At 39.3% G+C, this 63,721-nt stretch overlaps 1 protein-coding gene across 2 annotated transcripts; it reads left to right on the top strand.

Moving 5' to 3' along the window:
- Nucleotides 1-16,653: 16,653 nt before the first annotated feature.
- On the top strand, nt 16,654-55,242 carry YAF2 (YY1 associated factor 2). Of its 2 annotated transcripts, none has more exons than XM_030446390.1 (4): nt 16,654-16,956; nt 17,127-17,252; nt 43,973-44,125; nt 46,758-55,242. In XM_030446390.1, the coding sequence occupies exons 1-4, from the start codon at nt 16,931-16,933 to the stop codon at nt 46,993-46,995; spliced, it is 543 nt and encodes a 180-aa protein (XP_030302250.1). In that variant the 5' UTR covers nt 16,654-16,930; the 3' UTR covers nt 46,996-55,242. The 2 variants fall into 2 exon arrangements, with proteins under 2 accessions (XP_030302250.1, XP_030302258.1); XM_030446398.1 differs by lacking the exon at nt 16,654-16,956 and adding an exon at nt 38,502-38,583 and having other exon boundaries at nt 17,206-17,252.
- The last annotated feature ends 8,479 nt before the right edge of the window (nt 55,243-63,721 follow it).

The following is a 63,721-nucleotide window of genomic DNA, read 5'->3' as shown; positions in this document are numbered from 1 at the left end:
CTATGCACATAATGTCCTCTGGAATTTACTTCAGACTCTGGAAGCAGGAGGAAAAAAAATTAAAAAAGAAAAAAAAAAAAAAGAAAAAAAGAAAAAAGGAAAATATAATGGTGCCACTGAATGTGAGCTCACTTCTCAGCTTTCTGCCTCATCCCAGCTTCCTCAGTATTGCTTCTCCTGAAATGCACAAGGTCTGGCTCTCAGAAGCCTGAGGCCATTCTCTTGTCCGTTTGCCTTTGGGAGGATTAATGGTTATTTGGAGGCAGCTGCCTGGATTTTCTCCCCATGTGACTGTTCACACAGTCAGATCCAAACACGGTCATATTTGTTTTACATTTGCTAGGATAAGCTGATTTACTGTTTCCTATATAAATTGTTTAACATTACCTTGTAAGTCCAAAGGTAACATGAATTGTAAAAGGAGACAAAACCAAATCTCACCATTGCTCATTTTATTTTTCCAGTCTTTTTAAAGGCATTTTTACTTTTTTTTTTCCAGGTGAGAACCTGGTCCAAAGTATATACAGGTGTGTCTACACACATCACACATACTGCATGTAACTCTCTACATTACAGGAATATTAATTGGGATATAGGGTCCAAGGTGAAGCTCTCAAATGTTAGAAAGTAGCAAGTGTAAGATCTCCTTATTACTCCTTTTTTCATCTGTATTCTTCACTCAACCAGACAGACGTCCTGTGGAGGAGCAATACGTGCTGATACTGCATAATGTACTTTGCACAGGGAACCAAGTCAAGGACATAGAGTCAGCTGGCATCTTCTAACTTCTGGGTAGCTGACTTTGCTAGACACAGAACATTCTTCTTACATAGCTTCCTTGCTTCTGTTTTTACAAAAAAAACAACAAAAAAAAACCAAACAAAAAACCCCCCACAAAGCAAACAAAAAAACCCCCCACAAGTTTATTTTAGAGAAGAAAATTCAGTGGTGTCATGTTTGTCCCAGGCAATGAACAGATGTCCTTTTCCAAACCCAGCTGTGCTAGGGTGAAGAGTTATCTTCCCCTCAGTTCAGTGTCACCCACCCCTTCCCCAGGTGCCCTGTGCCCTGGTACCCATCAGCTGAACTCACCACCCCCCTCCCAGGTCAGACCAACAACATCCCTCCAAGTTAAACAGGGTGAGCAGAAGGCTTTGTTTGTGCACCTCAGGCTGACTGAAAGGGTTATGAGGAAGTCAGAGGTCCTGAGGTGGGAGTTCATCACTCTCTCAGTGGACCCTAAGGAATGGACTCTAAGGAATGGTACCTAAGAAGTGGTGCCTCCTGACACTGAGTGTGCTGATGGGCTCTTTGCATGGGGGCATTTGTGGAGTGCTTTTCTGCCTACACCTGAGCAGTCAAAACAGGAGAAGGACAATGATCAGTTTTTATAGTTTTGTCCTCTGCAAAAGCTATATTGATGTTCTTGTGACAGAGAGAAGGCATTTTCCCTGGAAAATATCACAGGCTTTATATAAATTGTGCAACTTCTCAAATACATGAAATGATTTTTCAAGGCAAGAATGGACAAAGCCCTGAGAAACCCAGTCTCACTTCAAAGCTGACCCTGCTTTGAGCTGCAGATTGGACTAGAGACCTCCTGAGATCCCTTCCAACCTCAATTATCCTGTGACTTTTTAAAGTAAAAAATAACCAGCCATAGGTTTGCTGTCACTAGTGCTGTAAACCGAAGGCAAATAATTCACATTTTAGAGAACTGTTGGGAGAGTTCCTATTATAGCTGAGACACTTGGATGCCTGGCTGCCCCCAGAAGGATGCTTTCCACTCTGCCAGTCTTCTGCTTTCTTGTGGCTGCTCACATGTCCCAACCATTTGTTGGGTTTGCTGGCTGAGCTGGCAGGAAGCTGGTTTAGTGAGATGACCTGGCTCACCCATGGGTCAGACAGTGCCAGAGGAGAGAGAATGGGAAAAGGTGGGGCCATATGGCCAGAATTAACACTGGGAAAGCAAGGTCTTAATGTCTCATACCAGCAAGCTGTGAGATAGTAGTTTTATCCTTATAAGTTAATGTAGATGTGTCTAGTCACTGTCTGGGTCAGTTTGCCTACTGTCATGTTTACTTATTTAAAATAGGTTCTGATCCTTCAGGACTGCAACTCCATGATGTAAGCTGCTGTCTGTGTCTCTGTCTTGCAATGTCCAGGGCAAGGTTTTAGACTGTGAGTGCCAAGAATCAAGCCCTGTATTTGTGAAGTACCACTTCATGTGGTACATGCATGTCTGCTGTTAAATAAGTGATAACTTACAAAGAGCTTTCTGCTTCCCAGCAAGTTGCCAGTTTGTTGACTTTAGGGCAACCTCTTTTTTTTTTTTTTTTTTTTTTTGAGTGCTTTTCAGTGCCACCCACAATGCTGTTGCTCAGGTTATTTTTATATTTCCAACTTGTGGTCTGTGCACAAAGCCCAGCTCGCTGCAGCCCAGACTGAACGGTCCAGCTCTCTCCTCCTTGTCCCCTCTGGTTACAAGCTCCTGCTGCTTCCAACCAAACAGCTGTGGGCTGAGCTGGACTTGCACACAGATAAGAAAATGAACTCAGCAGAAAACCCAGCAGAGTGGTTACAATCAGCCTCGCAAGATGATCCAGCTCACCAGGACCCACTCTGTCCCTATGGCCACCAAGGCAGGGAAGGCAGGGATGGACCCCTGGGCAGAGAAGGGGAGAACTCTCTGGGGCTGCAGGCTATGATTAGCTTGTATAAAATCATTAGGAAATTGCAAGATCAGTCACCTTTACTCTTCAGAAGCGCTTGCTTTAAAAGTTTTCTTCAGGTGCTTTTACATTGGAAGTTACAGGAGAAATTCCCCATGAAGCTGCAGAACACCCAACTGTATTTTTTTTCCTCTCAAATAAATGTAACAGAAAAGAACCATTATTTTAAAATGGTTGTTTCTTCTGGCTTAGAACAAGAGCAAGCTGGAGGATATTTTATACTACATCAGTTAAATATTTACAATAATGCAGCGAAATGATGTTTTTCTTTTTAACTTTGGGCACTGAATGCAGAACTGTGCAATGATTCGCTTTACATAAAGGCAGTCTGAGAGAGCAACAGTATATTTAAGAAGCTGTCAGTGGCTTATCTCACAGCTGGTACCTATTAATACAGTGAATAATTTCTGCAAACCGAGATAGGCTCCAAAATTAACACTATCCATTAAGAAGGACGATGGAGTGTTATAATTATGTCAGAATTCTTTGGCGGGCAATAAACAAATTGTTCTTAATGTTGCATTCACACCCATTAACACAGGTTTCTAACCAGAAAAGCTCTAAATGTATTTATTTTTTATACAACTTAATCTATACATAGCTTAACATCATCCAGAAAAATAACAGGTTTTCTGTTATTTCCACATCAGCAATTATTATGGGAACTAACCAGCTTGACATTGCACTTTTTTCCAGCAACATTCCCATGTTACTGTGTGCTTTCACCCAGCCTCCTCAGGCTGCACAGAAGTGACACAATTATTTCAGACTCAGCAGTGCAGCAGTAAATTACAAATTGTCCTCTAGCTTGTTTTTGCACACCCACGGAAAACTTCTTCCCTGTGGTTGTTCTCAAAAGACTCCAGCTTCCATCTGCTTATTTCATTTCCCAGGTGGAAAAGAAAAGGGGGGGAAAAAAAGCCCAAACAAGACAAAAATGAAGAGTCTGAATCCATTTAAAGCTCTTTAAAATCCAGAGCAAATGCCTGGGTTTGAGCAGAGTCACTGAAGATTTACTGTGACAGACAGACAAGAACTCAAAATCTTAGTCCCAGGTTGAATTAGAAACGTGGGTAAACAGCCTGGAAGGAGGTTTAAGAAAGAAGGAACTTGCACCCACCATTTATTTCAATGCAAACACATAATGTTATCCTGAAATAAAATCAACACAAGCAGTAACTACCAAGAGCAGGTTCCTCAGCTGGGACACTGGAGGAGTATTCAGTAATAAGCTCCAGTGCTCATGCAGCAGGAAGCCAGGCTGGAGTGAAGCAGAATATTGCCATGATTCTGGGGATTTAGGTGTTGCAAGGTAACCTTCAAAAAAACCTCACAAAAATCCCTAAAAACTTATCTAACTTATCTTGTTTGCTGAAAGCACCAAGAGGCTATAGCAACTGCAAGTTATGGACACATAAAAGCTAGTAGCAAAACCTTTTCCAAAAACATAATTTAATCTTTCTTTGGGGACTTCAGTGTAAACATTTGCAGAGATTACAGATATCCTGGAGTAATGCAGCTGGGCTTTCCAACTGAAGAATGGGTTTTTCCCTAACACAGCTGAAAAACATAGCATATCACTAGTTTTTACAAGTGCTCTGACTCACCCCATCTCTATGTGATTTCAAACATGAAGAGAGTGACTGTGCAGTCACATTTGCCTGTGCAAAATATCTCATGTGCAATGGGAAAAAAAAACCCCAACCAGCTATTATATAGTTTGTTACCCCCTGGGTAATGTTCAGTTGCTTCTTAAAATAAATGTGTATCTAATAAAGCAACTTAGTAGCTGATAGATTTTCCAAGAAAATAAAAATCCGTACTGGCTTACTTTGTACATGACATTTCTTGACTCTTGGAAGACTCCTGGTATCAGAATATGACCCCTCTTCCTCGCCAATTAAAAATGAAATAAAACAGCAGACAATAAAAGAAAAAAATCACCCAGACCATCTTCTGGAACTGACTCTTGCTTTTAACTCCCTGGCTTTCCCACCAGCCAGGTAGAGCTTCTGCACACTCATATTATCCCTGGTGTTCCTGCTGTTCATCTTTATATGGGTTACATTGGCTTTACAATACTTCCCATCTTTGATAGCACTGGAAAGAGGCATTTCAAGGTTGCTTCTGAACTTGCAGGTTTTATATAGCAACACCATTCATCAACACATCTAAGACATTATGATTGGACTGGCCAGAAATAATTCTTCCAAGCTCTTTACTGAGGACTTCAAACTGAGATGGCAGCGTGCTGTGAGAGATCATCCTGACTCTGCCTACTACACCAACCCTTTCTACACCTTCTGAACATCAGAGAAAGCTCATATAATCTGTAATATCATCACCACAGGTGATTTTCTTTTTTTTAATGTACTGCAAGGAACATAGAGTACTGGCATGTTTGTGGTATGTGTCTTCTTATAGAGATCTGAGTGAATGGCTAAATCTTCTTTGCTTTGTACACATCAAAGGCTCAAGATCCCTTCAAATGGATTGTAAGATTCATCACCTAGGCTATGGATTTCATAGGATACATCACCTATGCTTTTGGTATAGCACTTTTTCTGACAATTTACAGATGAAACTTTTCAAGTTGTTTTTTAAATTAAAAAAAAAGAAAACCTCTCTAGTCACTTTAGAATAATTTGCCATTGTCTTTTTCCCTACCTCTCTGTGCAGTAATGTGAAAACACACAAGCATTAGAACTTTCCATATAGTTAAAGCTCCCAAGATCTCACATGCAGGCTTCAGCTGGAGGACATACATTAAGATTATGTTATTAATGACTGGTATAGGAACTCAGTAGGCAATAAGCAGATACAGATCTATACCTCAGTGTATAATACTGAAGACAACAAAGCCAAGCACCATCCTTCCTTACTCCCTGATTTGCATGATTCAGTTTAATTGGGCAAAATCCGTCAGTGCCACCAGCCTCATCTGTTAATAGCTCTTCCTGACAGCATGCACAATTACCACCCAGTCCCCAGTGTCACTCCTGTAAAGGATCTCTGCCTGACTGCTACTCAATTAATGATCAGACTTATAAGACCTCTTTGGCTGGTGTGAGATCCCCCAATAATGCAAAGCAGCTGTAGAGCTGGCCTAGCTAATGACTACATTTTGTTTGCTTTGCATTGCCATGGAGGTCCACAAAGCAACTAGTGCCTACTGATGAATCTGTCTCAAAATTTCAGCTAACATTTTCAGCTGAGCCCAGATTCTTCATCTTCTGGCTTCTGAAGGTATTGTGTTACCTTTTCTGTCTTTTTATTGGGCTTATTCCTGGGTGGTCTTGTTAAAAGTTCATATGTAAAAACCTTCTAAAGAAATTCTCAGCCAAAGCCCAATGTTAAAGTGGAATCAATATTGAGAGTGTATATCACTAATTTAACTGAAAGTACCACCAGAAAAGGTATGAACTGCATCTCATAATGGCTACTAACATAAAAATTTAGATCCCTTTATTACAGGTTTGGTCATATCTGCAACCAAGGAACTGAATGTCAGGTCCTGAATGGACATTACCAAAGAGACTTAAATGAAGTAAGTATTGTTGCACAGAAGTCTGCTGGCTGTTTTGCTTTCCTAAATTGATACCTCAGCTGTAAGAATGCTTTGAATTATAAATTGCATTGCTTGTTTTATTTCTATATTGGTTCATGCTTTGATCTATGGATTTCAGCACTTGTTAAGAGATACAAATTTGCTGCATATCTCAGCACAGAGGGAAAAAAAATTCTCATGTTGCTTTAGTCTTTTTTGTTAGTGGTTTGCTGTCAATTACAAAGAATTTTGTTTACTTATCCCTATACTCAGATGACCAAGTAATCATGCATATATCAAGATAATCTGCTGCTTGAAGACTTCAGTATGTTCATCCCTTGCTAATCTCCATGCCCCAGGCAAGCCAACTAAAAAATCCCAATATGATAAATTGAACTTCAAACTATGTAGTCTTACTCTTTGAAGCTATATCATGCTACAGTGTTTAGAATGAAAATTGAAATTATGATACTTACTGTGGTACCAAACCAATTCTATAGCTTCAAGCTTCAAGCTATAGAATTGGTTTGGTACCACAGTAAGTATCATAATTTCAATTTTCATTCTAAACACTGTAGCATAATTATAGATTAAGTAGATCTGTTTTAGAAGACTAGCCTATCAATAATGCCAACATTAATGAAAATGATACCTTTCTACCCTACAATAGTCTTTCTTCCAGGTCTATCTTGTCTGCCTTCTTTCTCATATCTGAGAAAAAAGTTTCAAACATCAAGATCTTCATACTCCAAATTCCCTTTAAATTTTTTATTGTCAGTGCTATTTTGAATGCTTGCTTTTGAAGCATTCCACATTTCTCCTGCCTTGTAAGAGTGTTACGATGCCATTTATTATTTTAGACTAATCCAAAGAGGTTGCTTGATATACTTGACTGTTCTGCTCTGTCAGAGTATCTCCTTCTGGCAAATGTCCAGCTGGTAATTCATTTACATTTAAACAATAGAAACCATTAGGATTTTGAGCTCCCTTCACTCAGTTCTCATCACACAAACCCAGGTTTGTCCCTCAGTGTAAATACATGACCTTCCCTCAACATTGTTTGAAACAAAGGGATAGTTAGATTTTGGGCTTGCTGTCAAACTGTAAACCATAATCTATCTTAAAGCTGCAATGTGAATAAAGCTCAGTCTGGCAGACCAGAGAGATTATGATTCATGCTTTAATTTTATCTGTCAGGTGCTATTGCAGGGCTATTCTGGCTGGCATCCCAGGCAAACTCCTAAGAAGACAGAACACAGCTCTTAGAATCTGTGCACTTTTCAGTCTTAGAAGCTCTACAGCCTCTCTTGTCTTTGACCTCCTGAGGTTACCAAATGTACACAAAGTCAATCAATCATTTCCCATTGTCTTGTTGAGGTGCTTTTTTTCCTATGCCTGTAATACAGTTTATCTTCTACTTCTAGTCACACAGGGACAGATTCTTATCTGGAATTAAGTGTACAGGTCAAACAGCCTGCATAAAGGTCTGTTGGTTAAGCTAAGAAGAGTATGTAGCTCGTTTTACTGCACCTTAAAGAGAGATGTGGCTAAAGAGTTTCTGCTTCTTGATTCCCTTCTTAACTGTGAAATAACTTTTTTTTTTTTTTTTTTAAGAATAAAACCCCAACAATTCCAATTATAGGATTTTTTTTTTCTTTCAAAAAAGTGAACTACAGATAGAAGTAAGAATTTATTTGAAAAAAATACTCAGTTGTTACTATATAAGCTAGGAACTCCCATTATTAATTACCTTATCTGCTTAAGTACTTCCCCAAGGTTAAGAGAAATGGTAAAGCCTTTACTTGTATGTTCTACTGCTATCATAAAAAAGACATTCAACACTTCATTCTTAGCAATATTTATCAATCTTTATATGAAAAGGGTAGTTGATAAATAGACTGGGTGAGGAGAAATATAGGCATTAAAGTTGTCTAGAAGGGTACAGAATTTGCAATTAATTAAAGCTTCTAGATAGTCTTTCTGTAAACCTAGTCTTTGGGAAAATGTAATTTTTCCCCAAACCACCTAACTTAATGGAGTATGCATAAGGGTTTTTTTCTTCTGAGAGAGGTATATTAAAGTCCTGCATGCCCTTATGTATTTTGCAAGTAACAAGCAAACTGAGGCAGAGATCTGTGGGTATGTTTGAAAGCATAAATCAGAAGCTGTCACTTAAAGCTGACTTAAATCTTGTGCTTACGCTGCCTTCATCCCAGGGTTTCTTTGAAGATTTCTCTGTAAGTCTGGAGAGCGTTCAGAGGGTTAGTCAAATGTATGCAGTGGCTATGGATGATGATAACTCCAGTGCAGATTGTGGTAGGAAAAATTGTCATTTTTTAGACTCCCTTTTGTGTAACTACATTTCCTTTTCCTTTCTAGCAGCCAGAGAGCAGCAGTTTAGCCTGAGAGCAGGGCTTTTGTACCAGTGCTCTGTGCCTTTGCTTCCCTGGCCATTTGCAGGCTAGATAGCACCAACCAGACCATGCAGTGCAGCTACTTCATAAAGTTGTCTGACCTCAATGTTCAGCTTCCAGTAATGGTGATCTGAGATGATCATTTTGATAACTGCCATTTTTTTCCAGGGCACTTTATTTAAACCTTATTTAAAAAAAAAATATCTTAAAAATAGCAGCACTGCAGGATTAGGTATCATTTTATTTGAACACTTCTTGAATCCTGAACGATTTAGAGAGTCTTCTACTTGGGCAATTACCTAACAGGAGGAATCAACACCCATCCACATTGACTGACAGGTTGCTTTGGGAGATTTCTGCTTCTCCCAGCCCCAGACCACCTGTCAGTGCAATGGGCTGGCTACAGACAGTGCTCTGAACCTACAGGCAAAGCCTGAGGGTATGTGCCATATTAATTAAAGAACTTCATTACTCTTGCTCTCTCTGATTTCAATATTCATTTATTTTAGAAAAGAAGCTCTGTGAAAAGCTTCTACCAAAATATTGAGTCCCTACACTTGGCAGCAATACAAGTCCAGCTAAAAGGACAGGGAGAGAGATGAAGGGGTAGTAAGACACAGTGTGGGGTTATTTAGGGATGCTGGCATTGCAATAACCTTAGCACAGTGGCAAGGAAATTGTCTTCTCCCCAGGGGAGAGGCTTCCTTGGCCAGCCTTGATTCTAAACCCACATGGGGATGTGCTCTATTAGCTGGATCTGATCCCTGTGGGCTTTTTGTTCCTTTTTGTTATTTAGATGCTATATTTTATATTATTTTAATTAAAAGGAGGGGGGAAAAAAAGTGAAAAGTGAGAAGTACAACACTGGGGCTGGCAGCAGAAGATACTGACATGGATTATGTCATGAGCAATATAATCTTTTGCAAAACTGAGACAAAGCCAGTGATTCCAAGCCATAGAAAGGAAGAAGGAAAAAAAAAATCTCCTACCAGCACTGCTGCTGCATATTTATTTAATCCATCTTTCTTTTCCTTGCCTTATATAGTGTAAGAATTGGGGGAAAAAGGACTCAAAAGGTTTCTCATGGAAATATCTTACTCGGAAAGAAAAGATCTTACTTTATTGTTTCATAATAAAAATGTATGGCCTGATATAGAATACCATATTTTAAGACAAATTTGCAACTGTTTTGGATGTGTATGTACACATCATGTCTTTGTGAATGAATATGCATATATATAGCTATGAGCAGTGAAATATGCTTTTTATCATACACAGAGAAGGCATTCTTCTTAAGGGGTGTATATTTTTTCTGACAGAAGTTGGTTTGTTCATTCACTACTTCTATTATATCTGAAAAAAAAAAGCACTACATCTGCAATACCTTTTTTTCCCCCTGACACCACAGTGCTGCACATTCACCCTTTCCTCTTTGTTTGTCAGAGATAATGCCTCTAAGTCAAATTCAGATCTCAAAGTAAATCTGGAGGATTGTATCAAAGAGATTTGCAGTGAGAAAAAACTGAATGGCACTTTTGATCCAGAGGTGGCTTTTGGCACTTGTGAATCCACCCGTTGCAGTAGGTGTTTGCATGCTGACTGACACAATGTCAGAGCACTGAGCTGAAGCTGGAATTTGCTTAGAGGCTTTAGTTCCAATATTTCATTTTTTGCTCTGACAGCTCTTAAATAATGCCATGTAGGACCAGAAAGTTAGGTGACTTTCAGCCATATCCCCTACTCAGATTCAGAATGCTTCACATATTGCTGTAAAGTGTGAGATCTCCTCTGAGCTGCTGTTCTTCCTTTGGCACTATTTCCATTGGAAACCTGCCACCTGCACAACACAAAAATAGGAAATTCAACCTCTGGCCAGATTTCAACGCTCTAAAACAACTCCTAAAAGAGACTGCATCAGTGATGGTGAAAAGCAAGCAGGAGAAGAGTGAGACATGACAAAGAGAGTCTGGAGAATGGAGCAGGCAGAATTAGAAGTGCAGCAGAGCACCTAGAGATATAAACCTCAAATATAAATACAAGAAGGAAAAGACAGGAGGGAGGATGAAGGCATACATAAAGATGAGAAGGAAAAGGGGAAAGAAAACAATGAGGAAGATGACAAATAGAAGAAAGAGAGAGGAAAGCAGGAGGGATAAAGGAAGATGATAAAATCGGCGAGCAGACCTGAACTGATAACACTGAGAATGAGCTGGTTTTTTTCCCTCCTATAGCCTTGAGGGAGCTTGGGTTGCTAATCAAGGTATGCACGTGTTCACCCCTGTAACCAGTGAGATCTTATGCTGATGTCAGCAAGAACTGGCAGCTGAAGACAGAGATTGTTTCTGTTTAAATGAGCCTCTGCAATGCACACCTATTCCTGCTTAAGGGGCTTTAGTTTGCCCAAATTAATCCCTCATGGCAAAGTATGTGCTGGACAATACCTCAATTCACACTGATGGAAGCAGCCAGAAAAGATCTAGCCCCAAATTTAAGTAGTTGATAATGGCAGCTTCTTTCCAGTTCCTTTAACCCCAGAGACCTAAATTCACATAGGCTAGTAAGCCTTTTCTCTTTCCACTCCCTTTGTAGGTGGTTCAAAGCAAGACCTCAGCTTTACCATTTTGAATCATTTGCCCTGCAGAAGCCATTTTTTCACCTTTTGTCAGGAGTGAAACTTCCACTGGCTCCTCAAGTTCAGATATAGGTTGTGTGAACCCCTCTCCAATGTCTGAAGCCATCACTTGGTCTGCCTTCAGTCCAGCACTCACAGGCAGTTTTTAGCATACATCTCCTGTGAGAGGTATGATAGAAAAATGAAATATTGCTATTATTTATTAACAATCTTTAGTGACCTATCTGAAATGAATTACCATCTTCCGTCTAAAAGACTGTCATGTGCACCACCATGCCTGGGAATCTCAGCAAGAGTGTTTAATGAGTGTTGAGAATGTTCTTTTATTCCTAGCAGTGATCCTTCACACCTTGGATTATGTCTGAGAGAGACTGGACGAAAAAAGTAGGGAAACTTCTACTTGAAGAGTTTTTGGTAATGAAGCACAGGGCTGACAGAGACCATAGAGCTGCACATTTGTCTTCTTTTGAATTCAAGACTGGGCCCAAATCAGCAGAGTAAATGAGAAGTAGGCAGTAAACAAAATAATTATTTCATAATTAACAAGTGCCTAAAATTAAGCTGTCTGATAATTTCATTCCAGTTCACAGACAACAAACATAAAAGATAACCACTATGGTTGAATTTTTCTTGATCTAATGAGCACCTATACAGGCAACTATATACTGCTGCCACACTGTAACCTGAGTGCTCTCTGTATGTACTTGTTTAGTCTTGTGTTTGGAGCCAAACTCAGAGATTCAAATTATGGTTCTAGAAAGACTCCTGCACTTACTCACCCCTGTTTTACTCCAGGTTCACGACACATCCCTGCTGATGTTGGGGCCATTCTATGTGAAATCTGAAGGGTATGGTGGTGAACCAATTCTCATGAATGCAGCAGTTCCCTAAAAGTTATATAATGTGTTTAGGTCAGGTTTTGTACACATAAGTGCAAACTCTTTAAAAACATGCTTTAGGCTCTCTGATGTTACAACATCCTCCAGATGTGGTCCTTCTCTGCCCCAGCCCTTTCTAAAGCAGAATGTCACTCTTCTGCTTCCACACATTGCTAAGACAAGTATGGACTGCCAGGAGCTGTGGATACATTTTTGATCACCTAGGCTGACCCCAAGGCTGAGCAAACACACACTGGAGGGACAGTTCTCCCTGTCATCTATCCTACTGTCTTTATTATAGGGTCTGCAAATACCATTCACTTTTCAAAATCCCTGAAATTTAATTAATGTTTTTCTTTCTTTCTTTCAGGGCAGTAGCATATGGAAGCCCAAACAGGATTCAGGCCTCATCATACCAAGCATGTTAAAAAAACACAACTCACAAGACAAATTCCCATCAGTTGCTTTAATTGTGTTGATTTTATCGTATCGTTGCAACTCAAGTAAAACAGTGCTGAAATAACATGCATTTGTTCCAGCGAAACATTATATTTATTTAGTTTTCCTTTTTATAAATAAGGATTAAAAGGTGGTTTATCTACGATATAATGACAATTGTCTTTATTGAGAGTTTTTAAAATTCAGGCAGTGATGAAGTGACTATTAATTGCTCTGGCTGCTGGTAATGCAGCAACTGGCACAGGTTTAATGTGTGCAACAATGGTTCAGGTATTGACTAAGTGGCAAATCTTCATATCAATTTACACTGCAACAGCCTATTCTTAAATAAATTCATTTGTGAACACTTTCTCCAGGAACAAGTATAATTTTCTCTGCAGCAAGAATTTTCACACAAAGAGATACTTAGAAATTGCTACCATCCCCTTTCACATCCTAATGTGAATAAAATTTTAACTGACAAGTCATGCTGAAATACTTAGAAGTTGTTGAAAATATTATTAGATCTTTAACTTCCACAAAGCCATCAGCATATTATATTCAATATCATAATCACCCAGTGAGCATTTTCCTAGTCCAACACTATAAAAAAGTAATTTTTAAGATAATAAGAGACCAAATAGTAGCTAGAGTGAATGCCTGATGTACAAAGAGACAAGTATATTGCCCATTCTTTCTGTCTTAGAGAGGTATTTACTTTAGCTCAGCTGAATTAAAAGAGGGGGCAAATAACTATTCTGAAAAAACTGTGCTTCTAGATGAAATCACATGTAACAATGAAATTCAAAATTAAGATTCATTCATCTCCTTTATTTCCCTAAGTATTTTTTTAAGATTGCCAACACTGACACCATCAATTTTGTAATTCAAACTATCTAGGCCATGTGCCATACAAATATTTAGCAGAAGACAGATAAGTTTTCTGGGTTCAGGTTCTTGGGTATCACTGGATGACAAAATGTCTGCCTATAGAACTCCCAACTTTGTCAGTTGGTAGCAAAGTCTCTTGACTAAGCAAAGTACTGCTATGCACACCTCTTCCATGTTGTTTCCTGCATTGCTTTTAAAAGGTATTTTCCTAAAGATGGAATCTGTGGCTCAGTCTGTTTCAGAAATGAAACAGGATTCCATAAATAGTGGGCAAAAGTTAGAACTTTCCAGAGAAGAAATGTTCTCTTGGGAACATGGGTACTCTCCCACAGAATTGTAAGCAATGTGGTATGTTTTTGTCCATCCTGGAACGATGCCCTGTTACCCATCTATATTCAAGATATGCTTGTTGTTGCTTTATCTGGCTTTCTTCCTAACCTCTTGTGAACTGAGCACTACCTGCCTCTCCACCTCAGTCCTATGACAAACCTTCACTCTTTCAGTTCCAGAGGTGACATGGGACAGCTCAGTGTTTTCACTGGCATTCTCTTGTCCTCCTATTTGAGGAGAGAAAAAGGTGTGAGGAAAATGGCTTTTTTTCTTCAGTGTTACTCAAGAATGAGACACATCTTTGCACAGCCCCGTGGGCAGCAGCACACGGAGGGCACCATGACCCATCCACTTCAACTTCTGAATGCACCTTTCAAACCACCTTTCAGTTCCCAACAATTAGCTGGGAGTTCAGTGGGAAACTGGCCCAGCACTACTAGGAAAATCATTACAATCTTTAAGCACAGTGGTTTGGGTGATGGCCATGAAGCAGGATGTCTGGAACATGACAACCAGAAGGATTACTTGGCTGTCAGTCGCAGTTCCCCCTGACAATTGGAAGTGGTTCTCTCCAAGAACGGTTCCTGTGGGATTACAATATATCACAGCGTTTTGTAACCATCAGTGGAAGTTCTGTTTTGTTTCTCACAACCAGGATGGAAAAAGTAGGCTGTGACAGAGGAAAGGTCAAGAGGTTTTTTCAAAACAATTGAAAAAGCAGGGAAAGAGTATGTTTATTTACATAGTAGAGGGAGCACACTGTGGAAAAAGGGCACAAGGAGACAAGTTTCTTCATTGATTCTTGCCTAGAGATTCCTATGTAGTGTGAGGCTAAAATGCAGGTGAATCACATCCTATAATTCAGTAATTTGAAAGGGTAGATGTCCAGTTCTGGATGAGTGGTGCAACACCCTTTTTATAGTCAATGGAGAGAAACAGTTCCCATAGGTAAGAAAATCGTATGGTTGTCTTAGCATCAGATCAATCACCTTCAAGCAAGAGCTCCCTCCTCCCCGCTGGGGGTTGGGTGTGGGCACCTACCTCATGCAAACGTCTAACTACATAGAAACAAACCCAGCCCAGCTGTCTGTACTTTATCTGTATATTTTATTTGTAATTTACAGAAAGTTCTGTGAGAAGCTTAAAAAGAGAGCTATTGCAATAGAGGAAGAAAGAAAAAGGCAACCATGGAAAAAAGTACCCAAAACCACAGAAGGCAGGGAAAATTACAATACTAGAAGCAGTATGTGAATGAAGAATAAAACTGAGATAACTAGCCAACCACAAATAGGAAATGCTACATAGGCTTCAAATTGCTGGGGTACAGGATTGCTGGAGAGACATAAAAACCTGTGAGTCTTGTAGAAGTATTAGTAGTTTTACTGAAATGTAACATCCCAACTAACAAGTCTTTCATTGCTTCCCTATGAAGACATTAAGCACTTTACCTATATTTTCTTTCTCTTTATCAGTATAAATACCCTTGTATTTCCAGCTGAAATTATTTTTGACAACTTTTCCTTCAGAATCAGAAAGTTTCTCCATCGCCCACTTGCTTCATTTTCAAAGACTTCCTACCTCTTCACTTAGGCTTTCTCACACAACTGGGTGAAGCTCCCCTCTGGCATATTTTTATTCTTGAAACCCCATCATCTCTTGACAAAGACAATGCAGCAAAAATAACTTTGACCACTACGATGCTGACCAATACCAGCTCGCTGTCTGCTTGCACTCTGCCATCTACCTGCATCTTACTGCCGTCTTTTGTTAGGTTCTTAGGACATGTGCTCTTTGTTCTGTTTGTACAGCATCTTGCAAAATGGCATCCTAGCCTGAGACTGGGGCTCCTGTGAATTAAGACAGCCATGGGGTGACAAACACCAGTGTTTTGTTTAACCTTGCTAACCTGTGTGTGAACCACATGGTACCTGTAAGCTTTTAGGTAGGTGCCAAAGCCCCGCAGAGCACACGGGTGCCGGTAACACCATTCTCTCCAGGTTTTGTATGGATGGTACCCATCCTGTTCTCCACCCACCTCAGGGTAAGGGGCTCGTTTACATCAAGGTTTCTAAGCAAACCTCGTGTTTAGGTTTTTAGGGTTTTTTCCCCCTGACTCTTTCTTATTGTAACCATGGCCTGCAACTATTTCTTTGGGAAGGAAAACAAGGCAAACTAGACGCTGTAGCAAGCAGTACAGAAAAGGATTTTTCCAGGGGAGAGCTGTGCAGGCCAGTTTAAATCCCGCGTACTGCCGGTCACCCAGCTTTGCCCAGCACCACCTCACATCGCTCCGACGGTTCCGCGCTCTCCTGCGAGCCTCCAGCGCCCGGGCCGCTCCTGCTGAGCGCTGCGCAGCGGGACCGCCAGCCCCCCGCGCCCTACCCCGGCCCCAGCCTCCCGGACGGCCGCCGGCTCCCTCCGGAAGGGGAGCTGCGGGGCAGCTCTTCCCCGCCGCTTCCCGGCCAACCCCCCCCCCCCAACATCCCCCGGCTCCCCGGGCCGCCCGGCCTACCCCGCGCCGCCGCGGCAAGCGGAAGGCCGCCATGACCCCTGGGGCGGTCCGTCCCTGCGCTCCGGCGGGACAATGGCTGCGGGGCACCCGCGGCCCGAGCGGGGCCGCCCCCCGGCGCCAGCCCCCACCCGCTGCTGCCGCCGCCGCCGCACCGCCCCTCTCAACGCCGGGCTCGCCGCGGCTCTCCGCGCCCCTCCCTTCTCCTCCCGCCGCCCCCAGCAGCCTCCGCGCCGACCGGGTCCCGCCGCCACCCGGCTCGCAGCGCCCGAGCCGCCGGCGGTTGCGAAGCTGCCGCCGTGCGCGGCCCGCCGGGCGCCGCGGCCTGCGGGCGGCCGCTGGTTGGCGGCGGGGGGACACGTGAGAGGGGAGGGGGCAGCAGCAGCGGCGGTAGCAGCGGCAGCAGCAGCAGGAGTTTCCCCGACAGCTGGGGGTTGCGGCGGCGGCTCCTCCTCCCCGGGTCCCCGTTAGAGCCGAGAGACCCCCCGCGCTCCTCCTTATTGACAAACACACAAAGGGCCGCGCCGGGGCCGGGCCGGGGAACGCGTCTAGAGCCGGCATGGGAGACAAGAAGAGCCCGACCAGGTAGGGGCAGCGGTGGCGGCGCCTCCTCCTCCTTTCCCCGGGCCCTCTGCGCAGCGGCCGGGTGCGCGGAGCTGGCGGCGATGGCGGCCGCAGGGGCACCCCCGGGGGGGAGGCGGCAGCGTGAGGGCGACGCGCCCGGTGTTGCCCCTGGCGCGCGTGTGTCTCCGCAGGCCGAAGCGGCAGCCGAAACCCTCCTCGGACGAGGGCTACTGGGACTGCAGCGTTTGCACCTTCCGCAACAGCGCCGAGGCCTTCAAGTGCATGATGTGCGACGTGAGGAAGGGCACCTCCACACGGTGGGTCGCCGGCGGAGGGTGAGGGGGAAGCGGGGGCCGGGGAGGGGAGGAGGGAGCTTTTGGGCGGCATTCCCGCCGACCTGGTTGTGAGGGAGGGCGGCCGTGACGGGGAGCGGGTCCGGGGGGAGCCTTTGAGCGTCCTCCCGCTGCCCCGGGTGTGAAGCGGGGGGGCGGCCGTCGCAGGAATCGGGTCACGTTTACCGGGGAGCCCCGGGCCGGGGCCGGGCGGTAAACGTGACCCAGGCCGGGGAGCGCTGCGGTGGCGTGTGTGGAGACAGAAATAATAAATAGCAGGAAGGGCATAATTGCCTGCACAGCCTGACCCCGGCGGGGCCGTGCCCCTCGCACGGAGAAGAGCTCTCCCCCGGGGCCTGTCTGCTAAGACGCTCGCCCTTCTAAATGTTTTTATTTCCATCCTTCTAAATATTTTTATTTCCATCCTTCTAAATGTTTTTATTTCCATCCAAACAGATTTTGTTTTCTCTATGAGTTTAACTTTGCCCCATAATTTCCCCCCCTCCCCCCTTTAAAAAAAAATATTGAATTATTGTTTAAATTCGCTTTTAATCATAGAGCATCCCCGTGCGTCTTTTTGGGGGTGGATAGTAACCTTTAGCCGTTTAGGGAGGAATTGTTCATTAGCCGGATTGCGCCGTATGGGAAGTGCTACCCTGCGTATCCCTGACTTTCCCGAGAGGACCTTTCCTCGGTGCAGCCGTCAGAAAGCTTGTGGTGGATTACCTGCTCCCGGTATTTTTCAGTATTGTCTCCTAAATGCGTGCGCTTGGGGAGTGGAAGCTTTTTGTAAAGCCAACAGGAGGGCACTTGTAGCTGTTGCGTGCTAGCTGGAGAGAATATTGCTGAAGAATCCTTTGTTACTGTTATCATACCTGTGGCTTAATGCCAGCAGCAAGAGGAGTCTAAATGGCAACAGAAGTTGCAATCCTATCGAAAGTGTCAATTACATTCTAGTTACAGGTCAAAACAGTGCTCTGTATGACTTGCCAAGAAATGTTAGATGTTATTTTCAAAAAGGTTGGGTCCAATTCCTTGAAAAAAAAAATTATTATTTTTTTTCTCTAGAGATGATTTCCTAGACTTCTGAAAACTGCAATGAATGTTGAAAGGGCTTCTCACAACTTCACTTTTGAATACAAGTTGATTTTTAATTTTTAATTTTTATTTTTTTTTTCTTTTTTAAACCACAGAAAGCAGGGAGGTAAATGATGCACTGAGAGGAATTGCGTCTGTCACATGTGGTTAGGTTTCCAGATAGAACAATAACAATGTGTTTATATCATATCTAGGTGTGTAGAGATGGCTTAATATATTCAGCAAAATAATAGTACTGAAATAATGAACTCAAGATCTTTAAAACAGCAGGAGTAACGCCTCTAAGCTCCAGTCAGTTTGACAGGAAAAGTCAGTTTAAAATTAGGGTATGTTGAACAGAAAACTCAGTTGCATAAGAGCACTAAAACTTAAAAAAACAAAACCAAAAACCACAACAAAACAAAACAACAACAAAAAAAAAAAGTGTGGAAAAATACACAGTCCTGAGAAACCAAGCCTTCTTTTTTCCTGGCTTGAAAGTTTCATATTTTTAAAATATTTTAGCAACAGAATGTCATCTTTGTTACTTTGGATTTTTTTGTTTCCACTTTATCCCCCCCATTGATCTGGTATGCAGAGTTTTTTAGTTGATACACTGATTTTTGTTTCTCTACTTAAACTCTGAAATACTGTGTAGCTGAGTAGGTTTATGGGTTTATTTTTCCCATAAGGTTTAAATGGATTGCATTTTCACATGTTTGCAATGTCTAGGATTTACCCATGGCATGAGATAAATACAGGTTGTGGTTTTAGGCCAGGCAGTTTTAGACCTCAGTGTCTATAAACAGAATCATTAGGGTGCTAAAGAGACACAGAAGGCCATTTGGGTGGGTTTGGGGTTTTTCTATTTAGTTTTTTTGTTTGTTTGTTTTTAAAGGAGCTGGGGTCCAAGAGACCAAACTGGGGCCTTTTTGAACATTTGCTCCTATTGCCTATACAGCAAAATGTTTGTGTATAAATGTTGGTCAGAATAACAATGCTACGTGTTTCGGTAACACTGTAAGTCCATTATTTATTTTTTTATTGGTGTTTTGTCTTCCATTTTGAGCCTTAACATTAGATAAAGTTGGTGCTTGGGCACTGTTCCTACTGTGCAGTTGTCCTGTCTTCAGAATTTCTACTGTCTTTTTACTGATGGGAGCTTTTTCTATGAAGCACTTTAAAGCACTGTTTTTTATGTTCAGAGAAATCTTTTTCTTTGTGATAGATGATTTAATGTCAGCTTCTGCATGTTATAATTCACAAAATCAGACCAGATTTGCAGATAGAAGAACACGCAAGCAATAGGGTAGTTAAGTGGTTTTGAAGGCCACTGGAAATTAGGTGCAAGATTGATTAAAACAGATGTATTTTTTTTATAGTAATCATAGACAATTAACTTTACAGGAATGTTGTCAGGTGTGGGCAGGGTTTGTGGGTGTTTTAACTGTTGAATAATTTCTTCTCTCTGAAAGAATTATCTTTTATACCAGGGGCTATACATGGATTATGATCTTTAATAACTTGTGGTGGAATTGTTAAGATTAGTGGAAATAAAAATATAATCAAGTACCCATAAGAATTAATATACTTCTAGACAGAATTTTCTGAGCAGTTTATATCATGAAGTTAAATTAACTTTGTCCGTGGCAGTATCACCTTGGATGGTTAAACTGGGCTGTGCAGGGGTAGGAGATGTGGAAGAGAAATCCTGGATGCTGCAGGAAGTGGTGTAACTGGTTCCCAAGGCTGCACTCTTCTCTTCTCTTTGAAGGGATGCCCAGCCTGGTGCCAGTTAGATGTGCCATGAGTCAGATGTGAAACTGAGATCCTATCTGCCAGCTGGAAATCCCTGAACCTTTTCTGCAGAACCATTGCCAGACTTAAATTTGGTAACATCACTGGGGATCTAAATTCTCCCTGCAGACATGGCTTTCTTATTTACTTTCTAACTTAAATTGTTTTCTATTGTTACTTAGGTACCGAGAAATTGCTATGTTCCTCTTGATAAGAGACTGTACTGAATATAGTAATTTTCTAAATATGACCTTTAAAACATTTTGGAGTCATACTAGATGAAGGATGCTGTATAAATGTAAGGAATCTAGGGCTGTAATAATCATTCCTTACTCAGATAAATCCCCTGCTGAAGTTCATTCGAAGCACAAGTAAGGAATGCTGAATAGAACCCTAACTTACTGTGTTATAGAGTACCAAACTCTATATTTAGGTTGTCTAATAGTTTCCATTATAAAGAACTTGTATGATCTCTTTGAGAAGCTCTATTGTTTGCGAAAGCCATTGAAGTTTGGCAAGAGGAAGAGTCCTTAGGCTTAATAAGTGGTTTGATTTCCTTGCCCCATGGAATTTTGCTGAGACATAAACACTTGAAAATCATGCTTCCCTTCTTTGTAACTTTGTACAGAAAAGTAAAGTAATTGCTGGAACACTGCAAAAGCCCAGACTGGCATTGCTGTAGAAGCAACAGTGACAATGATACACTGAAAACCTGGAAGGGAATCGTTTGGCTTCTGAGGAGGTTAAAGTGGGGTTGCTGAGTTTGGTCTGACTCTCAAAATTACTGCTTTGCCAAAAGAAAGTTGCCTCCATGGCTACACTACCTAACTTCTTTCTTTCTGTTCTTCTGGCACTGTCTGAATCAGGAGCACATCAATACTGGTTTGACCTCTAAAAACTGTACTGGATCCTTCAATGGACCTTCCTGTAGACAGTATTTGCTCTGTTTGTCTGTTTTTTAATAGGTGTTTGGGTTTTTTTTTCTTACCAGCCAACACAGTAATAGTAATTTAGTTTCAGTGTTGCTGGAAAAAGAAGTATGCAAGACTAGCATTCTCTCTGAAGACATCTACAACCATAAGGGGATGTTTTACCAAAGGACTGAGCAGACAGCTTTCAGTGACACATGACTGCCACACCACTATCGATCAGGAACTCCAGGGCTTAGAGAAATTGGTTGTTCACAGTGATGTTTGTAGAAGCTGCAGCTCTTCAATTTGCCCGTGCCATTTGATGAGGGTTCTGAACCTGGCGTTGCCTGTGAAGAGGACGTTTTCAGAAACTCGAAGGATTTATTAGATCCAACATATTTAGAGCAGCATTCCATGAGGTTACAGCAAGTCTTGTGTTCCTATGTTATGTGGTTTGCAGGTTACACTGGGTGCTCCTTAAAGTGGGTATTAAAGAACAGTTACCATTGGCTCCACACACCTGAAGCACATTCAACAGACACACTCCCCAAGAGGATAAGTGATAATCTTAGCCCTACATTTGAGAAAATGGAAGTGTTTTCTATGATAAAGCATTACCTGGACATCTTCAAGGCAGTTTTCATGGACTGACTGATAAAGCCAAGAGCAAATGCAACAAGCTGTGGAAGGAGGCTTCAGGTGGTCATGGCATCTGTCAGTAGATGTACAGATCACAGAAAGTTAGGGGTTGGAAGGGACCTGACATAGTGGCTGAACTACAACTTTATAATGCTGCTCTGGCAACAAACTGGCTTAATTCAAACCCTATATTGGACCATTGATCTATCAAGTTTTAAAAATGGATTTAGATACACCTGCTAAGACTAAATAGAACAAATTTGACTAGTTGCAACTAGATCACAAATGACAACATGATTAATTTACTATTAAAGAATACCTAGACCACTGCATGGGCAGTACAGTTGCTATTAAATCAGGTGTGTTGGACATTCTGATATGCCTTGACACTGTTTTTCACTGTAAAAAAGAACTTGGCATTTTATTTGACTATGCAGATGCAGTTAGACATCCAGTAATGTCTAAATTTGGACAACAATTCCCTAATCTTGCAACAGCCATGAATATTTGGTTGAAATGTTACGCAACTGTGGGATGCAACTGTGGCTGTGGGACCATGGATAGTGAGTCAAGTAGCATTTTTAGTTAGGTTGGAGTTGCAGGACTTGAGGATTAATTGCATTGTTACCTTTTGTTAGTTTTCTAAGTTATTTGTTGTATTTTTAATTAAAAAAAAAGGGTAAGGAACTGGCTGGATAATCCCTCTAAAAGAGGTGATCAATGGCTTGATGTCAAAATGAACACTTGTCTTGAGTGGTGTTCCTTAAGGGTTGGTACTTGGACTGGTGCTGTTTAACATCTCTGGGGACATGGGCAGTGAAATCAAGTGAACCCTCAGCAAGTTTGCTAATGATACCAAACTGTGCAGTGAGGTTGACATGCTGGGGGGAAGGGAGGCCATCCAGAAAGACCTTAACAGGTTTGAGAGTTGATGCCCATGCCAACCTCATAAAATTCATTAAGGCAAAGTTCAAGATTCAGCACCTATGCTGGGATAATCCCAAGCACAAATACAGGTTGTGCAGAAATTGGATTGAGAACAGCCCTGGGGAGGAGGACTTGGGTGTGATGATTGATGAGGAGCTCAGTGCGAGCCAGAATGTGCACTTTCAATCCAGAGAGACAACTGTATCCTGGGCTGCATGAAAAGAAGCATGGCCAGCAGGTCACGGGAGGTGATTCTTCCCCTTTATTCTGCTCCTGTGAGACCCCACCTGGAGTACTGTGTCCAGTTCTGGAGCTCACAACAAAAGAAGGACCTGGAGCTCTTGAAGCAAGTCCAGAGCAAGGCCACAAAGAGGATCAGAGGGCTGGAGCAGCTCTCCTATGAAGACATGTTGAGGGCTGTTCATCTTGGAGAAGAGAAGCCTCTGGGGAGACGTTGTAGCATCCTTCTATTACCTGAATGTGTCCCACAAGAAAGCTGGAGAGGGACTTTTTTGTGTCAAATGTAATCATCAGACAAGGGGGCACAGTTTCAAACTGAAAGAAGGGAAATTTATGTTAGGTATTAGGAAGAAATTCTTTCCTGTGAGGGTGGTAAGACACTGGCACAGTTTGCCCAGAGAAGTTGTGGCTGCCCCCTTCCCGGAGGTGTTCAAGGCCAGGTTGGATGGGGCTTTGAGGAAGCTGGTCAAGCGGGAGGTGTCCCTGCCCATGCAGGAGGTTTGGAATTATATGATCTTTGAGGTTCCTTCCAACTCAAACCACTCTGTGGTCCTATAAAATGTACATTTGCAACTCTCTTCTGTCTTCTAGGAGACTATGCTACTGTTCCACTACCCCTGCTCCATCTTCCTCAGATCATATTAACACTCTTGTTAGTCAGTTAGTGACAGCATGCAGATTTAAATTAGCTGTCACTTTGCTTTTCCTAATGTGGTTTTTATGCATTCATATTTGTGGTTTGGTCTGTAATTGCAGGATCCCATTCTTTTTTCCATTCTATGACAGACTGCCTCTCTATTCAATGTGAAGGATGAGTATCCAGGGGAGTGTAATGAAAGCTACAGGAGCAACTGCAAATGTGGCTTTTAAAATTTTAAAGTTCTTGGCATGATACTCTACTGTGTAAATAAAGGAAAAAAGGGGGACAGGGGTATGTGATCGATTTCCCCTTTCCAGATTCCATGGCATTCTGTGATTTTCAAATTAGGAAAAAGAGAAGAATTCTGAAGGGCATTTTCACTGATAGTATTCTTTGAGCTAAAAATAGGAGAAGGAATGCTGTACAAAGATGTAACTATTTTATGCTTGTTTTAGTTTTATTTAGTTTTATTTTTTAGAACTACTTTTATTGCTTGCTTTGAATTCAGCAACAATTAGTATTACCTATGCATGTATGAGAGCTAGCACACACTATTCAAACCCAAAATATTTTTCACTCACCAGGAGAAAAGGAGGAGAGAAAATAAGGAGATAAATCAAGTACAAGTGACTTCTGTGATGGGGTTTGTTTATTTTTTTTTTCAGTTTGCCTCTCAGGTGTACTTTGGATGAACTGCTGTATTCAATATAGTTTACACAAAATAGCCCCTGAAATTTGTAGCCAGAATGAGAAAGACATCTCAAGTCATGATGAATTTCTGTGGATTTGAGATGTATCTCTTAACATTTCTGTACTGCAGAGGCGGAGATAAATATAACCAGCTGAATGGGGGCATGGCTTCTGTGTCCTCTGCTCTATTGATCTCCATTATTGAATTGTTCCTTTTTTGCCATCCTAAGATATGAACAGCCAACTTTAAATCACACCAGACAGAAGAGTCTGAGGTATAAGGAATGCCATCTTTGTGCATTTGTTTTAAATTTGGTCTGTGCTCCTCAATTGTGGCTACGAGTGTGGCCCTTCAGTATGTGCATGTATTTTACAAGCAAATTTGACAGTCTCCTAAATAGGAGGTACAGGTCTCTACTTGAAGCTGTCATGAGGGTGTTTTTATGCTTTGAGAAGCATAAATAAAATGTTTAATTTTTTTAAACTTGTATATCAAGGTCATTTTTCTTCAGAAAATATGTGCAATTTGTTTAGTCATGTACCATCTGGATGTTTATAAGCACAAACCAGTAACATTTAACCAAATCTGGGATTTGTATTTCTGTTGAAATACAGTACTGCTCAGGACAGAGAGTTGCTACTTATTTTGTATATCTGGTTTAACATGTCTGTTTTACAACAGCTTGCTAAGGACTCTCTCTTCTGCCTTCCAGTGTGCAGCTTTGTGTGTGCACATGCGCGTGGCAGGGGAAGGTTGTGAAGGAGAAAAAGAGGAAGAACTGCCTGTCATGCTGATTTCAAGCTGACATGACTGAATCAAGCTTAGCAGACTGAAGAGCTGTTCATTATTTGTGGTAGTCTGGGGAAGGAAATATTTGCAGGAGTGAAGCGAGTGGAAAAGTCATATATAATCTGTAATTTACCAAGGTCTATATGACAAGTTTCAGGTTTTATCTTATTTATTAAGTTATGAAGAAGAGCATGAATAAGTAGTTCTCTTTTGCTCTGTAGATGGTCACTAGGTAATTTAGTAATTCTGCAACTCCAGTCTTATTTTTAAAAAGAGTTTTTAAAAGTAACCATTGGAATTATTTAGGAATTTATTAAGGAATTCTTTTCCATGAAAAATATAGTGAAACTTAAGAATTTTGCACACATTGCCTTGAATGAGGTTTTGTTTTTCCATATAAAACAAATACAGAATTTTTATTGATTGGTGTGACTCTTTTAGGTGCTGCTAGGTGTAGCTTGTATGGGCAGTGGGCAGCCAATCCAAAGAAGATAAAGCCTCTATTTTAGAAAGAGGACACAAGTAGTTGTTTTGGGCTTCTGTTGTTGGGATTTTTGTTTGGTTGGGGTTTTTGTGTGTGTTGTGTTTGGTTGGTTGGTTTGGTTTCTGGATTTTTTCTTATTGTCAAAACTTTGTAGTTTGGAACCTGATAGATGATTTAATCCATTATTCTCAGTAGCTTATGAAACAATGTGCTTTTTTTGAAGCATGAACTTGGTATTTGGGTTTGATGTTTGTTCTGGTTTTGTTTTTTTCTGTAACTCTCCTGATGTTGGTTATAGTTTGGGCTTCCTCTCCTCCCATGCCTTCCATTTTTTTTAGTGAAGTATCCCCAGACCAAAATGAACACTGTTTCATTTGATATTGGGCTAAGACACAGCAGGCCCTATTTGAGCTAACTTTGATAGATGATTTCAACCTAGTCTAGTGAAAATAGGACTTATGTCAGCAGTCATCTTTGGCCAGAAACTTATGTAGCTGTCATTGTGACTTGGCCTTCTACATGCATACACCTTATGCAATTAAAGAAAAAAAACTCCAACATGTAATAGAAAGAAACCTGATGCTTTCTACAAAATTTCTCTCTTCCCTTTCTACAATAAATGCTAATGTCAGAACTGGAAGGAAAATACTTAATCCTGTTTCCAGGATCTCAGATCTGGTTGTAGATTTAGGAGATATGTTCTCTGGAAGGCCATCTTTGTTAATGGTCACCACAGGGTCAGAGGTAGGTTCTGCCAGATAGGAATGGTTTGTTCAGCTGAATTGTAACAAAGCCAAGCAAAATAGATTAGCATTTGTTTTCCACAGTTACTAAAGCTGTAGAAGCTTTGAATATATTTGGGCTCATTATAGGAATTGTTTTGAGGCTAAGATGTCTCATTTGGCTTGTCCATGTTGCCCTTTGAAATTAGGATGGAAAAGGTCTTCCAGCAAGTTAGACCTTTTCCTTTGTTGAAAGAGGATCAGTAAACCTCAGCGATTTCTAGCACAGTCTTTGCCCTACAGGTCTCCAGTCAAGGAGGCTGGTTTAGACATCTTATTTGTAGTACTTTTTGCCCCTCATATTTTTCCAGAAGTCTGATCTTTCTGTTCCATAAGATAAATCAACTTATACCAAATGAATTACCCACTCTATTTGTTGTTTAGTTATTGAGTTATAGCTTCCATATTCACCCATTGTCTCTTAAGTCTTTTTTACAGAAACAAAATAGCAGCAGCCCTTTCTTGTAGGTGACAGTTTTCTGCTGTTTATATCACGATTCTTCATTCTTGACTCTTCAGGTGACAGAACTGTTTTTTACAGTGGTAGCCTGGAATGAGGACACCGTCAGCTGAGTCATTTCTATAGTAAGGTGTAGTGGGACTGTGCCTTTCCAGAGTCCTGCTAAATTATGTCTGATATCTGTACTTCCCCAAATGGCAGTTTTCCTTTTATGCAACAGTATAATGATGTTTCCTTGTTTCTAAATTGGACATATGTGGACTTGGCAGATGGACCAGTTGGTGGATAAGGAATTGGCTGGACAGCCTCCCTGAAAAAGTTGTGGTCAATGGCTCAATGTCTGGATAGAGATCAGTGGCCAGTGGTGTTCCTTAGGGGTTGGTATTGGGACCAGTACTGTTTAACAGCTTTTGTTGGTGACATGGGCAGTGAAATCAAGTGCACCCTCAGCAAGTTTGCTGATGACACCAACCTGTACAGTGTGGTTGACATGCTGAAGGGAAGGGGGGCCATCCAGAGGATCCTTGACAGGTTTGAGAGGTGGGCCCATGCCAACCTCATGAAGATTCTGCACCTACGTTGTGATAATCCCAAGCACAGATATAGGTTGTGCAGCAAATGGATTGAGAACAGCCCTGAGGAGAATGACTTGGGGGTGACAATGAGGAACTTTGAGCAAGCTGATCTGGTGGGAGGTGTCCCTGCCCATGCAGGAGGTTTGGAATTAGATGATCCTACAGGTCCCTTCCAACTCAAATCATTCTATGATTCTACGTTGGCTTCTCTGTGCTTTGCCATCTCCTTGAACTGGTGTCCTTTTGTGTCCCTTTGGTACTTAAGTAGGGATTCTTTTCCATGCATTCATGAGGCCTGTTGTGCTTTATGCTGTCTTTCTTGAATTTAATTGCTCTGAATTTTGAGTCATCTTAACTCAGCATGGTCTTGGCAGATAGTTCTCACCACCTTTCATTTTGGTACTGATTGCTTATTCTTCTCCTTATTCCTTTGTCCAAAGCATGATTAAGAATATTGAATAGGATACCCATAGAATGTTGCTAGAAATATCCTACATCTACAACTGGTGGCTGAGGACTATTAAAACCAAACAAACCCTAATTTTGAACCTCACTCTGCACAACTTCACCCCATTCATAGTGTAGCTTGTCTCGTAGAATGTATTTTTGATTGTGTCCCAAGAGAGTCAAGGCTTGGGATGAATGTTGCTTTTCTCCTAGTCAGTAGGACAATGAGTCTACTAAAGAGAGAACCGAGACCGGGTCAAACCATTTGGCTTTATCCTTTAATGCTCCAAATTGTTAAATAACTATATTCTAGTATCTTTTTGAAATTTGGGTTAGGCTGAGTCATCTACTTCCTGCAACTTCATTTACCCATCCTGTGGTTTCTCTCTTGCCGTTTTTCTTTTCCCCTTCTTCAGTATTTTGGAAGTCATTCCATCTTCCTGCAGTTCTCTAAACAGAATGTTTCTGAGGGTGAATCTCATTAGATGCTGCTGAGTAGCAGCAGTTCAGTAGCTCAGTGAGTTTCTTACTCTAACTTGTATCCTCTTTTTTAATTTGTTTATATGGAATTAAACTTTTATTTGGAGACTGAAGCAAAGAAGCCTTTATGCCATCTGGTATGTGCTTTCTTTCCATGGTTAATGATGGATATAGTTCTTTCTTTTTATTTCCATGATTAAGTACTTTCCTTTGGGGCATAAGTAGTGTGTGTTTCCATGTGTTTAGCCCTCTTATTTTTTTTGATGGATATGTCATCTTTGGTTTTAGTGCCACTGGTGCTATTCTTGCATACTGTATTTTCTAGGGAAAATTATTACCTGTTCTTGTCAAAAAGCTACTGGGATTTGGGTAAACACAATAAGATTAAATACATTGAAAGAGAAGTATAGCTCCTAAGAAAAAAAGCTCTTGTATTGCCTGTAGAGTGATGAGAAGTTCTATTTTCTGCCCCATGACTTTTAAAATTTTTTCCTCTGCTGTTGTGACAGCCCATTTTGCCTGTTCCTGTTTAAAACTTGATACAAGTGTCTGTGTTTTTCATCTTGGAAGTCAGGCTAGGGCAGTCTGCTTTGCATAACATTTTCTCACAGTGTCAAATGATGTCTTGTCTTGTTGGCTGATACAGTCAGCTACAAAATCATTTCAAAGTAGGCTAGTGGAACAAAACATTGTGTTCATTTTTTACACTTTAATGTAGTAGCTTATCCTGGTTTAAGTAGGACAGAGAGATCCTGAGGATTGTCTGTTCTCTCTGAAGTGCATTCCACTGGTATGTGGCACCTTGATGTAGAGCAGGCTTGAACTTGGAGAGTTCAACTGCAGAATGTTGTTGGTAGGATTTTAGCTTGGTGGTGGTGGGCTGTCAGCTTGCAATGAGAAATCAGATTGAGGACTACAACATGTAGCCTCAGAATTTTCTACAAGTTTCCTCTTGTTTTCCTAGGAGTTTGGGGGGAGGGATCGGGGGGAGGAAATGAAAGTTGAAAATTTTCCCATTCTAACTTACTGGAATTTTTGGACTTATCTCTAAACTTTCTGTAATAGCTGGGGAGGGACTTTTTACAAGGGTGTGTAGTAATAGGACATGGGGTAATGGTTTTAAGCTGGAAGAGGGTAGATTTAGGTTAGGCATTAGGGAGAAATTCTTTAGTATGAGGGTGGTGAGACACTGGAACAGGTTGCTCAGGGCAGTCGTGGATGCCTCATCCCTGGAAGTGCTCAAGGCCAGGATGGATGGATGGGGTCATGAGCAACTGGGTCTAGTGGGAGGTGCCCTGCCCATGCAAGGGGGTTGAAACATGGTGATCCTAAAGATTTCTTCCAATTAAAACCATTCTGTGATTCATCTGACTGTGCTTGGTGGGGAAAAAAAATGTGTGAATGAGCTGGGTTTTTACAACTTATTTTAAAAATAGAATTGCTAACTAAAAGGTGAAAAAAAGTTGTTGTGACACAAAAAGTGAAAGGAAAGTTGATTCTTACAGCTAATATTCAATTCTGTGATTAGAGTCATGAACTAGAAGTTCTGTAATTGAGTAAGAAGGGAAAAAGAAAAGGTGAGGCCTGATAATTATGTGGTATCTTTTTTGAATGAATATACATCTTTATTGAAGAGCATTATGGACACTTGATTTTTTTGATGAAACTCTGTAGTCTTTTCTCCTACTGAAGGAGGGGACATCTTAAGGTGGATATCTTTGTGGAGTGGGTCTGATCGGAGGAAGTTTCTAGAATTCTGCAACCTTCTGGGAAGATCACACCCGCAGTGCAGAACAAATAAGTCAGAAGCAAGCTCCTTCCTCTTTGGTGACAGAAATAGCTGTGCCAAGCATTCAGCCTGTTTTGTGCAACAATAACTGCTGCTGGGTCAGTATGAATCTCATGTCTTGCCTGTGTGTTTTGATGTAGGTGCAGGAAGCACTGGAGTTTCTACAGGGAGGGCACAGAGGAGTAGCCTGGAGGATCCAATCCTTTGAGGATTGGGAGAGGTCACTTCCCCATGAATTCCAAGGATGTAGGGGTCTGAAAGGCTGCAAGCATTGCAATACTGCATCTTCAGGGGGATGCTGTTAAGAAAATTGAGCTTCCTGACCTCTGTTCATTCCTAGCACATTGCCATCTAGGAAACAGAAATTGGTTGATATTCATGTTTCTCCAACAGGGTATTTTCAGTGTAGCTGTAATTTACGTTGAGCATTGGTGAATCACAGTTTATGGCATACAGGGAAGAATTACCAGCAAGTGTGTTGAAGGGTGAAGCCTTAAAACTGGTTGTTTGCAAAGTGGCATTTGATAGCTTCTTTTAAAACTATTTGAAGATGAATTTGGGCTTTCTAAAGGTCCTGTTATGGATATTTTTTCTTAAGGCAGACTGTTGTGCAGTGTACCAGTTGTCTTCAGGAGACTTGCTGGCCTCATCTGTTAAATGTCATCTGGAAAATAGGGCATTCCCTTTAAGGGAATGATTAAATAGGGACACTGCCTCAAGGGGTAGTTTTTGGCACATTTATACAGTGACTGATAAAACCATATGGGTCTTGTAAGTCTATTCTAATTGAATCAGCTTTTATTGAAAGACAAAATTGCTTGAAATGCACTGAATGGGTGAATTCCAAGTAAGTGATTCACACTCTAACACAGCTAGAAATAGAAAAGCACTGAAAATCAGAGCTGGCTCAAAGTTAGAATTCAAATATACATAGACAGTGTAGAAATTGCCTTGTTACTACTCTGCAATGTGTTTATGGATCTGTGTTATGTTTTCTCATATAGACCACTAGCTCCATTGTTTGCACTGTCGTAATTATTCAGCTGTATTATCTCTGGAGGCAGCATAATGTACTCTTAACACTGTAGGGTATGACAGGAGTGATGGTAATGAGAAAAAATCATTTTGGATAACAGCATAAATTATCGATGTTGAAGGTGTATTTAATCATAGACTGCTTCAATGCAGAAATAAGGACTATTTTCTCACAAGATGGCTTTGTGTGGTGATTAGTATGAGCATATTCATGTGACACAGCAAGCTAAACATAGTTTATTCTGATAGTTTTTATTCTGTGAATAGCTTAATTGAGCACTGATGACTGAGGGAGGGTGAGCTGATCTGTGTCAGAATCCTAAAACTGCTGCTTCTATTTGTGATTTAATTTAATTGCTAGCAAGTAGTGTATTTGCATTACCAGAATGGGTAATAGGAAATATTTTTTGCTTTCCATAATGACTTTAACTGCTAAAAATCAGGGGTGGCATCATTACATGAACTCCTAGCTTCTGTGTAGACCACAGCTTGCAAGATCTAATTGGCCACAGTATCTGCAAAACTACTTAGTATATACAGTGTTCTTGATGATTTTCCATTTGCCTATAAATAAGATAACAGATGTGCTTATGCATAAATAATTTTTTCTTCTCTTTTTTTTCTTTTCCTTTTTTTTATCTTCTTTCATTTGCATTAGTAGGTAGGTGATGGTCTGGTACTGCTTGATAACAAAAATCAGCAATAGTAATGAAGCAAATGTTTGTGCTGAGTTTTTAGTGAAGTATAAAAAGAAGTTTCCTTTGTTCTGGAATTTTGTTTCATTGGTATTTTGGCAGAGGAAGAGCTTGTGGTGTAGATGTGATTGTCTGTTAGAAGATAAATGTGATTTTAAAAAGCAAAATTTGCTTATAAATCAAAACTAGAAAAATTAAAATGTCAAGTTAGTTGAAAAATTACCTGATGGAAGAAAATAGTCTCAAAACATGGTAACTACTAACCTACAAATAAGTGGAAGTATATATCAAAAGCTGATCCATGGGGGTTTTATATAGAATGCTTGCCAATTTGCTCTCATTATTTGGGAATGAGTGCTTGGCATTTGACAAAAATAGTCCTCCTCTATTGAAGTCTGAAAAATATTTCATGTTGTAGTTCATGGAATCATAAAATGTCGGGTTGGAAAGGGCCTCAAGGATCACCTTGTCCAACACTTCCAATATTATTGTTTATATGATATGTCCCAGCACCCCATCAATCTGAGACTTAAAACTTTCCAAAATGGGGGGATCCATCACTTGCCCTGGGAGACCATTCCAATGTCTGACCTCAGAGTGAAAAATTTTCCTCTTGCTTTCAAACAAAATCTCCTCAGGAGCAACTTGTGCCTATTGCCCCTTTCTTGTCCTTATGACTCTTTGTAAATAAGGAGTCTCCATCTTCTTTTTAGCCCCCTTTTAAGTACTGGAACATCATAATAAGATCTTCCCTAAGCCTTCTTTTCTCAAGGCTGAACAGACCCAGTTTTCCCTACCTCTCATTGTAGGCAGGTGTTCCAGTCCTCTGATCATCCTCGTGGCTCTTTGGACCATCTCCAGCCTGTTTGCATCCTTTTTGTACAGCAGGGACCAAAACTGGATGGGGAACACTCCAGGTGCAGTCTGACAAGCACTGAGCAGAGTGGGATGATGATGACTTCTTTGTCTCTCTACTGGTGATGCCCCTGTTGGTGCAGCCCAGCATCCTGTTGGCTTTCCTTGCTGCTGCAGCATACTGTTTGCTCATGTTGGGCCTGTTGTCACCCAAGGCCCCCAGGTCCCTTCCCACAGAGCTGCTCTCCAGCCAAGAGGATCCCAGTCTGAACTGCACTCCTGGGTTATGTGTTCCCAGGTGCAAGACCTTGTTGCACTTCTCCATGCTCAACTTCATAAAGTTGTTTACTGTAAAACTAGTATTTGAAAAATTCATTTTGCTCTTAATGCATGAAGAAAGATCAGTTTAAAAAAAGACACATAAATTTACAGGATAAAGATAGGGAATTTCTTGGCTTCTGTACAGCCAGCCTGTATGTACTTACTGACTACTAACTGCATTATTACATGAGGACAGCTACTGCAATGACCTAATGCATGTATGTGTGTCTCTGTTTCTATTAATTCCTTTCTCTGCTAGCAAAAACTTATGTAACATATCTTGGCTGCTAGAAGATTCTCCACCTATGCATTTGTAAGCCATGCTAACAAGATTATGATGCTAAATTAAATTTGACTCCATTTATTTTGTGTAAAGCTGTCAACAACACCGTTGAGATGTCTGTGTAAATACAGGCCCTGGCCTTCCAACATTTTCCACGAATTCCAGCTCTTGAAAAAGAAAAAAATTTGAAGTTAAGCACTCTGCTTGCAAATGTCAGTTTAAAACAAGGAAGATAGGCGTAGCTGTGTAGGTATTTTATTTTTCCCACTCTTTAGGTGAAGTTGCTTGCATTTGCTATTATTAAAGCCAGTTAGAGTGGAAGGGAGAAGACACTCTAGAAGGGACACAGATGCAAAAATCTCTAATGTTGTTGTAGCCTGCTCTGCAGAAAGACTTCTGAAAAAGAGAGAAAATATGTCCAAGGAAGTCGAAATGTTAATTGTAAAATGTTATCAGTATATGAGGATGGGGTGGGAGGGATATAATTATATTATGAGGAACTGACTAGCAGGTGAATGTTTGTTTCTTAGATGCTTCTACTTCAAGGTACCCCATCACTTGTTACAGAAAGTGAATTCTGGGAAAAAAAAAATGTACATTTCCTTGTGGAACCATTTAGATCTTCTGGTATCTGAATGTACCTTAACAGTCCATCATGGAAAAGTCACATTCTGAAGCTGCTGGTTGTAACCTGTCGTGTCAGCTTCAGAATGAAACACTGCCTAAACTTTATTGCAAAGTTCTAGTGAGAACTTTGCATAATTAATGTCTTTTTAAAAACATGCAGGAAGTGTATCATTCTACAACATTTAACTATAGCTGTACCCCAGAAAAGTTACCGAAATAAATGCCATAAGAATTGCTCAAAACATTAAGTCTGAGTGGAGATATTCTCTTAACAAAGTGTTACAGGAATAGTCTTTCACTTGGGAAATCTTCTGTCTAAAACCACTTTTTCATATCCTTCTTTGTTTACGAGGCAGCTTACTGTAAAATCACACATCATTCCTGCTGACTCCCATTATGCATCCAGTTGCTTTGGAGATTAAGAACTTTTATTTTAAAATTAATTGCTCTAATTACTGTGCTAAGATATATTTGAGAATGTCAGCCTCGGTAGTCTGAGAAATGAGGACATTTGATGAAGGAGATTTGAGTAGGGAGGAGCAAGAATATGATGATTAAGTAAAAAGTATGCAAAGATAAGCTTTTCTTGAGATTTCAGTAATGACTGTGAACTAGAAAAGTGGAGATTAGAGTATTACTGTGGATATCAGATTTCTATTAGCTTCTTGAGACATTAATATTTAGGATAGACATGAGTGGAAAATGATCTTCAAATAAATTATGGGATATTTAAAACCTGTACATTTATGCTGGGAAATGATCCAGTCTTGTAATGAAAGAACAAAGTAGGATTTGAATGATTTTACCGTGTTCTCAAAAAGATTTTAATGCACTTAACTGTACTCTGTGTAGTCTTATAAAAGACATGTATGATACAAACATCAGCAGAACAAGATTTTTATTAGGGTTTGGTTAAACTTCACCTTTTTTCTTCTATTAGTTTTGCTTATTTAACTATGGCATGTTAATTGAGTTACTTAAAGTGGAATAGACAATGCAGTGTTACACTTTTCTTTCTTGCTCAAGAAGGTGAATTATTTAGAATAGGATAGGATAGAATAGACTCATAGGATACAATGGTTTGGGTTGAAAGGGACCTTAAAGATCATCCTTTTCCAACCCCCCTGCATGGACAGGGACACCTCCCACCAGACCAGGTTGCTCAAAGCCCCATCCAACCTGGCCTTGAACACTTTCAGAGAGGGGGCAGCCACAGCTTCCTTGGGCAACCTGTGCCAGTGTCTCATCACCCTCAAATTAAAGAATTTTTCCCCAATGTCTAACCTACATCTCCCCTCTTCAAGTTTGAAACCATTTTCTTTTGCCCTATTGCTACACACCCATGTAAAAAGCCCTACCCCAGCTTTCTTGTAGCCCCCCTTCAGATATTAGAAGGTTGCTATAAGATCACCTTGGATCCTTCTTTTCTCCAGGCTGAACAACACCAATTTCCTCTTCCTGGCTCATAGGGGAGATGCTCCAGCCCTCTGATCATCTCTGTGGCTCTCTTTGGACACATTCCAGGAGCTTTATTTCCTTCTTATGTTGGAGACTCCAGAACTGGACACAGTGTTCCAGGTGGGATCTCACAAGAGCAGAGAAGACAAGATTTAGGAAAAGCTGAACAATTACTTGCTCTAAAGTAAAACTCCGGTAAAAAAATTCTGGTGGTAAAACTTGATACAATTTAGGCAAAGAGACAGTTGTAGTTATCATGAGGTTGTCTTTGTGTCGTCTAGAGGTGAAGAATATATGGTAAGATACAAAAATAAAGAATGAATGATACAAAATATTGAGTAATACAAAAGTGTGCATTTTATAAGTAAAAATACCTGCAATATAACCCTGTATTCAGGATACAGTACTAAAATCATGCTATAAGTTTTCCAATAATGTGTTGACTTCTCTGAATATAATTAAGTTTGCTTTTAGCAAATGGGTAACACACTTCTAAAAATGGTCATTGAAAATATCCCCTATCCTGTTATTCCCTGCATAAAGGCTGAAGCCATGAGAAGGTGACTGATTCTGTCTGCCCTCCTTATCACATTATTACTCCTATTTTTAATGAAGTGCATTACAAAATTCAGAGAACTTCAGACTTTCAGTCCACCTCTTGGCATGAGAATGAAATTTACTACCATATTCTAAGAGAATTGAAGGTTGGAAAACCTGGGGCATGTTAACAAGGAATTTCTGAAATCCTTGCTAGGTAATAGCAAAAGCTGGTGGAGGAGTAGTAGTAGGATATGATCAAAATTAGAATTCTATTTGAAAAATTACAGACTATCTTGGTTTTCAGTCAGAAATACACAGAAGCCCTGCAGCAGCAGATGGAAAGGAGATGGGTAAGTCTGCAGGGTACTAGCGAGACAGAGAGGAGTACTTTTTTTTCTTTTTTCTTTTCTTTTTTTTTTTTTTTTTTTTTTTATAACAATGTTAAATTGTGGAAACTAGGTAAGCAAAATACACACAACTTTTGTAGGTTTCCTATCCTGTCATAGCTGATTAGCTTAAATATCAGATGCAGAACATACAGGGAATATTATAAAGAGTGTATCCTTCTGGGCAAAACAAAGATTTTAATTATGAATACTAGTGGCTAAAAACCAGGAATAGTGATTAATCTTTGATGTATCATACAATCACGGGTCAACCTGTGGAGAAGGTGCTAGTTATGAATTTGAAAATAATGCATTAAATGCTTTCCTTGCATTTGGTAGTAATCTTGAAAAGTGTGTTAAAATTTTAATGCTGTTTGAATTGTTACAGTAATGTAACATGTCCCATTGCATCACCTCATTGCATCAGCAGCACCTGCAGGAAGCTTCCACAGTAAAACTGAGCATTTCTGAGTTTTCTGAGCATTTGCAGTGTCTTTAAGTGCTCACAGCAAGTTACAGCATAACAGCTTTTCCATGATACTTTGTATTTCTATAGATCCATGGAACTCATTTTACACAGAAGTCAGGGCACAACAGAGCTGCGCGGGAGGAAGCAAGCAGTGTAATTATATGTATGTGGAATAAAAGCTTTAATTAAAGTAAGGATGAGAGGTTGAACAAAAATCCGAATACAAACCAGCTGAATTTTGGCACGACTTTAAGTAAAGGTTGCATAAGCTTTTATATAAGATAAGATAGGACAAGTTGGAAGGAAAAGACCAAAGGGTTATTAATCAAATAGAAAGTAGATGCGTTGTCATGATGATATTGTAGTAGTCACATTTCTGTGTGACTGTCAGTGACTTAATCAGTTAATTTGTGTGACTTAATCAGTTCTCCTTCAGAAGCAGAAAATAAGGTAGAATACAGGAAAACTTGCAGTGGTTTCAAGAGCTGATTGACTTTCTCTGATGCCTAGTGATTAGTTCTTGGCACCTTTTTCCTGGAAGATGACTGAGCTTTTACTTTTATGCTTTGCCTGGAGATACTTGGGAATACTTAAATTTGATTTTAGTTTCTACAGCCTTAGAACTGTGACAAGCATTCTAGGTTTAGTCCATTGTGTATCAGCATACCCTCTGTTTATAATTCAGCTTCTGTAATAAACATCAAGACTGTCCAAGGAGACATCATAAAAAAACCCCTGTGTATGGAATTTGGAAAGGACAGAGCATTTATGGGTTTGTGGTTTTTAATTTATTTTACTGATCCTTTTCTTTAGCAATCAGCTTACCAAATTTGAACAAAGATGACTTGTATAAATAGTTTGCAAGGCCTTTTGGCAATAGTAATTTTGATAATTCTTACAGAACCCTGGAGACAGAAATTCAGGGCACTGAGTGGCTAGATTACAGGTTTCCAAAGAATGAGTTCTGCCTTGCCTTGCTGGTGAGAAAAACAGATTATAGAAGTGTCAATGAAGCTGATGTTTAGAACATGAGTCCTGTACAGTGAAGGCCTTAAAGTAGAGGAGTAGATTTGTGAATTTCTATTACCTTGGAAGCATTTGTTCAGTTCTCCTGAATCACATAAAAGAGATAAATAGTTTGTATTTAACAAATAACGTGAATTTTTGATTTTTGAGGAAAGGATTCTGTGACCAAAGGCAAGACAAAATGTGAGGTTTCTGTTCCAGATATTTCTAACCTCTCTTTCTTCAGGGATGAATCTGCTGTTTTGAACAAAAGGTCAGTGTCTCCCTGCAGGGAAGAGCAGTTTAGAGAAATGGTATTGCATTAGGGATGCCTTTGAATAAAACCTCTCTAGAGCTCTGAAACCTGCCTTTTTTTTTTTTTTTTAAGAAGTGATGATCTTTCACAGTGGAGGAAAGGAAACAATTTGTGTGCAAAGTTGAAATTATGAAATGTGTGGGACACCATGCAGAGATTCTACGTAAAAGCAGGTGAAGAATTTTGAAGAAATACCAGAGGTTTTGTTTTGCTTAGGACCTGGTCTTTTCTGGATTGAAAATAAGATATGAGATCAGATACTGCTGATCAACCTGAAAGCTTGAACTGTTCTGATGAATAAATTATTTGTGGTATATAATAGTTACCAGTTTGGTAGTATGAAGTTCTTATCTGTTCCGTGGAATCTTTCTGTCATTCAAAAGGTAGCTTCTTAGTATCTGGAAGAGCAAATTGACTCCATGAACCAAAAATAGATCAATACCATAATGGGCAGCTATGACATAACACCCTTCTGTAGAAATAGTGTTTCACAGGCAATTTCTTCCTGATTTCTAGGATGGGGCAAGATGTGTATAATTTCATAGGAAACCAGGGATAAGATGAATTTGAAAACAGGATTGTATCAGCTCATTGATAGGTAAGTAAAACTGGACTAAAATATTGCTGTAGTTGTTGGAGGAAAAGTGTGGCAAGTAAAATCACCAGAGCTCAACAGCAGACTTAAATATCTGGCTTAACATGTGGTATTCTAGAAGTTTTTAGATACACTACATGTGTCACTTGCTTTGTCACTCCAGGCAGGGTAAGCCTCCAGCCAGGACTGGGGGTTATTTTTTTGGGTTTTTTTGGTGGTTTTTTGTTTTTTGGGTTTTTTTTTTTTTTGTGTCTGAATTGAAGCCAAGAAGTGGATAGACTTGAGAAGAAGAAAAGTATCATATTTGAATGGAAGCTCTGCTTGGCAGAGCTTATTCTGGATCCCGGTCATCATCTGTTATAGATCTATCTTTCAGCTTGATAGAAATCTGAGGTGACAGCATTTCCTCAATTTAGACCTGTTCTGTTAAGATTGGGAAATCATAGTTTTGAGACTTTTGCAGTAGTAAAATAACCAAAGTAGAGGGTATTTAGGTTCAAGACAGAGTGTGCCTTTGACAGTGTCTCCCATACTTGAATATCTAAACTCTGTGAACTGCCCATTATGGATGACAATACACTTTTCCTACAATATGTTGAAAAGGTGTGTGTGTTCAACACAAATTTAATTATACCATCTTGCTTTCCATATAGAAAAGCATAGGATATGTTTTGAGATCTTTGGATACTGGGGGGATATTGATACCAGGTCTGTGTGCACCAGCCCAAGCCCAGCATGACTCTCACTGAATCAAAGCTGAGGTGTCAGATGCTCTGTTGGGCTGTTGATGTCTCTGTGCTCTGATTCTCAGCAGTCTTACTTGCTTGGCTGCACTCTGCTGCCTGGCAGTCTTCCTTGGTTGTCTCTGTGTGTTCAGGATAAGCAGCACTCCACCAGTGAATCTTCCCTAAACCCCACATGCAGGGGTGCATCATGCTGACACAGGACTCACTTGAGATGCAGGTAGATCTGGCACTGGTTAATGGAAAAACTGTCACAGCTGCCCACATCATGAGCTTTGTTTCCAGACTGTAGCAGATGGACCCTAGAGCTGGTTTGACAGGTAAATGGCTCAGGTCTGTCAGGATTTTAGCTTTTAGTCTGAGTAGTATAGACTGCTTTATGGACTTGTGATGGCTCTGCAAATGTAGTTGTGCTCTGTAGAAATTAAAATAATCCGGTCAGACCCCAAGGTGCCTCAGCGTTAAGCCAGTTTGGTTGTCTGCATGTTTGATGCACAGCTCAGGTGACTGAGAATTTATTGTATTTCTGCTTCATTTCTTGATTATTAGTACTGTACATATTTATTTGTTATTATTATTTCTGCATTCAAAATAGGTCTGCTTTGTTGTAATGTGACCAAGTTATTCACCATATCAAATTGGTCAGAATTCTTTTTACATGGATTATTAGTAATAATTTACTAATTAGTAAATCAGGGAAATTATAAATCAGGAAAAAAGGGTAAGCATATACTGCTGTTGAGGTTGGAATTGCAGTGTAGATAGAAATATGGCTGATATTAACTCAGAAGAATGGTAATGCACTCTGAAAAGCAAAAAGTAATAGAGAAGAAGAGGCATAATATTCAGAGCTTGATGTTTAGTGATTTCTTGGAGGCTCAGCAAATAGCTTGGTACAGATGCAACGCTTAGGGCCTAAACCATAAAGTTCACTTCTGTTGCAAACAGCAGATAACCCTTATCTTTTGTAGTATATGCCTCTCTTGATTAGCATTCCACTTAAAGCAACTGACATAGCATAAAAATATAAAGTTTTGAGTAGCTGACTGAACAAGATGTATTTAGGAATGTTTCTGTCTGTAGTTCTGGATTGCTCAGTTGTAAAGTAATTCCCAGTGGTAGAGGCAAAAATGCTTGTAATCATAACGCAGAAGTTTATAGAGCTTCTATCTAAGCACCAGTTAGCTCAGTTGCTCTTGGATGTGCTCAAAAAAACAATTACTGGAGATATATTGATGAAATAAAAGGCAGTGTTAACATTGTCTATATGTATTTAATGTGTAGCAGCCTACAGGAGTCTTTAACTATCTGGTTTTGAAAACCAGTAATATAAAATGTTATATTTTGTTAAATCATCAAAATCAATTTCCTGTTACAGGAATAGTTTCTTTTAAATTTATCTCCTCTGTGAGAAATCCTTCTCTGTATGAATTTCTTCATGGCTGAATGATACGATTCAGCTACATCTACATCATGAACAATTCTATCAAGTTAAAGCTTGATTGGGAGGAATAAAATAACTGAGTGGAATTCTTTGTCACAGCAGAACTACATAGAACCTCTTGATTCCTTTTTAGTGCATCTTCCCAAACATGATTTCTTGGTGGTATTTTTGTCTTAATGAGTTCTGTTCCTTGTGGCATTGATCTTTTCTGTCTGTCTTATTTGGTTTATGGTACTAGAAAAAGAAGTTCTAAACCTAGGACTTAGTTCTAAGATTAATTTCCAAGCTACACTCTAATAGAAATTAGTTTGCCCTCAGAAACTGAAATGGTTGCAAATTGAAAACTCCTAAAATAGTTAACTAAGAACTCTTTCTACCTTCTCTACCCCTTTTTAGCAAGTTTCCATGATCATGGTGGTGTCAACAGCCCTAGGCAATAATGAATTCCTGGTTGAGAAGTTCAGTATCATCTTACTACATAAGTAACATGTCAGATAATTCTCTCAGTTCACTATGTAGTGATGATGGGATTGTCACTTGGCATAGGAACTCTCTGTATCCGTTTCTTCAGGAGCAGCCTTCAGTTCAAGACAGATGGTCAGGTTTGTTTGTAGAACAAGTGATAAGCTTGAGCATCAATTTCACCTTGGTTCTTCTTTTGTTACAAATGAACTGCTATGACAAATGGTTGAAATAGTTGTTAAAAATATCCTCTGTACTCTGTTCATGGCAACAATTGTAGTTGATTGAGTCATTTTAGTGATTTTTGGGCTCTGCTATGTGTTTTCCAAAGCCCTAGCTGCTAGATTCTCCTGAAAAGCATGGCGCCCGGTATTTGCCAGTTGATACAAAGTGGGCATCTTTCACTAAGTTCCTGATATCCATTTCTCTGTGAGTTCATGAGTGAGTGTGTGGTACTCTAATTTTAACCCCAAAGTCCTATTGTGTCGACATTTTTAATACTCTTTATTTTTCCTTCAGTTCACTAAGAACTTGCTGTGAAGAATGCCATTTTATGGTAACTGCCTTTCCCACACTTTGGATTTTTGTAACTTGATTTTCAGTCTGTAACATGAACTATTGCAATCATTACTGAAAATAGAACTTGCTAATGGGAGCTGCCTTCATTTTCTGCTTTTGTTATTTCTCTTGTCACTTCACCTAAGCAAGAACTGCTGATAGCATGATCCTGCGAGCTGGGATAAACAAATGTGTAAGAGCTGATAGTTTGTGTTACTTCAGTAACTGCTTTGTGATTTTAGAGTATCATACAGCAAATAATTTATGCTTTTTCTATTTAACAAAACCCACCAATACAGCAACTAATAAAATCCAAAAGAGTGGCAGGGCAAACATTCTTTTGGAGAAGTAATTTGCATATTGACGGTCTTGAGTGTCGATCAGCTGGAAAGCAGAAGGGCTCTGCAGAGGGACCTGGACAGACTGGAGAGTTGGGCTGATTCCAATGGGATGAGGTTCAACAAAGCCAAGCGCTGGGTCCTGCATTTTGGCCACAACAACCCCATGGGGAGCTACAGGCTGGGGACAGAGTGGTTGGAGAGCAGCCAGACAGAAAGGGACCTGGGAGTCTGGATTGACAGGAAGCTGAACATGAGCCAGCAGTGTGCCCAGGTGGCCAAGAAGGCCAATGGCATCCTGGCCTGGATCAGGAACAGCGTGGCCAGCAGGTCCAGGGAAGTGATTCTGCCCCTGTACTCAGTGCTGGTGAGGCCACACCTCGAGTACTGTGTCCAGTTCTGGGCCCCTCAGTTCAGGAAGGATATCGAGGTCCTGGAACAGGTCCAAAGGAGGGCAACCAGGCTGGTGAAGGGACTCAAGCACAGATCTTATGAGGACAGGCTGAGGGAGCTGGGGGTGTTCAGCCTGGAGAAGAGGCGGCTCAGGGGAGACCTCATCACTCTCTACAACTCCCTGAAAGGAGGTTGTAGCCAGGGGTGGTTGGTCTCTTTTCCCAGGCAACTCTCAGCAAGACAAGAGGGCACGGTCTCAAGTTGTGCCAGGGGAGGTTTAGGTTGGATATTAGAAAGAATTTCTTTCCCGAGAGGGTGATCAGACATTGGAATGGGCTGCCCAGGGAAGTAGTGGATTCTCCCTCCCTGGAGATATTTAAAAAGAGCCTGGATGTGGCACTCAGTGCCATGGTCTAGCAACCTCAATGGTGGTTCAAGGGTTGGACTTGATGATCTCTGAGGTCTCTTCCAACCCAGCCAATTCTATGATTCTATGATTCTAATAGAATCATAGAACCTTCCTTTTGATATTTCATGACTTGAAATTTCTTAATTCCAAAATCTTAAAATAGAGAAATACCTTTGCATTGGAAAGAGTAAAATGGTTCAATTCACATTAGAATCCTTGCGTTCAAATACAAAATAAAAGTAAAATGGAGCCATTTTAAAAACGATATTTCAGAAAATGTAAAAATAATGAACTGCTGAAAATATTTTGCCTGCTTTTCCACTTCTCACCCCGATTTTTAGTTTGGATCAAAACCTGGAAGTCCAGCCTATGGTGTTTATACTGATAGAATGTGTCAGAAGCTTCTGTTGCCAGCTTTTAAAGTATATATGTTCTGACAGCTGTATCCTACTATTATTAATGCAGTATATTTTTTCTGATTAACAACTTGATAACAATGATACACAACAGGAATTGTCATTGCTTTCAATGTATTTGTTTGATCTGAAGACAAAGGTTTTACTCAGTAAGGCCAAAAGTGGCCTTAGCTCTGATACCCCAAAAAGCCATCATTTTCCTTCTGTGACGTGGTTTGTATACTTCAGTATTGCAGTACACTCAGGACAGATCCCCTCATCATTGGAATGGGCTGGGATTGAGTGGTAAAGTGTTTCCTCTGGGAGCTTTACCTTTTGGAGTTCACTCTGTGTAAGTTTATATCTGGATGTGACAACTAGAAGAGGGGGCATTGTGAAGTCTTATCTCTAAATCCTTAAAATAACCACCTATAAAACCCAACTCACTTGTTGGCAATGCTGGTAAGTGAAACAAGAGATTGTAATGGGTTAAAATTTCATATGCTATTTTAATGAAGTATTAGCTGCAAGATAAATTTTTGCAGTGTTTCTTTTTATAGTGATTGTTGATGTTGGTAACTAATTCTGGAGAGCTGGAGACTTGTTATAAAATCCAAGCATTATGTTTGTCTATATATATGTGCATGCAGGAAACCTCGACCTGTCTCTCAGCTGGTTGCCCAGCAGGTTCCTCAGCAATTCATGCCCCCTACACAATCAAAGAAAGAGAAAAAAGACAAAGTAGAAAAGGAAAAAGGTGAAAAGGAAACAACAAGCAAAAAGAACAGTCATAAGAAAACCAGGTAAATTTTAGAAACTTTTGTGGTATTCATAAAACTTATTTTTAAACAGGAAATGAGAAAATGTCCTGCAATTTTATGTTTTACTTTTATGTTTTACTTTCAACATTAGAGCTAAATATTTGTGTGTGAAGTGTCCTTGGTTTAGGGTGCCTGTTAAATCTGAAGAAAACCTGCAGTTTGTAATTTCTACCAGAAGATGGAGATCATCTGAATATCGAGAGAAAGGCTTGGGTATTTTTTTTAAGGGTTACTTGGGTATTTCTCACACCATACAAAACCATAGATAGGCAATTGTATGATATTAATCACTGGGAAAGAGAGGGAAAGAAGTGATAAGCTTTCCAGCAAAATAATAGGAGACAGAGAACCAATATCAGACTGCAGAAGAGTGGAAGCACAACATGTTTATTGTTAACCTTGCAGAACCAGAGTAAATTTTGAAGGGCTGAACTGGGGTATAAGTTAATGTGAAAGGATAAGGTAGGTCTATTACCTTGTGATAAAAATTTCTGTGCTACGTATGGGATGCTGAAGGAAACCTTGGACTTTGAGAACTGAGAACATGAAATATTACAGTAGAGACAAGCAGTTGTAAAAGTCTTGATCTTGCTGTAACACCAGGTGGAATGAAGGTGCAAACTGCAAAATATAAGCAGCATGTTTAACCCCTAAATCATCACTGTCTTAAGCATAAAATTATTGTGGCAACAATGCTGTGCCAAAAGTCTCAGAGTATACGGGATGTGTAATTTAATGAAGTGTAGAAGGAACTGTTTCTTTATTTATTTATTTATTTAAGCACTGTAGAGTAGTCCTTTGGAATTAATTATGCAGCGAAGTAGCAGATGCTTCTCTTGTCCCTGAAACAGGACCATTGGATCGGAACCAGAGAGAGAGACTTGAAAGTCAAGAGAGAAGTCATTAAGAAAGTCATGATTTAGGATTAAGGACACAGAGATGTTGCTTTGGTGTTTTGTTGGTGTGTGTTTGGTTTTGTTGGGTTTTTTTCTTTTTTTTCCTCAGATTTCCCTAGCTCACCTCATGCAGCTCAATTACTTCAGTTATAAAGTATTTGAAATTTACATACTGAGTTTAATTAAGCCAATTAAATATTGTAAATTTAAATATTGATGGTTAAATTGTACATTAAAAATGCAAAAGTGAGATAAGGAAAAGGTAGAACATTTTAAAAATAACAACAAAAAAAAAGATAATCTTGGACTGAAATACCAGTACTGAGATTTGCATTATGAATTGCTATTTTAAATAACTAGGTTAATGTTTGTTTTTTTTCTTTTTTTAAATACTTCAAACAGTTGACTTTTTCACAGAATAGATTTACTATGTAGGATAGCAAGTTACAAATGCTTTGTTAGTTTAAAAAGATTTCTTCAGTAACCTTTGGGAGAGGGGTAGCCTTTTTGCTGTGCCCTAAAACTTGTAAATCCTTGCTAGAAATTATCAGGAAAATCTGCAGCATACTCAGTAAGCTCCAGGCATGGCATTTATGTGGGCTGATAACACTGATTTTTTTTCTCTCCATTCCCATGTTACAGAACAGCAGATTTTCAGTTTTCTCTTAAATTCTTCAGTTGCTCTACTGCAGCCTCAGGGGAGTAAGATGTCAAAATCTTATCTCTTTCTAGTGGAGGAAAGGCACGAGGTGTTTCAACTGAATTGACTGAGAATAAATTCTACTTCAAACAAAGCCAGATGAAAGGGTAAAGGTTAGGGCTCTGCTGTTAGCACACCTGCTAATAGGTGATGTCATATTAATTTATTTTATTGCAGCTTGAGCTAGGGAAAGCTGTGGAGCCAGGTAAAAGTATAAAGCTATGCTGTTCATAACTGACTGTATAAATTCAGCTGTATGGTGACAGTTTTCCATGGCAGTCAAAGGAAAATGGTAAATGGAAAGTACTTGCTTGTCACTCGCAAAAACATGATGGCAAAATATAAGTCAAAGTATTCTGTTCTCTTTGTGTTCTGAAAATCAAACAATTGTAAGATTAGATGAAGAGACCACATCAACACCAAATGTAATGCTCAGCTCTGCATACTTTAAGTATGCCAGGAATACCAGAGGTGTACTGTGAACACAAAGCCCAGTTCAAATAGTATGCTAGCAGTTCTAGAAAGGCTTTGGAATGAAGTAATACCTGCTGCAATGTAGCACTGTCTGTGCTGCTGAATTCAGAAGAGAGACACAGCAGTTTCTTCATTATTGAACATTGTTCTCCACTTAGAATTGTTGCTTAAGGGTTCTGCAGAGACGGATGCATCTCTGGATCACATGTATAGCTTTTTATATCCTCAATAAAGACTTATTTTTTAGAAGTAAAAATGTTCACATGTGCAGCACATCCATATTGATGTGCAGCTACAATATTCATAATGTCAGCTTTTAAATAACCTGTGCAGAAGGTGATGTGTCACGTTCAGCTATATTAATGTAAAACTTATTAGGAAATGCTCTACCATAAATACTTGTGGTACTTCATTTTCCTGTGTATTTCATGCTGCACATAACAGTTTTGTGTACCCGTGTTCTTCAAAGCTCCTAAAAAGTAGAAGGAAAGCAAGATATTAAGAGGGGGGGTGTGTTTTTAATATGATTATTTGCTTTATTTAGGCCAAGATTGAAAAATGTGGATCGAAGTAGTGCTCAGCATTTGGAAGTTACCGTTGGAGATCTGACAGTCATAATTACAGACTTTAAGGAGAAAACTAAGTCACCACCTGCTTCCAGTGCTGCTTCTGCAGATCAACACAGTCAGAGTGGTTCCAGCTCTGACAACACAGAGAGGGGAATGTCCAGGTCATCTTCACCCAGAGGAGAAGCGTCGTCACTGAATGGGGAATCTCATTAAAGTTTATTTCCTCCAGTTTCTTTAGTCTCTTCTCTTCAAAACGTACAGATGCATAACTTATGTCACCTGTTACCACATTTTCATGTCAGATTATTCATGCACAATTGGGATGTTGACTGGAACATAATTTATGCAGTTCTAAAAAAGAAAAAAGTGCAGTGGTAGAAACAATAATTTAAATGCACTCTACAAATGTTTCCAAAGTGTTTCAGACCAACTTTTTAATCTTCATGTGTAAAGATGCCATGAAAATGTGGTTTGAATGTTCATTAAGCAGTGTTATTGGTAAGTCCATTTTCACTTTTAGTTTAGTGAATTCTAACACGACTCTTGGAGTCTCGAGTCTCTACTATTGGCATGTACTGAATTTAAATTTTTATAGTTCAAGCTGCCTAAATATGTATTATTTGAGAATTGTGAAACATAGTTATATGTATGCAAGTCAGAGATCAACTTAATCAACTATTGCTGCAACAGAATTTTCATAATTATCTTCTTAAAAACACCTGCTGGTACTTGGTGTGGTTAAATAGGAAAATGTTATTAAATAAAACATTTGTATGAATTTTTGCCAATGTTTGACACATTTTACTAGATTACTGTTACTGAATTATGTTGATGGGTTTACCAATATTTTTTCACATTTAAAACACTTATTGTCATGTTTACAAGCAAAATAGAAAACACACATTGTAAGTATTGATTGGTTAACCTTACAATTCAGGTAAAGTACTACATTTGTCACTGTACACTGGTATTCTATGTTGTGTAACAAATATTGAACCTCAGATGACTATGCATTTGGCAAAAACTAACATTTGGATATACAAAAGTTTGGAAAAGCTTTAAAAATAACAGAAGTACAGTTCTCATTTCTGCTTAATGCTGTTTCCTTGCCTCAAATTTAATCTAGTGTCCTATAGTCACATTTTCATTACAGGAATATCAGATGTTGCTCAAGAATAAGGAAATAACAATATTATTAATTTCCCGTTCCTGAATCAATTTCCTTAATTTTGATTTGGCCTGGTAGAACACATTAATTTATAAAAAAACTCATGTGAAAAAACTCAGTCCCCCACTTTATAGCATAAACTGTCAACTTTTACACAGCAATATGCTGATACAGAGCAGATTTACAGTCCCATCTGGTATTATGTAAAATCACCAATAAAATATTTTTGTGAATACAGATTTTGCATTTTTGTTTACAACCAATAAGTGTTTTGATACACACATACAATTCACATATAGGTTTTAAATTATAGATTCAGGTTCAGTACAAAAGTCCATTTAACTCCTTTTAGTGAAGGAGTCCACTTTACACTCCTGTGATTCTTTTCTTTTTCATTCAAAATAAATATATTTTTAAGCCAATGTAAAAGTTGGATGGACCTTCTTGGCAGTGAATCCAGCCCCAAATTATTACCAACATATAATACGTCTTCTTAACAGCTAAAACGATGGATTTTTGTAGCCCCTGACAATTGTGATGTTTGGTGGTTTCTTGTAGTAATGTATTTTTCTGTTTTTAGTGCAGTACTTCTACAGGCACAATGGTACTGTTCTACTTTGTAAGATGCTAGTTGTGAAATACAGTTAGTTGCATAAAATGAAAGTCTGATGTGATATCTGAGAACATACATACCTCATTCCTTGGTGTTGCTGTTTAAACTTTTTAGACATCAAATGTTAATTATAGGCTATTTCAGGTGGATAACTACTGACCTGTTTATTATGTATTCTGCTTTATCTTACTAAATAGGATGTCTGTTCATTGCCATTACCTGGCCAAATCTTAGTATCGATATACCAATGCATTTTAAGGTTCTTAAATGTTTTGGGGGCTGGGCTGGTGTTCAGAATAACATACACTAGTTTTGAAAAGAAAAATACATGCTTCCCAACTTTATTTTTTTTGTATTTTATTTTTAGGTGGGACTATTTGCAGAATGTGCTGATGTAATGGATTACAAGAGAGCTGAAACTGTTTAAAGTAAGGAGTTCAATGACAGCAAATCTCATTGCAAGATGTTTTATGAAATGTGTTTCTAATTTAAAATGTAATGAATGCTTAACACATTTCAGAATTCCTTGCAAACAAGTAATAATCTGTTACCAGTAGTTCACTAAATGGGAAGGTATTTTCATTCAACTTTCTGTGAATAAACCACCCAGCACTGCCAACAAGTGGTCTCTCTGTATCTTCAGAAATAAGTAACCATTTGGTTTGGAAGGAAGAGAGAGGATGAAGTGGATTTTATTCTGATTCAACTGTCTCTAGAGAATAATCTCAAAAACATGGTACGAGTGTGGTTATAATGAAAAACAATGCAAAAAAGTCTCATTGTTCTTTATGGAATAAGACATAAAAAAGCAATTTCTAACCACTGATACAAGTCAAACAGGATCTAAAAACTGAGCTGGGGTGGTTTTAACTGAACTATTACATTGCTAGTGTTTACATTGCAATGATGCCTGTTTTGGCATTAAACAAAGTTAAGGTAATTTTTGCCTCTTTTTGATTAAAGGGATGTGTCAATACTGACAGCAAAGTAGACAAATTTTAAGTAGCAATCAGCATTTGACTCTGTTCGTAATGTTATAATTTAAATGAACCTCACATTCGTAATTTCTAAGTAACTTTGATTTGTAGTAAACTCAAGTCCTTTTTCTAACTGTAAATATATTTAAAAGCATCTTTACTCCATTTATAAAAAGTGAAAATTTAATGTTGTAATGTGTCTTGATTAGCTATTTTTCTCTGTGACTGCTCTCTGCATAAGAACTGTTACTTGTTAAACTCTCTATATGCCCCACTCTGCAACAGCCATACGTACATCCTGGGTTGTTCATGAAATGGTGACCCAAGAAAGACAAGTGTGATAGTGTTCAATGTAAATGAGTTCCTTTATGTGTTGATTGATTGTCTGGTTTCAGAAAGGGGGAGAAAAGGGGCAAAATGAAGTATAATTAGTTCGTTGATAAAATGTACAATGATTCAGTCTGTTATCTTTCTAAATTTGCCACTAAATTACATGTGGTATAAGGAAAAGAACAAATATACAGTGTAAGACTAGGATCCTTTTTCCCCCTGAAGTTAACTATGTGTATGGGTGACAAACAGAAGTTGTTCTACTTAGTACCAGGTTAAATTATGCCATATAAAATCTTGATTCTAACAGAAGTGATAGTAAAAAAAAAAAAAAAATCACATTAAAAACTTTGAAATTATTGATATTAAAGTCTTGAAATGAGGAGTATGACTGAAGTTTTAGCCTATTACATGTTTCTTGAGATATTTGACGTTTTGTGGCATAGATTGTAAAATCTGAAAACAGTTTTTGATTTTATAATTTGTGCGCTTTGTTTTTTTTTTTAATATTATGGATAGCATATTTTTAGGTAGCCGTGTAAGATAGAATACTTTTTAGAACTTGTTTCTGTCAGTTCACTGTAGTATTCAGGCAAGTCTTCTAAACTTGACATGAGTGTACGGCTCTGCATCCTAGATACTTTTAATTTTCCTCTCCTGTTTAAAAAACCCAACAGTTTCCCTCATTATGCTGATTGATTATACCTTTGTTGTACAGAGTAGATTTGGCATGGAACTGTCTATTATGTACTTTTTAGATACATCTGGGGTACTTTAACTGTATCTGCTTGGTTTTTTCTGTCGCTTGCCTTTATTTGACTCTGCTTCCTACTTGGGAGACTGGGTATAGTTACATTCAAATATCAGAAACTATATGGAAAAAGAAATATGACTTAATTTCTCCAAATGCAGCAGCAAGTGTTATACTTGTAGTAAATTAGGTCTGTGCTTACTCAGGATTAAGATAGATAAGATTAAAAGTTAATGCTGGTTTTGCCTAGTGGACCAGTCAAATAATGATATTTTGCAAATCCATACTTCTAAATATTAAGATTTGAGTGTGCTGGAAATGATGTTTAAGCTTTTGAATGTTTTTCTTACCTGAAATTATGCCCCAGCTTACATCACAGTGGTCTCAACCTAGCAAAAGCTGTACAGTAAAATCAGTCACACTGAGGAAGCTCAGTGGTTTTCTTTAGTTTTAGCAAGAGGAGAAATTTTCTCCTTGTTAGAAAAGACTTAAGAAATTTGTCTAAGAAACAGTTCAGATATAGAGCTCAGTTTGATGTGTCAAGAAGAGCCTTTATTTTAATAAGAATTAGCAGGATTTAACTACTAAGTTAAAGCTGGCAAAGTACTTCACAAGTTAATTACGAATCAGTGCTTTACAGAAATTATTGTAGCTTTCTGTCTAGAGTGGAGTAAATGGTGCAACAGGAATGGATAGCTGCACACTTGCTAGTAAATGACATTATCCAAGAGCAAGTGACTTTTAAGTGACTTTCCTAAGATATTACACAGCCAGATGCCTATAAACAAGGCCTAGGGGTCCAGAAGTCTCCCCCTCTGTCTAAACTATACTGTGGGATTCAAACTGTGAAAGAAAATGCATCAAACAAATAAATTAGATTCAGATCCTAGAGTCTTAGTAATGCTGAAGCTGTTTGCAGCTTTTGTTCAACTATATCAGTGAAAAGTACTTAAAATGAGCCACCACTGTATAATACTTAATCCCTCAGGAGTTTCTGATCCTAGTCTTGAGCTTTTTATTACAGGCAACAGAGAAGTCAACTGAAAGAACTTGCTCTGTCCACTGACAAGAGGGGGTTGTAAGAGCAGACACCTGAATGAACACAGGAAGTTTTAGCTGTACTTGTAAGGAGTTGAGGGTGCAAGATATAGGGCAAAAGCATGTTCCACAGGTCAAATGAGTAATGATGACATGAGATTGCTGTGCCATTTGAGATCTGTAAAAGACAAAATGGTAACTACCTAATCACTCCTTGTCCTCTATGTTTAAAAAGATGACCACCCAAAAAAAATTATTCCAGTAAGAATACATTTGTTTGCTAACAAAGAATTTAAAGAAGAGTTCCAAAAAGTTAATTATTTTGTGGAAAGTATGGCATATCTTGACAGAGGTAGGAACATCTGAACAAGAAGCCCTTCAGGACTACATTTTCATGGGCCACCTGGAAAAGTGTAATCTTTAGTTTCACTGTTCTCTCTGTATGTATATTGATGTAGAACAAAGTGCTTTTTAAGTGAACCAGCTCCCTTAAACTTAAAGATTTAAAGAAATGTGGGTTTAGACCAGTGGAACTCTTATGTACAATGGAGTTATTGAGAAGACAGTTGAGAAAAAGAGAGTATTAATCTGTTCTTTGATAACCTGCTAATGATGTGCTCAAAATTTTCCATGTGAAGAAGCAAAAGTGGACAGAAGGAAATGTATATAACTAGGGTTAATGAAATTTGGCTCTTTGCTGCCTTCCTAAGCTCACTAGCTTCTACAACCTGCAAATTCTGTTTGGTTCAAAGGCAGTCACAGATGCTTTGTCACTAGAGAAAGGAAGGAGTTGTTCAGTCACTTAGCATCTGTTAAGACAAGTGAGTGGTCAGGCTGATTCTACTTTCTGAATGCCCACTTTGGGATTACAGAGATTTAATTTGATATTTATATGCATCTAATATGTAACTACCAGCCATGAATAATCTATGTCAAGCTGATCCTTCTTTGCACTGAATAAATCAAAATGCTTCAATGCCAGGCCCAGTTCCTGATAGCACAGCTCTCTGAGCAAGAAAGTCTGCTGGCTGATTGAGCATCTCTTACTGTAACAGCTTTCAGCTAAGAAATAATCATGGCAAGGAAAACCTCTTAAGATTACATGTGCTTGTGGAGTATCACTATTCTCACCTCTGAAGAAAACACATTGATTCCTTTTTTTTTCTTCTTTTTTTTTTTTTTTTTTATAGTATACTTGTAGTATAAGTGGATGCAGCGAGTTTGAATTTATTTATTATGCCTGCTTTTGTAAATGCAGAATTTAACTACTATTCCCAGTTCTTCAACTATATTGATTTCTGTAAGACCAGCAATGGCATATAACTGTACTCTATAATTGACTTACTGAGCAAATTCTTGCTGAGCAGACCTACTTAGACCAATCCTGTACACCAGTCAAGCATTCTGGCTGAGGTAGCTGGTATTCTGGGATGCCAATGTCTTGCAAATGTCTTGCTATCTGCATTTCTGCAAATGGTCTGATTCTATTGCTGGGGGGCTTCCAAACAGGGAAATCATTTTGCTTATTTTTCCACCTGATGGAAGCCAATGTTGCCAAGTAACTTGCAGTACCTAGAGGCTTTTTAAAAGCTGCAAGAAAATCCTCTTAGTGCCAGCTGGAGAAAGAGACCCTAGGAGCATGCACAGATACTGAGCACTTTCTAAGCTTTCCTACAGAAATTCTGAGTAGCTAGCTTCTGTTTCTAAAATGTCAAAAACCTTCAAAAACTCTCAGTCCAACAGAAAGAATATAAGGGAGGGAAAGAAAAAAGAAAATGTTGGGTTGTTTTGGTTTTTGGTTTGGTTTTTTTTTCAGAATAATACCTGGAGAAGCCACTATAAAATGGCTTCTTAGTGTGTTTAGTATTCTTATCTCTGTGTACCAAATTGGAAGTGGGCAGCATCCCATGCTTCTTAAAGGTGTGTGTTGCTTTATAATGCTTGATACCTGTTGGTTCAGTGACTTTTGGCCTAAAGATAGATGTGAATTCCATTTTAAATACCATGAATGTATCTCTCTTGGGTACAGGTCTTTTGTTGAAAGGGCAGTAGTTTTGATTAAAGAGCTAGTCAGGAACAAAATAGATTCCTCTTGGACACTTAGACACTACCAGTTTTAAAGGGTCTGATTCTTGGACTACTAGGAAAAGGGTAACATGGAAAGGGTAATAAAAACCCAGACTAGAACAGATGCAGTTTCTGAAAAGTTTTGTGGCCAGTAGTTCATATGGTTGTTTTCAGTCATTATTCCACATCTTGGCCCTTTAATCTTTAAACATTGGTAGACAAATCAAAACTACCAACACCACTGTCAGATGCTCTTTATATTTACTAAGTGCCTTATACAGAGCATCACTGAGGCAGTGGTTGGATTGAAAGGAAGTTTGATAAAAGATCTACTACTCTGGATGGAGCCACAGGTTATCATTTGTAACCAAGGTGCTGATTATAACACACCAGAATCTCAGATTTTCTTGCTGACAGAAGTACCTAATAAGAAACAGTCCAGAAGTTTCTGAGGCTTTCAGTTCATAAAACATATATTCTTTGGAGAAGATTTTTTTTTTCTTCTGGTCAGCTGTGTTAGCCTACTGGAATATCCCAGAACTGAACAAAACTTCTGAGTATTTCTGGATGCTTTCACACTTCTCAGTTTCTCAGTCAAGGATAATATTACCTTTCTTGGGAATGGGTACCTAAGTTGGTTTTATTCATAGGGTTTATGTTGATCCAACAGTAGTTTTAAAGGATTTTATTGTCAGAAAAAGGGCTTGTTGTTTTGAAAATAAAAATCTTACCTGCCAGGTGTCTTCCCCAAAATGAGTAAGTGCCTTTTCTGTTCTGACTCTTAGAAGTATTTACTTTGTCAAATTGAATCTGAATGTCCTGCATAAACCAACTCTGAAGTACTGAGTGTTACCGATGGCTTGAATTCATTTCACTGAAGGAACAAGAGACACGATGTAAGCCACTTGAATTATTTTGAGACCTTCTGTTACCAGAAATTTTGTACCTGCTGTGAGTAGTATACTTCTAAGAACAATGTAACTTTTCAGGAACTTGGTATTGATAGGAAATAAATATTTATTAGAAGAAATATATAAAATAAATATTTATTTACCAAATTAAGTAAGAGAAAATGTTACACCGTGGGAGCAACAGTTAACTTGCTGTTAGCAGTCCTGACTACTTCATAGAAAGTAAAACTGAGGCCCTGAACTCCGACTGTAAAAGAATGCGTGGTATTTGGTGAGAGATTGGGACTGTGAATCTTAGATCCACATTCTAATAAAGTAATTCTTCCTGCCTAAGGTTTTGCCAATTCTCAAACAGAAAAGAAAGCATGAGCAGATATCAGTAGGAGGCCCTCTAGTTTTATTGGTGCTGCTTTCTAACTCTAGAGGATTTTTTAATTTTATTTTATTTTATTTTTAAACTTTGCTCAGGACTGGTACAGCTGAAAGTATATTTTCCCTTCATTCTTAAGCCTAGACTTTGAATGGAGTTTCTCTGAGACACTTTTGTAGTGAAAGCATATTCCCTACAAACATTGAAGACAAAAATAAACATCTCTGTGAATGAATGATTGTGTGTGGCTGTCATTTTTTTAATGTATACAGATTTGTTATAGCAATTCTGAAGGTGCTCTAAGGGAAAATAAGGACTATATTTGTCTACACTTAAAAGATCTGTGTATAGCAGTGAGAAAATACAGTTTGCATCATGAGTTACCACAAATTTTCTGTCTGATAAACTCTGTTCAATTCCAGTTAAGCACTCCTTTAACTAAAGATAACAGTACATTGCATTTAGCTCAGTGTATAGTAGCCCATTAGCACACTGCCTTAAAGCGACCCCTTCCTGACCTTGGTTCAGAGACATTATTAAACAATTTAAAATTCTGAAAGCTTGGCAGAAAAGCTGGGGGGGAAGTGGCTGGAAGGAAACATTAGGAGTCACAGTGCAAAGATTTTTTTTTTTCCCAGAATAAATGCCACACAATATCATGTAATTGTTTTAAAATTAACTCTATAGTTGTCTCACATTGTTTGATAAACATATAGTTTCAAATTGGCACAAACAGATGTGTTAGAAGCCCAGTAGTGACACATATTGAAGTCCCTTCTCCAGGAATGAATAAGTACATTTTGCCTGGGAAGAATCTGAGAAAGTATTTTTGATGAAAACTATTGTGGATGCACTGTATTCAAACTTGACTGGCAGTGGTGATGCTTAGGTTTTGTTGTGATAAATGGTAAATAAAACCACTAAGTTGCTCAGAACCCTTCTCTGAATGTGTTCTTTAGACTGGCTAGGAAAAAGCAAGAAGTATATGTGGGCAGTTAAGGGATAAATAGCAGACTTGGGGAACTTAATCTCAAAATGTCAAGGGGCCTCTCCCAATTTATTGGAAAAAGTGATTCCTTACTCCTCTAATTAGTATGATAGATTTTGAGATAATCCTTAGAGTGCTGCTTCTGAAGCAAGAAACTTGCAAATTAGGTAACAACTGCAACTACTCTTTTTGCTACTAAAAGAGGTTCTAAAAACAATTGGGCTGTGTGGGCTATCTCAAGTTATCTTCACCTTACATGCAGTTCCAGTGCTCGGTTCTTGTAGTTGTGTTGCTTTTTAGTGTAAGGCTAAATTCCTACACATTATTCTTGAAAGAAGCTGGTTCCCTCTCCTGGTTTTGACAGGGACGGAATTTATTTTCTTCCTAGCAGCTGCTATAACACTGTCTTTTGGATTTAGGATGAGAAGAATGTTGCTAACACACGGATTTAGTTGATGTTTTAGTTAGTCCTTCCGTCAAGGACTTTCCAGCTTCTCACACTGCCCTGCCAGCGAGGGGGCTGGGCTGGGACACAGCCAGGATGGCTAATCCCAGACTATCCAAAGGGTTATTCCATACCATATGACATCACACTGAACAATAAAACTGGGGAGCTGGCCAGGTGGCAGCTACCTGGGGACTGGCTGGGCATCAGTCAGCAAGTGGTGAGCAATTGCATCGTGCAGAAATTGTTCTGTGTATTCTTTTATCTTTCTCTCTTTTCTGACCTATGAAACTATCTCAACCCATAAGTTTTACTTTTTCCCAATTCTCTTCCCTATCCCACTGGAGGAGGGGAGTGAGTGAACCGTGGATTAACCCGGGGTGTTCCCTTGTGAAGACATTTGGGGATTCCCATGTGTGTAGCAGGTGCTTGAAGTGTTGGCCCTGCGTATGGAGACTCATCCTCACTCTTCAGGCATATGTGTGATGCTGGTACCTCCTCAGATGAGGAAAGCTTTCAGTCCTGTAAGTGAATAGATCCCAAAGTGTAGGCAAGGAAGTGGCAGCAAACTGTTGACCTAACTATCTGGCTTGGTACCAGCAGAAACCCTGACCTATGCAAGACTAAATTGGCAGGAGAGACCAGAATGGGGCTATTGTCACTAATTAAGGGAGTCTAATTTAGTCTACTTAGTGGTCTATTTTACAAGAACAGGAGGAATTTAAAAAGTGGAAAGCAAACTGTAAAGCCCTTCTATCACCCTTCTATTAATTTCTTCCCTCTGTTTGTTTGGCAAGTCTGGTACACAATTATGGGTCTGAAGATCAAAACAAATTTCTTAAATTCCACACAAATGTTTTGGCAGCCGCGGGAGATCACAGCATTCCACTATGGGCCTGCTGCCTAGAGATAGCTTAGGACAGTGTCCAATTTTATTTTACCCTTTCCTGACCTGAAATAAAATAAAAAGAGTTAAAAAAAAACAAAACCAAAAAACCCCAAAACAAAAAACAAGGCCTTTACAAAGTTACAGATAAGAGATTGGTAAAGGAGGGCTGAGTATTGTGTAAGTGCTTTCACGACTCAGCAGCACTTGAAGTTACGTGTGTCAGGCTCTAAGCTGTGACCAACACAGTATCCCAGCTACTCACTGACCCTGCTGCCATTTGTGTAGTGGAACCCTTTGAGATAACAATTTTAATGACACTTCAGATAAATTAGTATAATGTCTGCATAGTCCAGGGAATGGCACAGGACTGAGCAAGGTAAGCTCACCATAGCTGCTTCTGTGAACCTCAGGCAAGGCTGAGACTATGGGCTGAGTATAAGGTTACCAACTTTGGGTGTTTGTTTTGTAGCTGTTCTATTCAGTTTTAAAAGAGGTAGTCAGTACAAAAGAAAGTATTAACGTCTTATCTCCCTGATAATTCAAGCACTCCATGCTGTAAACAGCTACTAGCACTTTTGACTGCTCTAATCTGGTGTTTGAGTTAGTAATTATCTAAATAAAGCAAACCCTGGAGAAAAAGAGGTGGAGAGAAAAACGTGGACTTCGTATCACTATCCTGCAGGTGTCTTGATGCTGGTTTACAATGTTAAACCCTACTTGAAGACAACCAAAACTCTGCAAAATCAGAGGACAGATAATTAAAATACAAAGGTAAAATATCAAGTGAGTTTACTAGGCACTGACAAAGTAAACCAACTCTTCACCTGGTTTGACTGACTGACTGCTTTCCAAAACCTCTTTGTACTGTCTGACTCTGTCATCTTTGCCATTCCAGCTGATGCTCCTGTTTCAAAATAGGGTCAACTGGCTGCCTGCCTCACTGCCTCCATATCATCTGCCTTGCATTGCTGAATGGCTATCTACATCCCTGATAACCCTCCAAAATCTCTGTTTCCTCCTGGAAGGGCAGCTGGCAGCTATGATGTAGAGGTTTGGGTTTTTTGGGTTTTTTTTAGCTGTGTGTTAGATGCAGTTTCACTCTCCTACCCATGGAGGCTTTTTGCACTTGGAAATAATAAACACACAAAATGTACAAAGTTTTTACTTTTACTTCAAATTAAAAAAAATAAATAAACTAAACCCCCCCTGTAGTTTTCAGTCTGTGGTTTGAGGGTTTCATGAGCTAATGCATTCCTTTTAAGAGTCTTCAAAAAAAGTGACTAAGATGAGCATACTTATTACAAGTAACATTAAATCCACTGTTGCAGATTTAGTTGATGATCTTAAAAATCAAACTTTCAAGACATAACGCAAAGTTGCCACTGTAGAAGATTATTGTTAATAAATTATATTTAAAAAAAAAAAAGCATCCCTGATCTGGGTGTCAGAAAATTCAAAGCACTTGATGCTGTAGCAAACAACAGCAAGACAAAACAAGGACTTTTAAACTTGAGTGTAGTTACATATAAACAAACAAAAAGCCAGCCCTGCTTGACTAATTTCTTTATTTTTGTACATGGTATATATTTGCATAACTAGGTGAGTTTGCTTTGACTCCTTTCAGGAGTACCTTAAGCTCAAATACCTGTGCCTGGTGTGGTCCTGGGAGAATTTTCAATGAGGAAAAGATTCAAAAGCTGAACGCTGAGATTCCCCTCAAAAAACTGATGTTTTTGGAGCTCCATATTTAGAAAAGAAAAAAAAAAAGCTTTTGACACATAAATACAGAAAAAGAAATTAAAAATTAATTATCTTTATCCTCTTAGAAAGTATTTCTGTTTTCTGGTTTAGTTCTTTTTCTTAATGTAGTAAAGCACTAAAAGTTGTGTACATTAATGTTTATTTATTTATTTAGGATTCAAAAGCTGAACTTTCTTAAGTGTAATGATACAAATATTTTGACTCTATTTTTCAATAACCACAATTGTTTTCAAAGGATCTATTAAATAAATTCTAAATTGTGCTACTGACAAAGAAATAATGAATTCAAATTAGAGGGTAACTAGGAATTTTGCAAAGTATCACACCACTTCCCAAACTACTTACAATTAAGCTTATTCAGTTTTGTGTACTGGTGTCCTTGGGTCTGTATGCTGCTGATACCAAGAGTGATTGTAAAATACTGTAACTGTAAAATACCATTCCCACTTATAGTCTAAATAGGTTAAATGAACACTGCAATGCAAAACAATGAGAGTTGCACCGGGATAAAATGAAGGAAGGCAATAATATTTTGATCATTAAAAAAAAAAAATTGCTTTTGAGAATTTTTATTAATATTTTTAACACTGGGGGCTGATGTGGGGCAATTTGAAGAGCAGATACAGGGTAGAAGGCAGTTGTAACCAACTAAATCGTTGTCTTAAGAATTAATTGGAAGGAAAGAAAAAAATTATGTCTGGAAGCAGCAGAAAAGGGATATTGCAACACAAATCTGATGGTACCATATGCATAACACATGACAGTAAAGCAGTTTGCCCTTGCAAACTGGCCTAAGCTTTCAATCTGTCAATTGAAAATTGACATTTTTTGTTTGTTTCAGATTACAGTAAACCTATCAAAATTTAAGGCGCTTTACAGTAGGATAGAATGACTTAAATTAGGAAGCCTGAGCTTGGGAAGGAGTCAGCAATTCTCAGAAGGGTTAAATACCAATCTTCTGTCTTGACACAGAACTGGTATACATCAGTCCCTAAGTTTCATTATTTGTTATATACGAAGATGTCAATCAAAAAGTGTTGACAGTGCAGGTTGTACCAAAGGGCACGTGAACATCAAAGAAAGTGTCTTTGCCTTTGAAAAAAAAACAACCCCTAACTGGTCTGCACATGGGGCAGCATCGACACAAATCTGTCAGCCCTAAATCTTACTGCTTTGCCATCTTGCCTGTTGGTTTACCTGCCTAAAAGTACAAATCCAGAAGGAATGATACCAATGTGTCTGATTAGGACTGGGTTTTTTTTTTAATTAGCAGAAAGTTGAAGTGGAAATTGATTCCTCTCTCTTTGTACTCTCTGTTTCATCAGATCAATGTCAGCTCATCTGATTTATCTCTGGATTTAATGAGTTGTCAGAACTTTGGTTTAATTTTCTGGCGTAGAGTGACTGCTCTTATGACCTCTGAACATACTTGAAGAAGTAGAAGATGGCAATTCTTTTAAAAAATCAATTGTCCTAACCGCTCATTTAACATACGTAGTTCACCAGGATTACAGTTTTCTGGTCTTCAGCTGTTTTCTGGATGCTGAATCCTAAAGTTACAAAAATTACTGTGGCTCAGTAACTCAATTCCAGTCAAGAGAAGGATTTCAAGATTTAAAACTTGTAATTAATGGAGAGAGCCTTGCATATAGTTGTACCTCTTCATGTTTTAAGTTTATAAAAGACTAGACATTATACTCAAAAATGTTATGTATTGTTGATGAACTCTTTATTTGAGTAAAAAACATAGAGGAGTATTTTCTTTGAAAAATTGTAAAAGTTGAATTAGCTAATTGGATATTGTCTGAAATTGATTATTCTCTGTGATACGTGACATTTTAGTCACTTTTGCTTTTCTTTGTTACTCAGGAGACTGAGTTTCTAATGAGAAGCATTTATCAGACCAACCAATACTTAGATTAAATGGACAGATTTTGCAGTGTGAAAAAAGGCTTCCTTCTATGTAAGTTCATATGTTTTTTTTTTCTCCTCAATTGCATCAGATAGCTCCAATAAAAGATACTAACTTCCTCTCTGGCATTGCCTCCATTACATTTTTAGAGCACTGCAGGTTCATTCTCATAATTAATTATGCATGAATTAATAAATTAGTCAGGACAGCACTGAATGAAGAGAATATGGTAAATTCCTATTTGGGAAATGGTATGATTTGTTAATGAAAAAAAAAAAAAAGTCTCCCTATATCATCTTTCTTTACCACTCCTGATTTCTTCTTTTCTCATCTAAGAATATACTTTCTTCCTCTGAAGCATGGAAGTATTATTACTGCAGCCTGGCTGACACATTCTTTTTTACCTTGAGTACTGTGTCCAGTTCTGGGCCCCTCAGTTCAGGAAGGAGATTGAGGTCCTGGAGCAGGTCCAAAGGAGGGCAACCAGGCTGGTGAAGGGACTCGAGCACAGATCCTATGAGGAGAGGCTGAGGGAGCTGGGGGTGTTCAGCCTGAAGAAGAGGCGGCTCAGGGGAGACCTCATCACTCTCTACAACTCCCCGAAAGGAGGGTGTAGCCAGGTGGGGGTTGGTCTTTTTTCCCAGGCAACTCTCAGCAAGACAAGAGGGCATGGTCTTAAGTTGTGCCAGGGGAGGTTTAGGTTGGACTTTAGAAAGAATTTCTTTACAGAGAGGGTGATCAAGCATTGGAATGGGCTGCCCCAGGAAGTAGTGGATTCTCCCTCCCTGGAGATATTTAAAAAGAGACTGGATGTGGCACTCAGTGCCATGGTCAAGCAACTGCAATGGTGGTTCAAGGGTTGAACTTGATGATCTCTGAGGTCTCTTCCAACCCAGCCAGTTCTATGATTCTATGATTCTTGGTCCCTCTGTAACACCCTTCAGTCTTCATTTTCCCTGACTGGAACACTCTTCAACACAAGGCAAGAGTCACTCCCCAATAAGGACTCACTGGTCTTCACTTCTATGTTCACTGTCAGTAAATCCTCCAGGGTACCCCTCCACTCTGAGTCTCATATGGCAATGTTACTTATTCCCTGCTAAATGAACTTGATAAGGGGCTACAAATTGGGAAAGTTGACAGATCTGCAGGTAGATATCCAATGAGAGCAATGATCCAGGTTTTGAATGCAAATTCAGAAAATTCAGGAAAACTATCAGAATAGTGGCTTCATCCATTGGGGCAGAAAGCAAAGAGAAACAGAGTCAGAGGGGCAGAAAGCCCAGCCAAGACTTTGAGTGGCACTTTCAGAGCTGGTTCTTTCTGTGATGTACACCAGCGTATGGATCTCACGATCAATTTCCCCTTTTTTCATTAAGCAAATTCTTTCTTGAGAGACCTTTTCACAAATCTTCCCCCATTTTGTATATGACTCTCCCATCTGACTCACCTTTCCACCCCTGGCCCTGTATCCTCATACCTGCTCCTCATCCTCCCTACTTCCTTACTTCTCTTGGATTCTACTTTTTTCTCAGTCCCAATTTCCCTGCTTGTGTCTCGTAGTATCCATCCTGGTATCTGCACTGCAAACATAGCTGAGTATCCAGTATTTCTGAGGACCATTTTTTTTCCTCAATTCTGCTTTTGTTTTGAGGAAGAGGAGATGAGCAATTTTGGCAGGACAGTTTTGTCATTACTTCTCTTCCAGCTAGTAGAGTTGCCAGCTGGCATTTTGTTTTCCCACTTCTTTTAAGCACAGCCAAGAGTAGCAGTAAGCTATGGCTCATGTTTTATGGGAATTCACATATGACAGACACCCTCAGGCCCCAGAATCAACAATAGAACTTTTTCTTAAGCTTTGTTGTAAATCATATTGGCATTTTTCTTAAAATTCAGGGTCCCGAATTTGTGTGATTGAGTGGGGATATCATCACTTATTTTAAAAGTCTGTAGAGAATAAAAAGAGAACAGTCCTTAAAGAAAGTGTCCAGTTTGTAGGGACAAAAAAACATGCAGAATTATTTCAAATTTGTCTTTTTTAAAAAAAAAACAACAACACAACACACCAGTGTGTGGAGCCAATGGTGAAGCACTGAGTGATGATTTTTAAACACTTAGCTTGCCAACAGTGGATTAGGCTATGAGGCTTTTTTTGCTCAGCAGACTGGGCCAGAGAGAGGGGATGTGTACAGTATTGGATTCATCCAAAACCAAACCAACATCCCCCCTGTCTAGCAGAATACACACGCACCCCACATACCCAGTGCACTGATTTCCAGGCCTACTTCTTGTTCTCCAGAAGCATGACTGGGTGAGCCAAGGTAACCTGCTCTTTGCTAGTGACCACAAACAAATGCTTCAGGCCCTGATCACCGGGCTTCTCCATCTCAGCCAGGACCTGCTTCCCGAGCCAGGGTACTGTGGGGTCTGGAATCCAAAAGAATTTGTGTCTCAAGTCATGTCTCTACAAGGAGAAAGGATGCCAGTGCTGCCTAGTGATTGTGAGGGAATGTGCTTGTGAGGAGGCAGTTGTGAAGCTTTTAGACATGAAAATCGAAGATACCACAGCAGAAACCTAAAGTATGTGAAAATAGAGTCGTTTTGGGGGGGCTCTAGCCTCACCATTGCCCTTGCCAAAGTCAACGCGAGACATGAGCCCATGTGCTGAGCCTGCGGGCTTCCAGTTTGCCAAGCCCGCTTGCAGCCTCTGCCAGGGTCA

This window comes from Calypte anna, chromosome 1, assembly GCF_003957555.1.
Source record: "Calypte anna isolate BGI_N300 chromosome 1, bCalAnn1_v1.p, whole genome shotgun sequence".
Lineage (NCBI taxonomy): Eukaryota > Metazoa > Chordata > Aves > Apodiformes > Trochilidae > Calypte > Calypte anna.
The sequence above is the reverse complement of the archived record's forward strand: the minus strand, read 5'-3'. Positions and strand labels throughout refer to the sequence as shown.

What these genes read in the sequence shown, in the direction of transcription:
- YAF2 (XM_030446390.1), top strand. Translation starts at nt 16,931, where the DNA reads ATGGGAGACAAGAAGAGCCCGACCAG. An exon ending in AGGAAGGGCACCTCCACACG is followed by an intron (nt 17,253 to 43,972) that starts GTGGGTCGCCGG and finishes ATGTGCATGCAG; the next exon opens with GAAACCTCGACCTGTCTCTC. An exon ending in AACAGTCATAAGAAAACCAG is followed by an intron (nt 44,126 to 46,757) that starts GTAAATTTTAGA and finishes TGCTTTATTTAG; the next exon opens with GCCAAGATTGAAAAATGTGG.